The 59,529-nt window shown below is 38.2% G+C and overlaps 3 protein-coding genes across 5 annotated transcripts; 2 read left to right on the top strand and 1 right to left on the bottom strand.

Moving 5' to 3' along the window:
- Nucleotides 1–6,411: 6,411 nt before the first annotated feature.
- myb (v-myb avian myeloblastosis viral oncogene homolog) lies at nucleotides 6,412–13,523 on the bottom strand. Of its 2 annotated transcripts, XM_033991200.2 has the most exons (16): nucleotides 13,382–13,523; nucleotides 11,866–11,983; nucleotides 11,584–11,655; nucleotides 11,400–11,492; nucleotides 10,585–10,805; nucleotides 10,190–10,418; nucleotides 10,040–10,108; nucleotides 9,852–9,956; nucleotides 9,327–9,560; nucleotides 9,065–9,214; nucleotides 8,747–8,865; nucleotides 8,578–8,662; nucleotides 8,398–8,493; nucleotides 8,173–8,271; nucleotides 7,659–7,742; nucleotides 6,412–7,554 (listed from the first exon to the last, which is right to left on the bottom strand). In XM_033991200.2, exons 1-16 carry the CDS (start codon nucleotides 13,489–13,491, stop codon nucleotides 7,447–7,449), a joined length of 1,992 nt encoding a protein of 663 aa, XP_033847091.2. In that variant the 5' UTR covers nucleotides 13,492–13,523; the 3' UTR covers nucleotides 6,412–7,446. The 2 variants fall into 2 exon arrangements, with proteins under 2 accessions (XP_033847091.2, XP_055088316.1); XM_055232341.1 differs by lacking the exon at nucleotides 9,065–9,214.
- Nucleotides 13,524–17,735: 4,212 nt separating this feature from the next.
- hbs1l (HBS1-like translational GTPase) lies at nucleotides 17,736–34,040 on the top strand. 2 transcript variants are annotated; one of them, XM_033990730.2, is made up of 18 exons: nucleotides 17,736–17,956; nucleotides 18,345–18,410; nucleotides 18,485–18,616; nucleotides 19,651–19,893; nucleotides 26,750–26,855; nucleotides 26,928–27,163; nucleotides 28,314–28,479; nucleotides 28,883–29,000; nucleotides 29,336–29,482; nucleotides 29,929–30,003; nucleotides 30,106–30,223; nucleotides 30,422–30,490; nucleotides 30,556–30,660; nucleotides 31,279–31,369; nucleotides 31,438–31,546; nucleotides 31,943–32,043; nucleotides 32,117–32,261; nucleotides 33,439–34,040. In XM_033990730.2, exons 1-18 carry the CDS (start codon nucleotides 17,914–17,916, stop codon nucleotides 33,448–33,450), a joined length of 2,082 nt encoding a protein of 693 aa, XP_033846621.1. In that variant the 5' UTR covers nucleotides 17,736–17,913; the 3' UTR covers nucleotides 33,451–34,040. The 2 variants fall into 2 exon arrangements, with proteins under 2 accessions (XP_033846621.1, XP_033846622.1); XM_033990731.2 differs by lacking the exons at nucleotides 26,750–26,855; nucleotides 26,928–27,163; nucleotides 28,314–28,479; ... (9 more) ...; nucleotides 32,117–32,261; nucleotides 33,439–34,040 and adding an exon at nucleotides 20,341–22,308 and having other exon boundaries at nucleotides 17,776–17,956.
- Nucleotides 34,041–34,783: 743 nt separating this feature from the next.
- Nucleotides 34,784–41,458, top strand: aldh8a1 (aldehyde dehydrogenase 8 family, member A1). The gene is made up of 7 exons (XM_033991110.2): nucleotides 34,784–35,044; nucleotides 37,435–37,582; nucleotides 37,667–37,822; nucleotides 37,893–38,042; nucleotides 39,459–39,715; nucleotides 39,822–39,983; nucleotides 40,578–41,458. Exons 1-7 carry the CDS (start codon nucleotides 34,898–34,900, stop codon nucleotides 41,028–41,030), a joined length of 1,473 nt encoding a protein of 490 aa, XP_033847001.1. The 5' UTR covers nucleotides 34,784–34,897; the 3' UTR covers nucleotides 41,031–41,458.
- The last annotated feature ends 18,071 nt before the right edge of the window (nucleotides 41,459–59,529 follow it).

Here is a 59,529-nt window from a genome sequence, read left to right as displayed (position 1 = left end):
CCATGCTCACAGCTAAATGTTTACATAAATTAAAGATATGTAGCTTTTCTGATGTAGCTTTTCAACTTGTAGCAGTGAATGGGCTCCCCTCTCCACAGATCTGAGCTGCAACTTGAACTGGCGTTATCTGCATCACTTGACATATATGTTTAAAGCCATACTGTCGAGGTAAAGCATGAATATCTTCTCTTAACAAAGTAGTGGTGAATTATGTTTACTATAGCCACACGGAAACATGGCTGTCATTATGAACTTATACTTATCATTATAAAAAAGATAAAAAGTTGACAGAATTGAATTTTTCTTTTACTATGGATCATACCTGGATGACTGCGGGATTACACAGCTATACTTTTCATTATAAAAAAGTGTTAATGTATGTTTTGCTGTACCATTGCTTCTAGTTTCCATTGAGTTTTACATCTGTCTATCATTTCAATCCACAATTGCTTATTTATATCATTACATTTTGGCGCACACAGTATAGGACAGGAGTGCGCCCCACTTCTGTCCAGGGGAGCAGCTGCCCTTTTATGTTGCATTCACAGATCACAATGCCATTTCTACACATTTGGGTTGTTATTATTTTATTTGTCGACCTTTTCTCCCATATGTCACCGATAACAGATGCATCTCCATCCTGCAGGCTTACTCACTGGTCCTATTTGGCTGGACATTTGCTAGTTTCAGCTGCTTACGTTGGACGTGAATTCAGGATAGGACACTCGCGGCCCTATTCACAGTGCGTTTTGTGACAGGTGTTTTGCATACAAAGAGAAAGCGTGTATAGAAGTGATGTATGGGTGTGTGTCTGGTTGGGGACCCCAGACCACAAACAAGGCCAGGGTTTCTCACTGCATTGTTATCTCATTGGTGTAATTATGCTCTCTCTCTCTCTCATAGACACACGCACACACACACATTCTCTTGACCTTACATGCATATAATATAGTCTAGGAACAGAATAACTTAAAAATGAACTTACCGGTATATGCTAAATGAGAAGTAAAGTAAGTAAAGCAAATAAGTAATAAATCCAATATGATCTAATACATCTAAATTGAACTAAAAAAAAAACAACAGCTCTCATTGAAGTTACATCATTCTTATAATTAATTTACCTATCTCAGCAGGTGATGGCAGGTGACGTCACCAAGTCAAGTTAATGGTCAGATCAAGAGGTGAACCCACTCATACTTAGAATATGTGTTGTTTTCAAGGTATTTTTAACAATTCAAACACATGTAGTTGAATAAAGGCAAGCTAAATCAGTGTAATGCCATATTGTGGAACATAACAGGCAAAACATTAAAGTTGGGGTAACTGATTGTGAAAAATGAAGAATGTATTATCTATTAAATCTATGTAATTAGTCCCTAGCTCTCACAAACCTCTTCACCTTACTAGTATTTACATGCGAGAATTATTTGGCCACTAGAACAGCTTTAGAACAGCTGTTTCAGACAGAAAAGTGAAGCATGATGGACCACCCTTGCACAGTCAGTCTCATCCTATCCCATCTCAGTGACTCACATGACTCATAACTCAAGTTTGGGATAAATAAAATGTTTTCTAATTAAATGAAGACAGTGTGCAGTGGTGTGATTTTGTCATAAATATCTGCTTTTAGAAAACACTTGCTTTTCTGGGGGGAAAACAGAATTGATTAATTTATGAGAAAACCTTGAGTATACTTAAGCTTTAACATCGCCATGGAGACAGATATGGTGTGCCCTCATGCAGAAAGGTTACACTGTGCACCTTAATGTTTACTATTTTATAAGTATTTTCAGTAACCTATGTCTAGTTCAAGAGAAAAGGGCTGGGAGTGAGGGGTGTGTTTTGGAGGGCGTTCAGAGGGCAGGTTTATTGACGGTGGAGGGGACCCCAGTGACAAGTGTCCTGCATCAGTGCGCTGAGGCATGAGAGGGCCATGTGAATTGACTTGTCACGATCACTTAGGCAAAACAATGGACAGGGTCGGAGAACAAGAGCAGACAGAAGAAGAAGACTGGGGCAGTGCAATGTTATGTGTGTGTATTAAAATCTATGGTGAGGGTCTGTGTGCACTTGTAGGAGTGGTGGGGACAGCCGAGAGGGGCGGGTCTCATGTGGTGGGCACCATTGAAAAGCTCTTCCTTCTGCTCTATTTACGCAGGTGAATAGAGAAGAGGGACCAAGCCTGAGCGGGAAAACATGTCATCGACTAATGTGTGTGTGTGCCACTAATTATGACTGTACAAGGCTTCAAGACAAAAAGACCACATGACACTCTCCCCTAACCAAAATATGCACAGACTCCCAGACATTTTCATAGATTTTCTTTATCCATAGATGGACAGTAACCAATATGCTAATGCTTAATATGTGTAAATTTATAATACATACTGGTACTCATAAACAAGACTAAACAGGGCATGTTTTTTGGCCCATACCCACAAAATGCGAAGCAGGGAAGCAGGGTTATTATAGGATCAGTAGTACTCGCAACTGTACAGTAATTAGAGGTAAAGGGTATAGAGATGTATAACAAAGATGATAGGTCACTGCTGGTAAAAAACAAACAAACGCCAGTGCTTTTGAATGAAGTTTAGCATTTAGCATCTTAAAATCTGCATTGGTTTAAGATTTGGCATATTGAAAATTGTATGAGGTGTGATGACACAATCCCGAATTCTATAGGCAGTAATTGTAAATAGCCATATTAACCTCTTTGTAGTAAAAGTGGTTTACATTTAAGATTAGTAATACTTTTTCATTTTGAATATATGCTTTCATTTCACTTTCTTTGTTTTTTTTTGTTTGTTTGTTTTTTTTCTGTACAGGTTTTTTTACGCATCAAGCATGTTTCTTATGAAAGTAGTCCATGTGTCATTTTCGCATGATGTTGCTTGGAAAGAGACCTGTTCTCAGCAGTTCAGGAAGTTGGTGACAAACCTAACCACAAAAGGCTGTCACTGTGGATGGCCTTGTTTCTGCCTCTTTATGTTTGTGGTTAGAGCATCTTTACTTCACCACACCTGCTGCTAATACCTCCCACTAACTCATTTTATATTACCTTTAAATATATTAGGCAAAAAAGAGTGTAACTAAAAAATATCACTATTCTGGTCAAATAAGATTATCAATGTGTACTTCACATATGAAAGAAATAATGTGTATCTCCAGCAACGTTCATTTTTTGTCATATAGGGTCACTATAAAAATTATATTCTCAAAGATAAAAGACTTAATAGTAGAAATATAATAAAGAAAAATATATAGAGAGTAATTTGACCAACAAAAAAAAAAAAAAAATCTAAATTAAAATGAATTCAAATTTTTAAAAAGCCTAAAATGATATGGACTAGGCTAGGTCCTCAAGTTTTGTTCTTATGTAGTAAGGGCCATGAAGTAGTGGAATATGAATAATACTAATACAAATAGAATACAATATTAATATTATGTTAAACTTTTACATTGTAATTAGGCAACTAACTATTGATCACTTTTCATTGACTCAAACTTGTGTAAAAGTAAGGTAGACTAGAAAAAAAATCCGTTATTTAATCTACATCGGCTTTTCTGGCAGGTTTTTGACACTTTGATTGTACTGACCTACTTTTTCAAATGTTTGCAGTTATTGTTTTGGTCTATCCTCTGCAGCACACCCAACTCAAAAAAAATAACAACAACAAACAAACGGCCCAACGAATAGCAGCCAAATCTGGGCACCCACTGTAACTGTATTCTAATCACCATCACAGCAGCCCCAACAGTCCCCCGTGTCTGTCCCCTGGTTCTCTCTCACCCCTCACATGGCAGGGTCTATCTGCTAAATCTGTGTGCATACGCGTGTGCTTGGTGATTGTGAGAGCAAGTGTGTGCACGTGTACTTCTTTGTGTGGCCTACTGTCCGTGTGTCAGCTCCTCACGTGGATGTGCACCCAAATGGGACGTTTTGGGTCTTGCCCAAATTTTCAAAAGCAGGTCACCTAAAACAGACAAGATACAATGAAAATACATCTAATGATAGCAGATAACAAAAAAAAAACAAAACAAAAGTTAAATGCAATATAGACATTTACAGATAGCAGCCTATACATCTGTAGTAGCCTATTGTGCCCTTGTTAAATAAGCTCGTGGACAACTCACCTATTGACAATGACAATAGAGTTGGGACAATAAATGACTAGCATAGATTAGCCATACCTGATTCCTGGTCCTAACGCTTCCAGTGACTGGCTGAACTGTGCACTTCAACTCCCAAACACTCACAGAAGACCAATATATCTGTAGGATTTAAGCTGTATACTAATAACATAAATAGGCCTATCACGCCTTTTACGCTACCGCTGCATTCACTGATTTGTGTGCAGATCAAAGGTCTCACTCGAGTTGCATGGCGACCTTGAGAATGACTTTTGCACTTCCGGGCCACCGTAGTTACAACATGGTAAGTGCGAGTGCAATTAAGCAGCTTGTTTATCTTTCAAAATTTGTTGATTCTTCTTTTAGTTAATTGAATGAGTAGGCGATGTAAGCTACTAGTGCTGGTGTATCTGGCCAATGTACATGGGCGTTTAGCTTTCCTGTTCATCAGCTGATTTAGCATGACTGTTTTCCAGCTGTTTATATAGCAGACCAACCTCTGACCATCCTTGGGATCCGCTTCTCACGCAGAAAGGATGAGATGCAAATAAAGCTAAACATAATAGGCCTACATAAGTTACAATGATAGGTGTATTAACTCATTTTGTGGCTTTTTTGTAGGTTGTGCATTTTTCTTTCTCCTGCACCTCTTATATAACAACATTAAAGTACACAATGTAAGTTTTAATTATCTGGGCCTGTCTATCTGTTAATCTCATGCACAGTGGAAACTAATAAGATATGTACTAATACATATTTAAGCCTATTTCTTTTTGGCCTAGTAAAATTTGCATTGTAAATTTGTTTAGAGCTCACTAAAGCATCTATGGCTGAGCAAAGATGCACAAAGTCAGCAACCTTGTTTCCTCCTGTGTCCTCTGCAGTGGCATGGAGTATTATCAGAGCCGTCCAGCTCAGCCCAGCCCTTATACCTGACCGCTGGGGCAGGGAGCGGCTGCCTTGCTGAGTATCTCCGACCACAACACACCGACCGGAATGTGGAAACAGACCATATAATCTGTGTGAAGCCAGAACAGTACACTGTCCAAGCACATGTTCTGCAGCCCAGCACTTCTGCAACATCCGCCTATAAATCTGTTGTGACATGGCAAACCGAATTTATTAGCCAATCTGCTTACAACAGACAGGTTTGATCCAAAAAGAGAAATCAGGGTGGATTAAAAAAAATGGAGTAGTAAGAGTCAACTTCTGCTTTGACATTTGAAATTTGAAACTTATCTCTGTGCAATAAAACTGAAAGGTTATTTGTGGTTGCCTATAATATACACAGTTGTTACTGTTGTTGTAGCTAGACATTAGGCACAATTGCAGCTAGGCACCTGTCAACCCTGTCAAAGGAGGCAGGTGTGTGTCTCTCCTGAGGGTTGACTTGGGGTTTAGAATAATATGGTGAAATTTCCAAAGTGAAAGTCTGCTTCTTACTGTGGCCTGTCTCCACAAGACTCCTCCCTATCACAGCTTAGTGTTAATGCTATCTGTTAATACCACAGACTGGTTGGTTTTGCTCTTACAGCACTGTTGCACCATGTTTAGTATACCACATATCCTGTTAGCACCGTTTATTATCATAATATAAATGTATTAATCCCAAGTGAGTATTCTTGATATGGGGATCTAAATTTGAGGGTAGTGTGGTGGATCAGGTCAGTGGCTGCAGGTGGCTGCTGCTCAGGGGTAGTTTAAATATAAACAGGTCTCAGTTTGGAGATATGACAAGGCCATACCTCAGGAGACACGAGAGGAACTCATTATTTTGAGGTGAGACAATAATAATGTGTTATTTACGGAACCTGTTCCCTATAGAGTGGACTGTTGTAACTTCCTAACACAAGTTTTTTTTTTTCTCTATATTTTTCTCAGTCAATATTCATCCCATTTGTTTTTCACTTGATAAACTCCATGTGAATACTACATTGACACAAGAGGTGTGTGTAATATGTAAATGGAGAGCACAGGTGAAGTTGGAGCATTTGAATACTACACTTACCTGTAATTTGAATACCAAGGGCAGATTACACTCTTTACTGTTGGAATCATTCATTTACTAAGAGTCAATAATGGCTTTATTATAACCATAGTGCTGCTGTACTATTTACTCTTCACCTTTGACCTCTGCAGGTGGTTTATCTTTGAGGAACTACTCCTGAATAGCTATAATTACTTCACTAAACCTAAAGCACCATTATATATGAGCTCTGAACAATCAGAGCAGGGGAGGTTCTATGTAAATAAAATAGAAAATGAACACGTGGGTGTAATAAAACAACACACTTTTATTACTAGGCAGTAGAAAAGTATAAAAGTATGAAAACTTGGCATGTATAAATGCATTTATAAAATAGTTTCTGCATAAAAGCCAATATATATTTATAAAAAGACATTACATGTATAAAAGGATTGTCTGCTAAGTGTTTGACACAGCCTACTGCAGTCATAGAAATCAGCATGTTGATTGTATAAAACATACAAAACAGTTTAGTTAACATGGGCGTTTGGAGAACCATATAGAATATTGTGTTTCTCTCTTAAAACACTTCTCAAGTGCAGCTTGGCATTACTCTGACTGGGTAAAGCTCAGTACAACAGACTTGTCAATTTAGCAACATACTGTCCACATACATACAAAACATAAACAATTTCCATAGGGATACTGTAAAGGCCAGAAATGATCCAAATGTTGAAATGAAAATTATAAGCTTGTTGCAAATTTGGTAATACTAAATAGGTCTGGTTAAGTAACGGTTGTGCGAACATGCATAGCAGTTCTAACTCAGTAATAAGTGTTGACGTTAGGCAAAGGCCAAACACTTGAAATTATCAGTAGACCAATTACAGACAATATAAAAAGGCAATAGTTTCAAAACAGAGGTCAGTTTCAATCAGTAAAAATAAGCTTTTTGAAGTAATATAATGCTAACAGGGCTTAAATACTTTACTTAAAACACTGCTCCATTGGCCAATTGTAGAAAAGTGAAATAAAAAACAAGACATAATTAAAATAAAGGAATAAATTAAATTGTTCTTATATTAATATACGTAAGAATTAATAATACAGCCCAATGTAAATTATATAGTCACCAATTCCCATTTATAATACAATTATATTAATACAGACACAACAAAAAGACCAAAACAAACATTTATATAAAAAAACAAAACAAAAGCAAACTCTGTATAAAAATGTAAAAAAGAGTCTTTGGTTGTGAGTGTAAAACATCCATTGGCTCGGGGCCTCTCCCAGTGTTGTACCACACGAACAGAAGCAGCAGTGCAGGGCTCAGACGTCGGGGGTCTCTACATGACTAGGGTCTGTGTGGGGAAAGTGTTCAGGTACTTGTGCTCTGATGCTAGAGAAGGGTCCTCTGTTTTTAGACTGGCCATGTGCTCCCAAGAACTCAGCTGCTGTTGGAACAAGAAAATTGGATTACAAACAATTACTAAATACTACTAAATTACTAAACAAGTATATTGAGATTGTATTGAAAGTGTATTATTTTTACACAAACCTGTAGTGGGCTGTCTGTTTGCCTGTGAGATAGGTGATAGGTTTTACGTCCATCTTCACTTAGTAATGCACTTGTTAGCATGTCCTGCAGACAGGGAAAATGCAATAGTTAGACACAGAGAAATACATCACTGTATAAATAAACAAATACTGTACAATTATATATTTGGTGCTCATCACATCATTCTATTCATGAATTTCAGTTTCTTGCAATAGTTTACCACTCAGAAGGGAGAATATTTTGTTTTGATTTGTTACTTGCTATGGTAACAATAACAGTCATCACTCTGAAACCCATTGGTGTAGTTTGGTGAGATCATGATTCTGAGATTACTAATATAAATGATTTCTGTTTCAACATTTATGGATTGTCTTTTTAGGGATTAAATACGGTACAATCAATACAGAAAACTGCCTCCTGCCCTCCATAATTGCATGTTAGGATATAATATGGAGTACAGTATTGTATTTGAGAGATGACACTAATGGTAGGTGTGAAAAATAGAGATGCTTACAGGCACTTCCTGTGGGGGTCCAGTGGGGGAGAAGAGCTGTGTGTGGAGGTCTTGTCCTTCCCACTGCATACACGGGCTTCTCTCGCATGGAGACTCCACCTATAAACCAAAAAATACATGCAAAACCATTAGCCAAATTTCCAAAGTGTCACACAAAGCAGCCAATATGTTCTAACTTAATATGTAGTTTCAAATATGCTGGGCTTGCATGCTAAATGATAATACCTCTTGTTTGATTTTCTTCAGAGGAGGATGGTCAATCGCACACTCCACTGGCTCTTGCTTTATGGAGTCGACCATCCGCTGATCCAAAGGTGAGTTCTACAAAAAATATATATATAAGAGTTAACCCACAAAAATGATTAAGCCTGATTTTTAATATCCAGTTTTTAATTCTTTCCTTACCAGCATAGCACCAGATGACCTAAAAGGTGTGGGTGTGAGTGGAGATGACTCAAGGATTGAACGCCGAATGTTGGGAGTCCTAAACCTAAAACAAAATACACTGTTGATTAACACAAATTGATTAACACAAATGTGCATAACAAAACAGGACAGAGTAGAAAGCTCTTACATGTCATTGTCTTTCTGGGGCCTAATGGTGTGGTCAGTGAGAGGTTTGGTGTCCACCGGTGAAACCATATGTACACTGTCGCTGTCTGAGTGTTCTGGGCTCATAGAATGGGTGAGGAACTGTCAAACAAAAAGGAGAAAACCAATTAAATGGGGCTCAATGACAATGGTAACAACATATAAAATGTATGGCACATGCAAGATGGGATGTGTCTAATGTGAACAAAAAGGTGAAATAATCAAGTAAGATGAAGATGATGAATTATGGTGATTGGGTGGTTCTATGATATTCATATCACAAGCTAGCTAACTGAGCTACCTGTGATGGTGAAAAGGGTAGTTTTCTGGCTGGTGATGGTTTGGGGGTGAAGCAGATGAAGCCAGCCCATGGGGCCTGTGCATTCTTACTGGGCATGACCCTGTCTGCTCTGAGCCCACTGCTGTAGGCCTTACTCACTGAGGAGAGCCTCTGGGAACAGTGGTGGGAGAGTATAGGCGTCAACACCCACTGCTGACAACATCTATGCTAATGTATGCTAATCTTTTATCTAAGCACAGCTAATCACACAATAAGCACTTACAGAGTCGAGGACAGACTCCATGAACTCTGGCATTGTGTTCGAGAAGGCAGGACTGCTGTGATGGCTGCTGCTGCTTGTGGAGTGGGCTCTTGTGGCTGATGCGCTCTCTTCAGGAAGGCAGCTTTGGTCCAGGGGCAGGGCTGGGGCTGCGGTGTGATGGTGGTGTATGGACACTGCCTCTGAACTGTCAGTCACACAGCTCTGATTGGCCCAGCTTGAGAAGGACAAGGGCATCTGGACAGAAAAGCAAGATAAAGTGTCAGATAAAATAATACTCATAAATGACTGTTGGACTAAATTAGCACAGAAGGCAAAAGGAAATTCGAATACAGCATTAGAAGGGGGTGCTTGCACAAGGACCTCAGCCAAGAACAAAATTGGAAAGATAAGGTCCAATTTCATCACTTCTGCAGAAACAGACCCCCAGATGTTTCCTCCCTCTACCACCAAGCAGCACGCCTTTGTCAGGGTGAACAAATGTATGCATGAATCAAGCTGTCACAGTAGTAAGTAGCTTGTTCTTACTGGTTGTGATGGCTGCCCTCTCAGCTCATTCTCCGTCGACATCAGCAGCATTTCAATTTCTTTCACCCTCTTCTCCTTCTCAGGGTCCTCCTCATTATAGTGTCTCTGCACATTAAAATTTCAACAGGAATTAGCATAGTTCAAAAACTGTTGAAAATGTTTTATGATTTGGAAGATCTGTTGTATACCTGTATAGCAGCAGTTCCAGGCTTGGGGAAGTTCATGATGTTTAAATGTAGAGCCATGGGGATTGGTACCTAGTAATAAACAAACCAAGCTTGTTAATTTGAATTATAAGTTCTAAATTTCTTTTTTGAGAAGTTAATCAAAATACTTACTCTGTGTGCATCAGGGATGTAAGCGTAGTTGAGTGGAGGAACATGAGACAGTTGAGAATGATTGGGCGAGTGGTGGGAGAAGGTCATCATGTGACTGGGTGCTTTAATAAAGTTGTGGTTAAGCGACAGAGGAGAACTGTTGTGCTTTGCTGAGTTCTGGAGATAGCCCTCCTGTTCCACCTTTCGCCTCATGGTGGAGTTCCAGTGATTCTTTATGGCATTGTCTGTCCTGCATGGTACAAAATATGAACGTTAACACAAATTACTTAGTTTATTGTTAAGACAACATTTACTGTTGCTTTTTGTAATTTTAACCACAAAATTTCAAAGTTGACCAACATAGCTATCACTGATTCATCTAGCTTCCCTTTTCACTTGTAGACTCGTGACCTCACCTGCCAGGAAGCAGTTTGGCGATTTCAGCCCATCGGTTGCCCAGCTTCTCGTGGGCCTGGTAGATGATACGATCCTCCTCTTCGGTCCACGATGTCTTCTTCACCTCAGGATTCAGATGATTGTGCCACCGCTCGCGACACTGCTTTCCAATACGTCCCTTGAGGTGCTTGGCAATCACGGACCAACGCTTGGCTCCATATTTCTGGACTAGTTCGATCACCTGGAGGTAGGTAGGTTTATGGAGGAGAGCAAAAGAGAAAGCAGAGTAAAAGGGGACAGGAAATGAAAAGTAGTAGGGCATTGGGAAAGAGGAAGGCACAAGCAATAACAGGGAGGAGAAGTAGTGGAACAGAGAAGCAAACACAAAGAACAGGAGAAAGTGACAAATCATTAGTTATATTTTGTGTATGGAGATCTAGATCTAGATCAGATCTAGGCTACTATCTTCTTAACTCTCCCACCATTTTATGCTATCTTTATCTGTAAAAACTGAGAACACCTGCTGAGCTGCAATGAGGGAATTTCCAGTGGAATATTAGCCACTGTGCTAATCATTAAGGCTGCAAATGGATGGAAATGCAACTCTATCTATCTATGCTTCCTGAAGTCTTGTGCAGTTGACTTCTGTAATATAATTTAATAATAACAGATGATTTATATTTAATAAGTAAATTGGTTCTAGGTTACTTTGTCCTAGAAAATGTTGGTCAAAAAGGTAAACTTGCTATCCATTTCTTTTCTTGCAATAAACATTTGTATTCTGATTCTGATTATAATGACTATTATGATTATCATTATGAATGCCTTTGCTTACCCTCTGGTCCTCCTCTTTGGTCCATGGTCCTTTGATAAGTTCTGGGTTCAGAACTTTTTGCCATCGATGTTGGCACTGCACATCTGTTCGATTCTACAATCAAGGTAATCATCACATTTTAATTATTTATTAAGTGATTTTGTGTTTAATAATTTCTTATAAATCACACTTGCTGTACCCTTACAGTTAGTAAGCTTGCAATTAGTTTCCAATCGTCTGATCCATGTAGATCAACAAGTTTTTTCAGTTTCTCATCCTTGAAAAAAGAAAACATGTTTAGATTTGTTACACATTCCAGGCGTCATTCAATGATATCACAATGTCACACAGACTTATGTGTAATCTGAAGACACCTATGTGATTATACAATGTTGAGATAAAAGTCGGCCTAAATTTTAATCCCTGTTTATTTTGTAGGAGTGATCCAATATAAGCTATGAGTATTGAGGCAGGTTTGAGTGCACACCTCTTCTCTTGTCCAGCGCGTTTTTCCAAGGTGCCGTTTCCCCGTCTTGGCCATGGACCCATCATAATCGTGTTCGTACATCTCATTTTCCTCTTCATCCTCCTCGCTGCTGTAAACACTGGGAGGGGAAATTCAGACCATTAGAATAAGTGCAAACTGTGTGTAAAAGCACATAATATAAAAGCAAATTATACTGCTGTATTTCTGTTCTTAACTTACTCTCTAATCATCTTTTGCACAGTCCATAAAGAACACCTACTGTTCTTTAGCTCATCAGATGTCAACACACATAGAACCAGTCATTCTCGAAGGTTTGGGTGCAGGCATTTAGCCAAGACACCCACAAGGGCAGAAATAGGGAGAGACAGAGAAATAAAGAGCAGCCAGTGGGAGGAGAAGGGAGGGCAGGAGGGGGACGGATGAACAGGTTCCAGTGTTTTTGGTTTCCACAGATACTGGGATTGGCATATGCATGTGATCATAATTTTCTTCATGACCCTGACATGTTCAGACCTGCACTGGCATTGTACAGTAGCCTACGGCCATGAGCACACTCTGTGGAGGCAGAGTTAACCAATCAGGAGAGAGCACACAAGACAGGTAGCTCTTCTAGAGACAGGTGAATAAGGCTTGGACAAGTTAAATTTCTAACTAAATTTCACTTAACTTTACATCAAGTCATCATAATAATTATAGAACAGCTTGAGGGCTGAAATGAGAAATGACTTAAACCTTAAAACAAAACATCTTTAAACCCTGTTGAGGACAGCCTTTCATATAAAGTTTAACGTGTGAAATGAACAAATTTACAGCTGAAATTATGAACATTTAGTGCCAGCAACAGACCTGAGTTCGGCCCCTGGATTGAAACAGACTTGACCAGTAAAGCCATATTACAGCTATAACAGACTTTTAACAAAATCGATAGCATTGTCATTTAAATTAAGAAACGCAAGAAGCTGATTTATATTTTACTGTTGCTAGTAGGTGGTCAACTGAACATACATTTTGTGCAGAGGGTGCGCGTAAAATAACAGCAGAGAATAAAATAGACCACTATAGCGTGAATGCGTCTGGTTTATATCGGTTTTCTGATAAATTTACGCGGGTTGTAGCGCGCAGCGTGGCCCTCGCGTGTCTGAGAGGGGCAGATATTAAGAACAGTAGCAGCCTCTTCTGCGCGCTGACAGAGGCGCGGGGAGCGCACATGCCAGATGACCACCACCTGTCAGGGCGCGCTGCTCAAACTCCCCTAGTTTTCTAAGCAGTGAGTGTAGCACAAAACAAAGGCATAAAGAAACCCGCTAATGAAATGAGATGAACGTATGCCATGAAATAGAAACAAGAAATTCGGTTTTCAACAAAACAGGCTATTGCTATAAGAAATTCTACCAAATGCACCAACTAGGACATGACAAATAGCAAAGCACCAGACCTGTTAGGACACAACAGGTGTAAAAACAATGGTGAAAGAGAGTAACAAAGCATACGGATCTGTTGCCTTGACTTCACTCACCTGTTTCGTGGCCGCCGAGTCATGCTGCTGTGTGTGGAGCGGCTCCGGGGCGCGCGATACTTTCGCTGCGTGCGCTTGGTTTGTTCTCTAGGAGAGAGGCAGGTTGACATTAATTTAAACTGCAGCAGCCTCCACTACAGCTCCTCCCCCTCATGAATCCCGCTAAATTTGGCGCTACAAAACCATTTACGAAACGCGTGTGTGTGTGTGAGACAGAAAGACTCAATGCGCATGCTCTCTTCAGACTTAGAGGCGGCGTAGAGGCTATCCTGCAGAACTAGAGATGTTGTATTTAGTGAATTATGAGAGAAGTTACCCATTGAAATGTTTCAAGATTAGTTTGTTTCCAGTTTATTTTAGTATACATTTTAGGTAGGACTCTACCTCCTGATTTTTGGTCAGATTAGGGTTTTTCTACTATGTTTTCACGTCAATTAGAGATGCACCTTTGTACTTCGAAAAGTTCATTTTCGGCTAAGCAAAACATTTGTCAGTGGTAGAAACACATGTTGTCGAACAGAACCAATTATATCCAGCCAGCTCTGTAGTGATACTAAACTGCTCAAAGAGAGACTAAAGGCACTGGACTGTGGAGGCGCGTTTTGTCGGCGCGTCCGCGCTAAAAATCTTTTGTCAACAAAACTTCGGACTTCACTTTTCTCGTGAAAAGCAGAAGGAAACTAGTGTATCTGCACGTAGTAAACAATTGCTGAATGTGTTTTTTCACAGTGCAGAACAATGAGGTGTCACTTGTTAAATGAGGGATGACTAGTGTTACACAGATGTTAGAGGGTGATAATAGCCTCAAATGAATGAAGCCCATTCTTATCGACTGGAGATAAAGTGACCACGTGTAGTAACAGTGACCACAGGCCAACACTTTTACTTTTGATAAGGTTAAACTGTATCTTCTATATTCCAGAACATCAGCACAAGGTTCAGTTACAATTTCCATTTCTTATAAATTCTCCCTGGTCTTTAAAGACCAGTTTAACCAGAAGTATCGATGTTTATATTGCATTGCAAAATAGCCCAGTGTAAAGCCTGCTAAAAATGAGATGCTTTTGTAAAGTCTTGTTTTGTTTCAGGGGTCTTCAAGCAGGGCAGGCTTTAGTCATCCATTCAGCGCATAGCGAGAGGGGTGCTATTTTATTTGTATAAAAGTGTCTCCTCATTGTATTAGTTCCTCCAAATGTGACCATATTGTCCTGGTCACTTGTAATTATCATCATTGTAGATCAGCCTTTTGTCCTAAACCAGTCAACACAGTGGCCCAATAAAGGCCCTTACGCGCACACACACACACACACACACACACACCCCACACACACGCACACCCCCACCCCCACATGCACACACACACACACACCCCCACACACACACACACACAGAGTCACAGGCTGAAAATCCACTATTGAGCTGCGGACAGAAACATGAACACACCACACAAACCACTGCCTAATGAAAACAGGAGCGAGATGCTCTTGTTTACACTTTGAATGCCTCCACACTAAACTTCTGGACTAATGTATCTCGGTTGCCTAGTGCCATCGTCTGTGGTTTCTAATCCTACTGAGGTACAGGCTACACCTGTGCATAGACTCTATTGTTCCAGTAATTTCTTGCCCATAAGAGGAGTAAGATATCTAGTCCATAAGCAGGCTTTAATTATATGACAGAATAGAATACAATTGTGTATAGACGGTGTCACATGGTTTTCACCGGACAAGGCATTTATACAACAAATGCACAAAATGCCTGGACTAGAGGGGATTAAATCAATACTTATTTAATTCTATACTTGATCAAAACAATTGCAATGGATGCTTGTTCCTAAAGTTTTTGTATTTATATAAAAATTGACAAAGCCAGTGGTTTTAGTACAACTTGTCTTTCACATTTAGAATACACTTGTTTTCCCCTCGAGGGTCATATTAAAATCTGCATCTTGTTATCTGAAACCAAATTAAAGGAAGGGAGCCATGGTATGCAAATTAATCCATCGTAGCCCGAGCAGGAAGCCTGGGACCCATTGACTCTTGCTGAGCAAATTTGCATGGGCACGATTGGACAGGTTAAGGGCGAGCATTGTAATAGATGTCTCTTAGCAAAGCATTGTGTGTACTGGTTAGTTCATTTGAATGATTTTTAATGATTGCCCCAGGCTTGAGATATAATCCCACCAGACTTTTAAACCCAAAGTGGAAGGTCTAACAATTGTGTATTGTAACTATGATGTTTAGAAAAGACATGTTGGTAGAAAATCTTTTAGCAAAAGAATGACACTGTCAGACAAGTCCTCTTCTGTTCACGTGTAAGTCAGGGCCAGTGGTGGAGGTTTTGCATGTTACCCCTCGGGCGAGTTCCTCTGAAAGGCTCTCCCATGTCAAATTATGTAAAGCATTACCTCATGCTGCAGCCAAGACCAAGACTGAACTCCTCACTATCTCTGTTTTGTTCTGAACCATAATCTGCAATTGTCTTTGTCTGCTTGGAGAGTCTTGTCAACAATATCTTTTGTAATATTTTGTATTTCTTGAATGAAATATATTGTTCTACAAACACCCACCACTAATAAGCTCATCATGCTTTCAATCTGTCCACCCATCTGTTAAATCCACATAATACCACTATGTGATGTCCAAACAAATCTTTTTGTGCATCTTAATATTAATATTAGTAGGTCTTAGTAATATAATAACATATCTAGCTTGGTATCAACTTGTGAAAGTTTGTCGCAATCAGTAGGTATATGCCTACTGTTGTATTTAAAAAGAAAAAGCATACTGCATAGGTGTGAAAAGTCACACTATAAGTGTGATTTGTGTGTCACCAGACTTGCTTGATACACACATTTAGTTATGTTTCACTTGTCATTTTTGCCCATGTGATATCTATTATTCCACTCTCTCAATACAGCACACCTCATCTCTGTTCCATATCAGGTGTTGTTCACCTTTGGTTTTAAATTGTCCTAGAAACATTTCATCGTAGTAAAGAAAGAGTTCCCTGTTTCACACCTGTTGTGTGACCTTGTAAAGTTTGTCTTAAATGTACATGTGCTCTTGTTTATTTTGATATGTAGATATAAAGACAAATGCAGGAAATGGAAGGTTAGTGGGGAAACCTCCACCCACTTCAATGTATTCACACACTGCACAGAGGTAACCAAACAGTGTTTAGTACAACAAATAATAAAAACTGCTCCTATTGTCTCCACTAACCTGTCAATCAGGGTACGTATTTGTCATACTGGCCTTCAGCAACCTGAGCTATTCACACTGAAAAAGGCTTTGGAATTACCTAAGTGCATGTCTCCCTTTATTGAAGCTCTATTTTTAGCCAGGGAGACACTACAAACCTCATATTTAATTTCACTTGCAGATGCAGGTGTATGTTTCACCTACATCACTGTTGTATCAGATTTGAGCACAACCTTTTTTGTCTCTTCCATCAACAATGAGATCAGGACAGTGCTTTCAAAACCACAGGCTTACACCTGCAAACAAGATTTAAAGGGGGAAAAGTCATAATGTATTACTGCTAAACAAACAATTAAGCAACCTAACTCTCATAACAATAATAATAATACTTATTGCTGGTAGTGAATATTCATTCATTTATTTATCATTATTTATACAGGGGAACCCAATGAGACCACATGGGCTCTTTTTTTCCATGGGTGCCCTGTTTAAAATACAATACAAGCTGAAAAAAATAAACAAAACAAACAAATGTTTAAGTCCATATAAAATATTTAAAACAGGTGCAGGCGTATGTGTAAAAGTTTGTTACCAGATTATTAAATTGTCATTGTGTCACCGATGTATCCAGTTTTGCTTTTCCTTGGAGTGTATTCCATTTTTATGAAGCAAAACAGATAAAAGCCCTCTTTCCTATCTCAGTTTTGGTGCAGCTAGTTCTTAGCCATATGCAGTCATGTGTTTTGGCATCAATGATTTATATGGCTGTGATGTGTCTGTCTGTAACCACGGGACATATGCATAATAGTGGTGCAGCATAAGATTGGAAGTAGAGTGAGGCACTGTGAATTATAAAACTATTTTGACAAATATCAGAAAATCTAAGAGCTCATGCTAGGCCTTTTAGACTTATGTACAATTAACATTAATATATGCAGATAGTAGTAGTAATAGTAGTGATTTGGTGATAGAATGTAATCTGCATATTTTGTGGTAGCATCTATTTTAATACATTCCTCCATGGTCAAGCAAACAGTCAGCAGATGGCATTACATCCGGAAGTGACGACACAAAAGAAGTTTTAAAAATAGGCTATATTTTATTACTTAATTTCATGTATAAATATATGCTTTGACTGGACAATATATAAACTCCTATACAATACTTTGAAATAACCTCTTATTATTTTAGTGTAAAAGTCAAACGCTTACCTCTGCACTTTCCCATTGAGCAGTAGGAGCAATGGCAGCCGGGCATTGAGACACATGTCACCACAATCTGAGAGCCGAAAACACTGAAACCGGAGCCGGAGAAACACTTAGTAACAAAATGTCTCGTCACAGGAATGTCCGAGGTTACAACTATGATGAAGGTAAACATTTCAAATAGTTAATACGCTGTGGGAAGCTCGTAAACAGCTAAACAGTTATTAGCTTAGAAGCTAACTTGCTGTGGTCTATATTAGCAAAGGCAGCTGCTCGCTTAGCATATGTCGTGTCACTTGTTTTGATTATACATTTCCACGTCTAAATGACATATCATGCCCCGTAAAACTACGTTTAGATTTCTGATAGGGAAGTTTTGATCAGTGAATATCGTAGCTTGTCAACAAATCTGTTGATGTTTGACTAATGGTCTGCTAACCTTTTACACTGTTACAATGTATTATGTAGCCAACTTTAGATTACGTCAACATAAACCCCAATGAATGTACTTCTGTCAATGGAAATAACAACAACATTTTACTTATTTGTTGTTAGACTTCGAAGATGATGACATGTATGGACAATCTGTGGAGGATGATTACTGCATCTCTCCAGCAACAGGTTTGTGCGGATTTAAGTGTACTGATGACATGTTCATAATAACACAATAATTAAGCAGAAGTGTCTTGTTGCAGCAAATCAGTTCATTTATTCACGCCGGGAATTGCAAGCCCCAAAGGAGGAGACGCTAGAGGAGGAAGAATATGAGGATGATGATGTCCCTATGTCCCCAACTGTCAGTCATAACCTTGACCCCCTTGATCAAGGTAACTTAACACATCTTCTACTTAAAGGTGCACTTTGTAACTTTTCTTGTGAAGGGTTAGCTTCCTGTTTGTCTCCATGGAGATGTTGTTACAGCTCTGAACATTTCAAAGTATGGTATTTAACTCTATCTCCATGGAGACCGGTAGGCGACGCTACAAAGTTACGGGTCAGAGGAGACCCCACTCACAGTTTAATATATTTTAACACTATACCACCATTAATACCATACTGTGAAACATTCCAGGCAGCAATCAAATTTAACTTGTCAAATTTTAAGCATATAAGACCTCATTTAACAGTAGAGACAGCAAAGATTTATATGCACTCAATGATACTTCGTCATATTAACTACTGTCATACCACATGGTCTTAGACTACTGAGAGTGTTTTAAAGCCCCTAAAGTCTCTGTTTAAGAAAACTCTGAAAGCTTTAGATAAAAAGCCTTTAAACTATCATTATTGAAACATTTTGAGGAAGTACAATATCATAGATTTTGAAAGTTATCAGATGTTCCTGAATGCTTGTCTCATTTTTAAAGTTCTAAATGGGCTTGCTCCTCCACCTTTAAAGGATTTTATTAATAAAGAAAATAATACTGGGATAAACACCAGAGCATTAACAAGAGGAGACTGCATAGACTCATAGATGACTATCCATTTGTCTTGGGCTCTTTATACTCTAGACTGAGGCACTTCTATTGTAAATAGTGTAATATCATGTTATTGTGTTCTCATGTTGTGTGTTTATGTCTGACTGGTGTAATGTCTAAATGTCTGTGTTTTCATATTGAATGTTTCATGTTTGCACCTGCCTTAGGACAACGGATGAAATTTAGCTCCAGTGCTAACTCTGGCATATTTATGTGGAAACTTTTTTGTAGACGCATTGATAATATGGTACTGTCCTAATTCCAATTAAAAATAACCCCAAAAAACCAGACAATTCACATAGTGTACATTTACCTTTGCATTTGTAATTGGATTTACATTTTTGTAACCGCACAGTAACAGATTTTTGTGCTGCACTCTCTAGCCAAGTTGTATTCCTGCCTGGACCACATGCGGACTGTTCTGGGAGATGCATTGCCTGAATCAGTCCTGAGTGAAGCTGCTATGAAACACGGATTTGACCCGCAGAGGGCGCTGGATGCAGTTCTGTCTGGAGACTCCAAACTGGCACCAATTCCTAAAAGTACCAGTGAAGATGTGGTGAGAGTTGGTATGGACATGGCCCCTCTACCACAGAGAGTCAGGAGAGAACCTGCATCTGAAAAAGGTACACCCAAGGAGAAAACTGCCTCCTTTTTTTATAGTGCACATGTTTTGTTATTTCTGTAGTTATTCGTTTCATTATAGTACAATCAGTATAGGGATGGAAAATATTAATGTATTTAGCCGTATTCAAATTTTTTTTTCACTGATATTTGCTGATACCGATCTATATATATGTGTGTGAGGCCAAATATCTGTTAAATTATAGTTGAGTTTACAAATTAACTTTTACCCCAAAAGAAAGTAATTGCATATCATCATCACTGAATATTATATACAGAATATTGACCATCCCTATTAATCATGTGGATATAAAATATGTATCAAATCATTAACAAGGTGCCTTCTTGTTTCTTTTGTTTTTTTTGTCTGATCTGCTGTTTCACGTTCACCTGCGGGTCCTTCCCTCGATCTCTTCTTATTAACTGCAATGGGCTTTTGTTAAGGTAAGGAGCCTTTTTGTCAGCCTCTCACACTCATATGTCACCTGGTTCCAAACACACATTATTGCCTGTTGTACAACCCACAACAAGTGACATGTCTCCTAGATTAGTAGAAAAATGCCCTGAAAGTCAAAGTATTGGGATGGCTATAGGCAGTGGTCCTAGCTTGGCACAGCTGATGTCTGAACATGCAAAAACTCAAGAGTCAAGTCCAAGCGGTTCCTTTTTAAGTACATCACCATCGTTAATGTTCAATTCCAACTCTCTATCGCTAGGAACTTTAGCATCTTTAAATATGTCTTCCAGTCCAAATACTTCAATGCCTTCTATGCTGACAGTCTCACTGAACAATTTGTCACTAGCCAACCTCAAGCCCACTACAAGAAACTGTCCATTAACGCTACCTCCTGGTTTCTCTAGTCTTTCTTCTCTTTCACAAAACAGTAATCATGAAGTGAAATGCAAAGGTTTCACAGGAGATTCAAAGTCAGGTCTGTCACTGGCAGATTTAATGCAAGAGCACTCAAATCAGAGCCCCCAAAATCTGAATATTGTTTCTGCACCACATGGTAATCTGTCGTTTGGGAAGAGTTTCGTTTCTCCCACAGTCTCCCTTTCCGAGCTGGCATCACAACACCAAAACACAAACTCTACCAGGCAAAGCCCTGAACCAGCTACCTCAACATCCTCATGTGGCCTAGTCTCTCTGTCCGAGTTAGCATTTCAGCATCAAAAACAAAGCAATCCAGTATTAACTCTTGGCACAAAGTTTGCATCAAGCTTACTAAAACAGCCACCAAGTCTTTCCAAGCTGTGTGTTGTACCACATGCAGTGGCAGAACACAAAGGCAAAACCTCAGTCACCTCAAATGGGTCACAATACTCTCTCAGCTTGCTGCTTTCACCTGCAAAACCAGAGGAGGGTGGCATCTTTGCACAAAGAGGGACTGCACATAATGATGACGATGACAAACCACAAAAAGCAACTAAGGTCCATCAGCCCATAGATCTAGGGGCACTTATTTCTCAATCACATGAACTGGGGCAACGCCATTTTGAAATCAACCTCTCTTCACCCTCCTCGTGTCCTTCAGGCCTGGGACTTGATTCATCAGTTTTTGCTAAGCCTTCACTATTTGCGCAGACGCTTTCTTTCCAAGGCCACAAGAAAAAGATTTTGTCTCGTAAAATTAAACAACAATATGCAAGAACATTGAAGATGGTGTCTATTGAAGGAATTACTCCATTTCTATTTGATACACCTTCACCAGATGATATTGTTCGGTCCAATCAGAGCAAGGCTTTCACCAGGTAGGAAGGGATGGATGAGTGTATAAATATGGAAATTGTAACACACTGGGATGTAAACATTTTATTTTGTGCTCTTCTTATCAAACATAATGGAAATCCTATGGACCAAAACATCTATCTTAAACATTTTATGAGTATGTAATTCTAACATAACACAATGACACACATGCCTTACTTTTGATGTGACATCCAATTCCAAGTAAAGATTAAGGCCGTATTTAGAGAAAATAGAGAAAAGCAGTTTTAAATACTTTAATATTTTAAATCAGTTTTATAGCTTTTTATCTTTTGTAAAACTGAAGCACATGTATGGCCTCTTTTCTTGCTAGCAAAACCTTTGAACTTGACAAAAGGAGGTTGATTTTTGCAGGTGTGCTGCAGACATTGGAATATGGATCAGTTTAACCATTGTGCTGGTTTACTGCTGACAATTTGGTTTTGGGGACACCTGGAGATTTTCCCATGAGCGAAAGGAATAAACGTATGTATTTCAAACACAGACTCGAAGAGGCCTTTTTTACCAGATGTATTAGATGTAAATGAAGACTATAAATGAACATATTTTTGCTTTATAATTAGTTTTGTTTTAGCCATTTTGCCTTTTTACAGTGTTTTCCCTTTTTGAAATAAAAACGAATGCTCTTTTAGAATGAAATATTTCCATGTACAATGTTTTTGTTTGTTTTTTACCCATGATATTAACAATTGGTCTATTGACTTTTCACAGTATTACCTAAGCTTTTCTATTGAAGACTCTCCCTTGTGTAGTCATGGGCAGGTGTAGAGAGGGGACAGCAAAGTGAACAGGACCCCCAGTGTTAAAAAACATGAGGCAATCTACTGAATATAGTCAAATAGAGTTGGACTGGTTACTTAGAGTTTGTGGCTTCAGTATATTCCCATTGCCTTGTGAGGAAGGATCTACAGTAACAACCTTGACCCTGTTAGAGAATGACCAATATGGGCTTTTTCATGGCCGATGCCGATTATTTAGAATTAAGAATCCAACGCAACCGATAAGTTCTGACGATATTTTTGGGTGCCTATGTAGGGTCAATTTAGATAATTTTCCTCAAATTGTGTATTTTAAATTGACTACAAACTCACCCACAGCCCTTTTTTTACCATAAACCTTTAAGAGAGTGTTGTATCAAATTTAATGCAGCAATCTCTTTCCATTAAAGTGTTAAGATAAAGCTTTGTGAGTATGTTCTAGGCAGCAAGTCAACCAAAACAAAATATCGGCCCATTTTGGAGATTTAAGCCGATTTGCTAAATATATCGATTGGGCAATATAGCCATCTCTAGATCCTGTGTTAATAAATTACTGTGGCTTGTCCAGTTTTAGCTGAGTCCTTTACTGTCTGACACCAGTGTGTGGGTTTGTGCAGGAAGCTGCACTCTTGGAGCAAATGTCACACAACAGTCAATCGCTTAGATGGAGCACAGCCGGTCTTCAACACCTACGTAGGAAAATCTGATCACGTCTCTGTGCTTTCACAGCTCTGTCAAAGGCCCTGGCAGATCAAATCATTGTGCGACTTAAAGCAGCATGTCTGCACAGAGCACTTGTTGCACAAATGCTGTTTTTGTGATGTGGTATCACAACTGGAAAATGTCATTTTAACATTCTCTGCTGGGCAGAAGAAATTATGTTTTATCTGGCATTTCAGCAATACTTTAATGTAGTTTAAATTTTATTTAGACTTTGGTGCAAGTTTTTATGTTAAACCTTCAATTTTTAAATATTACACTATTTTTTTAAAATGTTTTTATGTTTTATTTTTTTATGTTCCTTCTTTCTATGCAATAATTCAGTAATGTCATTGAATACTGCAGAGAGAGACCATCTGATCCTACATTTTTCTGCGGATCAAAACATCTAAATTGCAATTTTGAATTACACAGATAACTCTGTATGATTGATTGCCTTTACAGTTACTAAAGATCCCTAGAGCGGCTTAAATTGATAGTTAGATAAACAGTGCAAATGAGACCATGAGTCCTTTATCCTTTATTATCTGTGTGCTCAACTTTTTAAGTTGCACAACCACTTTTTTCTAGACTGGCTGTTATCCCATCACCCACTTGTATTCCACCATCATTGTCACATCACTTACCTGCACACTTGCGTTTATAAGGGGGAGGGCCCATATTTGCATATCCTGGGCGTGCTCCGTTTATTCAGTGCTCAGTTGGACCCTGAGGCAAAGGTGTGCAAATGACTCACCGTGGCTTAGTCAATGCAAGGGTCCCTGTACCAGAGAAATCCTGGATGGAAGGACTCAACTGTTTACTCACCAGTCTAAGCCTTGTCAAGAGAAACTGCAAACAATTCAAATCATTTTTTTGTTCTCAGGAAGGCTGTGTGAACAAAGGGTGGTTAGACAACACAACTTGCCTGATTGTTTAGAAAAGTGGTTGTTTAAAAAGCATAGGGAAGAGATGGTTTGGCATTGAGGGTGTAAGAAGGAAAATTATGTTCCGGGTTTGGGGATTACTGTGATCATCATCCATGTAATTTCAAACAAATCATAATTGGATTTGCAATTTACATTTTTAAGTGAGGATATGGTTCTCAGTGCACATTTTAAACATGTTCAAATATATTATTAAGACCAATCCTTGGGTCAAAGTTTACATGACTGTAGCTTCTTCCAAGTTCTTGCAATTGATTGCAGACATCTATCATGCAGTATAATTTATTGCAGTTACACCAGGCAATTGCACATATTATTATTAGAGGTTCTTCCTCATTAACAACGTAGTAAAGATAAGAGTATAGGTTGAAGTGCTATTGGTGGTGCCACAACTGGAAAAGGACCTTTTACATTATTTGACAAGCAGAAGAAATTATGTTCTTATTAGCACCAATACTTTGATGTGGTTTAAAATGTTTAGATGTATTTGTATGTTGTAGATGGGGTTTAATTTCAAATAATTATTTATAATGTTTATGTCATCAAACTTCATTCCTGTTTTATTTTTGCATTGTGTGAAGAATTATTTCTACTTTCTATGTAATAATTGCATTAATGGCAGTGCTATTGCAAAGACCATATGTTGCAATATTGTTAAGCTCTTGCACAATCCTATGAAACCTGCATTATTCCAGGTTACTCTGTCATTTGCTAAGACTCAAGCCACAATGAGGAAAAAAAATCAATAAAACACCCAGTTAACCATTTGGGAATAGCTGAACTAGCTGCACCATCAAATGCTCTATTACTTTTGTGAGAGATGTCTAATGCCTTGGTTGGGGTCTGTATAATGTATCTGTATATGACTAAGGTACTATATAGCAGCCCAGCTGCAGGAAGAACCCTTCAGTGGTACTTGTTCCTGTGAATCCACTTTGAAGCCTCTAATATGTTTGTGATGTTTGGCTTTATAAATATGAAACTTTTCAGCCAGCAGCTCCTGCTTTCATTTGTGTCACTGTTTCAGAATGACAGGGACTTTTCTTAAGACGCAGTCATTCAGAAAGTAGGGAGGAAAAGAACATCCATTAATAGTTTGCCAGTTTTATTTGTGCGTTGTGCTGGCTGTGTGAGTTTACTGTGGCACACAAAGTAATGTATAGAGTTATGCTTTTCAAACCATTAATTATCAAATGATTGTAAAAGTTTAGACCCAGGGATGCCATTTTGGAGGTATATTCATAATGATGATTTCATTTATTCATAAGATTGCATATAAGAGTATTATTGTGACTTTGATCACATGGAAGATGTGGTGCTGCACCATAGTCTAGTTGTCTACACTGTAGCACATATAGCTGAGTCTGTGCTGGACTCAGATGTGATTAATTTGCTGAATGTCTTCCCCTCCACTCTTCACCTCCATTTCGTACTAAATATTTTTGGCCCATATGTTTTATTGTGCAGAACAGAAAAAGTATAGCACAACCAATCCACCAAACCTAAACCAAATGTATGCCTACACTGGTTTTAATCCACACCTAACCCCCAACTACCACCAGTAGACTGAGTACCACTGTTTGAGAAACACTGACTTTATATATTGATGCAAGTTGTCATAATTTCTTAGTAAGTTTTGCACAGCACAGGAGGCGACAATTGCTTTGCTAACTAGACACTGGTTGGCACATGATATTATATATATATATATATATATATATATATATATATATATATGTCTTTTTTGGCACAATCACACAATTATTGAATTTAAATTATTATTGTAAGTTTGTCACCCCTTCTTTAGTGGTGCTGACTAAAGACTCTTTACCTGAAAACATCTTGTCACTGCTTTTCTTACGTACTCCAGGCAAACCGTCACTACTGAAATTAACCCTGTGAGTGCCAGGATGTGAGTGCTGTTCAGATGCAGTAGGCTTGGCTCTGCACCTCCATCTAAATGAATCAGAAGCAGGGCTGATATGAGTGGTGTTGCTGGCCATGTGAGACAGGGATGACATGGCAGTGACCTCAAGTTGCACTACTACACGGTGAATGTCGCTTATCAGATCAAACCATTTAATCATGACCTGGGGGAAAAAAAAAAAGTACACCTAATGCCTTTATATGGGAGCTGTCATACTAATAAGTGATCTATGCTGTAAAACCCAGGAAGCCCCGAAACAAAGGACAACCCAATGTTTCCCAAAGTAGTGGAGACTGCAGAGGCCCCTCAGTCAAAAACAAGCTAAGCAATACATTGGTTTAAAATTAAGATGTGTTTTGTTTCTTGCATTATCATAAATGAATATATAGAAGTAACTTTATTCATCTTTTAATCGTCCATTTGGTATTAGGTTACATATTTTCTCAAAATGTTGTATCCAATAAAATTATTCAAATATGGATTGTCTGGATTATGGATTGTGTGGAAAACGCTGAACTACCATTCACTTTAGTATTTGTTCTCTTGCACAAATTGGTAAGACTATACAATTATTTTGAAATTTGACCTGTGAGATGTGAGTAACCAGGGCTAAAGTAATCAGATCATTCAACAGCCATTGTATTAAAATTCTCTGGCACATTTGCGAAGCGTTTTGTAACACGTGCAAGTTACTATCATTTTTTTTAAATGGAAAAACACTTGATATTTTATTTTTGACTGTACTTTTCTGTGTTCTAGCTAAAAGGGACGTTTCTCAGAACAAAATGGAGTCAGAGGTGGTTCCTAAAGTTGCCCGCATGACCGTATCTGGAAAGAAGCAGACCATGGGCTTTGATGTGCCCAGGTAACTGACACAACTGATACATTTGTTTCAACATCTTCTGGCATGTAGTAACTTTACTGTGCATTACTTTAGCACAGACGAGAATGGCATCGGCGCAGTGGGTAGAGGAGGCAGTCCCGAAAACGCTGCAGTAACATCTGCCCCGGAGCCCAAACCACCAGAGACTCCCTCCAAAGGGAACGGAGAGGAGTCCACCACAACCCCCACCCCCAGCAAATCCTCAAGCAAAAACAGACAAGCCATCAACATCAAGGCCGAGCTGGAGAAAAGACAAGGCGGCAAACCTCTACTAAACTTAGTGGTGATAGGTATGAAAAACAGGAGGACATTGAAAGTGCATTCATCTAAACATATGTCATAAATGAAATACTTATATCCTTAATATATGAGAATCAACAATGCAATACTATATGGCATTAATTACCTTAAAGTTTAGAACATATTCAAAACAATTCATATTTTGGTAGTGCTTTAGTTTAGCGAGAGCTCTTATTAATGGTTAACTAAGTAATAGACATAAGCCTACATTTTACAGAAGTAAAGCCTGCTTTGGTTCTGGAGGTAAATTTTTCATGAATTATTCCTATAGACTTTTTGAAACATTCAAATATATCCATTAGCTGTAACCAGCTATGTGGTAACTAATCTCCATAATGTTTGTTTTAAGCTCAAAATGTACATTAAAAGATGATTAGTCCTGAGCCAGCTGTCAAACTTTTAATATCAGATTTTTCCGGAAAGTCTATGGGAAAAATGAATGAGAAATTACTTCTGGAACCGAGGGGTGGGCGGTCAGTGTTGAGCACTGTAATCTAAGTGATCAGTATGCTGTTATGAATGCTTACCACTTACCTTATGATTAATGAGTAACTAAAGGGTTACTAATATTTTAATCACACAAACCCCTGCGGAAGATACAGTAGATATATTTTTAACTACTAGATAGGTTCTGTTGAAAATTAATTATCTCTGCAAAATGTTTCCACCTATTCCCATAAGCTGCTCATTTTATCAGGTCATTTTGAGCCGTAGCTGGTTTTGCTTAATCATAGTTTCTCATTGTCATTAAGCTATACCAAAAAGTGAGTCTGTAGTTTCAAAATTGACGGGGATTTTTGTTTCCCACAGACTGTGAAAGCTTTCATTCTAACACAGTTCTAACCATACTCCCAGTCAACTCTGTCCTTCTCCTCACTTCATCTTTTTATCTTTGTATTGGGTTTACAGAATATGTTGTAAAAGTATCACTATCAAATTCTTGGGTAACACAATAATCAGTATCACAACAAACTAGATATATAGCAGTAATGCCAAGGTTCTCCATCTGACTGAAATGTACTGTTTCACTATTAAATAAATGCATGTATGTTTTTGTTTTATTATAACTGAAAGTATCTTGCAGACCTGCTGTATTTAGATTTATACAAAGTAATGATTTGATCCTCTCTGTATCTCTAGGTCACGTGGATGCAGGTAAAAGCACATTGATGGGACATTTGCTCTATCTCCTGGGTAATGTGAACAAGCGCACAATGCACAAGTACGAGCAAGAGTCTAAGAAAGCGGGAAAGGCCTCATTTGCTTACGCCTGGGTTCTGGATGAAACTGGCGAGGAACGGGACAGGTACAGTCTAAGTCTAAAGCTATATGTTCACACTAGTTACATGCTACATGATTTTGCATAAAAAACTATGTAAAAGTAGTATACCCACTCCTGAAATAGTTTACTTCCCATCATAAAATATAAATCTACATCAGCAAGTTAAATTTTATTGAATTATTTGAATGTAGCATATTTGCATAGGTGTTTTTTTTATTGGCCGAATGACATTACTTTCTTAACTACTACTGCTTACAATAACAATACATAATCAAATCTCTACTTTTTCATGGTGTTCTGTTCTGGTGTTTGTGTCTAGTTCGAGTAATATATTTATTTTAAAATCTAATCAAGTTATTTCAAGATTTCACATTTTATCCATCCATATTTTATTTTCATGTGTTTATGTGATTTTGTGCTTATTCAGAGGAGTGACAATGGACGTGGGCATGACCAAGTTTGAGACAAATTCCAAGGTGGTAACGCTGATGGATGCCCCCGGACACAAGGACTTCATCCCCAATATGATCACAGGAGCTGCCCAGGTATCACGCTCACCAATAATAAGATATGCATTTATTTAATATTCTGAATACCTAATATGAAGGAGAGCTCCAATACCGTCCTTTCTACATCTTCCTGGGTCCTGCCCCACCCATTAGCGTGATTTGAAATAATGGTGGTTTTGGGTGTTGGTGTCACAAGATGTCATTGCATGCATGGGTGTGTATGTCTGCTTTTAGGGCACAAATGTAATTTCTCTTTTTACCAAATGACTGTTTAGACTCATGTGTTGACTAAATGGTTTCAATATCTGAGGGGGGTTGCATCTCCTCCACTTTTAAATAAAATTAGTAAATGTTTTGTGTTCTTTTTCTAGGCTGATGTGGCAGTGATGGTGGTGGATGCAAGCAGAGGGGAGTTTGAGGCGGGGTTTGAGGCGGGGGGACAGACCAGAGAACATGCACTGCTGGTCCGTTCACTTGGAGTCACTCAGCTAGCTGTGGCTGTTAACAAAATGGACCAGGTCAATACAAAACAGCCTTCTCATAATACAATACAATACAGTTGTTTCTTTAGGCTCATTCTTAACATGGTCAAAATGGTAAATGATTCAAATATTTTCAAGTATTTTAAATTTTAACATCAATCTACTGGCTAAACTTAGGCCACACCTAAATATAACCATTTCTGCTTACCCAAATCATAACTTGTAATTTATCTTGGCTTGGGACAAGCACAAGGAGCATTAATTTATTTTTAGTCTTTTTGAGATTTACCCATTTTATACTCTTTCATTATTTAATTTAAAACTTGAAAGCCTTCACTGTTCTGCAGGAATTACTTAATACTACTACATCTGTGATTTAAATAAAATGTAGACCAATTTTAGTTTTGCTTACTTCTGATTATTATTAGTGTGTGTGTTTAATTCCGTTAATATTGAAACCCTCTTGTGTGCACTTAAAACAGGTAAATTGGCAAGAGGAGCGCTTCCAGGACATCACATCCAAGCTGGGCCACTTTCTGAAGCAGGCAGGATTCAAGGTGCATTTGACTTTAAAATGATACTTCTGTTGAATCAAATGTGGTGACACAGTGCTAATCTGAAATGAAATAAATGTAACAATAAACATAATTTTTTTTCAGGAATCTGATGTTTTCTATATTCCGACCAGTGGCCTGTCCGGAGAGAACCTGACCACGAGGAGCACCGTGTCAGAACTCACATCCTGGTTTTCAGGGCCCAGTCTGCTGGAGCAGATTGGTAACTACTCACTTCCCTATAGATTTACTATATATTCAATGGAATAGTTGACTCGTCAAACTGTATTTTGTTGTTGCGCAATAATGTAATGACCACAAAGGCAGAAATCCATACGAAAAATGATTCATGTTAAGTGGCAAAAAGTGCACTGTCATGTTGGATTTTTTATTGTACTGTTTTGTTTTGTTTTCTTCACAGATGCCTTCAAAGCCCCTCAGAGGTCCATTGACAAGCCTTTTAGACTGTGTGTGTCTGATGTGTTCAAAGGTACATTTACATGACACGGTGGGGACATTTCTGGTGTTTCTGTTACATGAGGCATATCTTTGCAGACCAGGGCTCAGGCTTCTGTATAACTGGGAAGATAGAGGCTGGTTATGTTCAGACTGGAGACAGGATCCTGGCCATGCCCCCCAATGAAACCTGCACAGTCAAAGGTACACACAACATTCAATTTGCTCTTTAGTAAATGTAGTGTTGCTTAAAATGCTGTTGCTAGGAATGTGTAATAATACTCTCCTAACATAATTACTCTTGCAATCTTACTCATAAGATGAGATAAGCTCTAAAAAAAACTTGAGTACTCATCAGTGTGCGAGAATAACACTGTGGAGGTTCAGTTAGAGAATTCATATTTGCATAATTTAAGCACATAATTTACAGTTCTTTGTAATGAACTGTAACCTTTAAAAGCTGTCCACAAAAGTTTCCACTTTTTGCCACTATGAGCTGACTTTTTACTTCACAAAACCTTATTACATTGTGTTTACACTTTTACATACATCACAAACCTGGGACTGAACCTCAACTAGACCAGGACAGAACCAGAACAGAACCAAACAAATCTGTAAACTGGACACAATCTTGAGACTTTTAGACAGAAATAAACTGGTTCAGTGGATTCAACATATATTATGTTATAGTAGTGTTATAGTAGTACTATAGCACAATTTTTTGAAATTGCAAGCATGAAACTAATTCTAATGTAACCTAAAATCTAGTGTTGTGACTGCCCTCTTGTGGAGGCTGATATATTTGCCTCTTGGCTCCTTCAGGGATAACTCTCCACGATGAGCCTCTGGATTGGGCTGCAGCAGGAGATCATGTCAGCCTGACGCTCACAGGGATGGACATCATCAAGATCAAGTATGACACAGAATATGCATTCATTTATAAATGCCTTAATTAATGCTGTCATTTCTGTCCTGTCCCAGTGTTGGCTGTGTGTTTTGTGATCCCAAGGAGTCCATCCGAGCCTGCACCAGATTTCGAGCACGCATTCTCCTCTTCAACATAGAATTTCCCATAACTCAAGGCTTCCCGGTATGTGAGCCTTCTGCCTGCAGCTGCGGTGTCAGTGATTGAAGAAAAGCATTTAAATTTGAAATAGTTCCTAAAATGTAAACCACTATGTCCAAATTGTCGCTTTATTAGCGTCCAAAAATCTTAATAAAGAAATTAAAAATAAAAAAAAATAGCTGAAAGAAAAGATAAGCTAAAATTAAATGATTAGATTAATAGTAAATGAAGCATTTCGTAAGGGACAATCTTTACTTAACATACTATAACAAGCTCTCTATTAGTACTGTAAGTCTCTAAGGATACTGTAACTAACTATATTTTAGACATTGATTCTTAACTCTTTTCATTATGGGGTAAGTCCCAATCATATTAGGGAAAGTTATCAACTTTATTCAAAGACTTTGTTTGTTTGTTCAGGTTTTGCTGCATTATCAAACTGTCAGTGAACCAGCCACCATCAAGAAGCTGATCAGTGTTTTACATAAGAGCAGTGGTGAGGTCCTCAAAAAGAAACCAAAGTAAGAAGCTTCTGCCTGTTCTTAAATGCAATGATGAGAGTAACGATGCTTAACTGCATGTATTTGTTCAAAGATGTCTGAGCAAAGGCATGAATGCCATAGTAGAGCTGCAGACACACAGACCTGTGGCACTGGAGCTGTACAAGGATTACAAGGAGCTCGGCCGCTTCATGCTGCGCTACACCGGCTCCACCATCGCTGCTGGGGTTGTTACAGAGGTATCATGATGTTTTACCACTGTGTTTATGCAAGACATATTAGGGATGCATTTTTTGAGAAGACAATAGACAATATGCACCACAAATATGGTGTTGTGGCCAATAACTGATGTTAAGCTTTTAAAATCTATTGTGCAGACCAAATTTATGTTACGTTATTGTGAACCTAACAAATTAACTTATTGCTTTTGTGTGTTTATCTGAAATTTAAATCATATTTTCATTCATTTAGTCATTTAATCTGCTCAAAAAGAAAAATCCAATGCATTGAGGACAAACTGCGAATAAGACACAGGCACACAGAGACTGGAGTAGTATAGCATCCCTAATACATATACTATTATATAATACACCGCTTTATTAATCCAAGCACAACATATTAGTGTTATCAGGATAGTTAAGCTTCAAACCTGATTTTGATATTCAAATAAAGGCTCAATGTTGTTTTTGACATCACTACAAAATTACTCCTTCTGATACAATAAAGTGTAATTTTCTTCACAAAATAAGCACTTATGTATGTACATGTGTGTGTGTGTATGTGTATGTATATATATATATATATATATATATATATATATATATATATATATATATATATATAATTATGTGGTCTTGTACTAATTCATAAGATCAAGACCAAAATGATTCAGTTCAGTAAAGATAAAAATAAGATTTGTTTTATTTATTTATTTGATAGGGACAGCGCATATTAATGAACATCTGTAAACAGTGTAAATATGCCAAATTATAGCAAAAAATGCTAGTTTCCATCTGTTGTCCCTAGGCAGGTACACAGACAACAAATACAACATAGATATTACAAAAATACAATAAAAGCAGCTAAAAGTGCTCACAGACCTGGTTTTCCTTCAGCCACAGTTTAAGGTGCAGTTTTCAGTATCAGTATTTTTTCAAATGAGTATCTAGTTTTGATACTAGTTTGTTTGTATCGGGCTATTGATTTGTTTTCTTGTATTTACTAGAAAAATAAGCGTACGTATGCTGAAAGTGATCAACTTCATTTTGTGTCATCTTCATACATAATATAAGCATAATAACATTGTAGAGCCTCAGAGAAAGTTATACCATTATACTACTAATTCACCTGAAAAATCCTAAAGGAAGCTTGTATTTAGTGTTTGCTTAACATTAATGTTATATTTTCTTTCCACAGATCAAAGAATGAAGATTACCAGTATCAGTGCACCTTTGGACTTGCCAATGACATGCAATTAATTACAAAAATGTCTCAATGGACGGGGAGCATGACATCACATCTTTCCGCTTCACTTGACTCCTCCAGTCAACACTAACCTTAAAAGTAATATTATTTGAAAAAAAAAAAAGTCACAAAAACAACTCTGCGCTCTCTTCAACGGATTGCCGTGTGATGTATATTCTTGGCCTTTAAACACATTTAAACTCCCAGGTATCTGTGTATTGAAGTATTGAAATTGAAAAATTGGTAACAAAAAGTTTTAAGGCAATGCTCTCATCATATATCTATCAGTCAATCAACTTGTTCATGGAGGACTGCTGCATGTAAATGACATATAATTTACTTGCCTCCAGTACTGATGGTATAGGAGGAGGCACTTACAGCTATGTAAATATGTACTTTAACCAGTGGGCTAATTATGAACAAATGCTTTTTACTCCCTGAGCGATAAGTGACAGGTATCAAGACTCACTACTTGAAGCACTTGTACAAAACACTTGTACAGCACCATTTTCTTTGAAGTGCTAATTTTATAAACTAAAGACTATTTCAGAATCGGCAGACTTTCAGTTTCCATGTGGTGAATAACAAGGCTACAACATGATTATTACACCAATCATTTGTGTATCTTTTTTTTTTGGTCTATGTCAGAAAGGATGGCCATAGTTTGGGGGAATTGTCACCTGTAGCTAAATATCAAACAATATACATGTATTTTAGAAGTATTCTCAAGCTAAATGCTAGTTGGTGTGATACACTGTTGCTTTTTGGCAGGAGGAGTACACCACCTTTTTGTATCCATGAAGCATTTATTCAATTGCAGACGTTTTAGTGCTTAAAACACCTTTAAAATATTAGCTGAGAAGGCTTATCTGTACACAATTTTGACCAGTATCTTGGCCTGGTGATGACGCCTGCTTGTCTCCATGGAGATACGTTTCATCCATGCAGACAAGCAGGAGATGGATCCTCTATCAGAAAAGTTCCATATTGCGCCTTTTAAGAGAACTGCTTTGGGTACAGCCGTTTCTTTCCAAGTCGGCCCAAGTGCAATATTGCTGCCACGAGGGGTCAGTGTTCCCTAAAATTTGACTGTAGGTCTTCTGGAAATTAGTTGACGAAAACTGACCATGGGCACTGGATATGCACACATTCTTAGTGGAAACGATTTTAGTTGCATAGTTAATTTTTGTTTATAGTCATGAATTTGTTGAATATTTTGCCAATTTTGATAATCCGACCTGCGTCAAATGTGTGCGCTCTGGACAATGATTAGCCGGAAGCGCATGGCTCACTCTTTGAACTTTATTAAATGTTGCGTTAAACTTGGAAAGCCCTTGTTCCTCTCCGGAAGTTATCTCTCCTGCTGTAACAGTGTGTTTTGCCTCTTCATATCCTCTTTCTCACTAACAACATGGCTGTGACATCGCAGAAATCCTCTTATCTGGTTCTGGAGAATTTTATCGGAGGTGATTTTGTCTCATGCGCAAAACACCTGGACTCGTATGACCCGTCCACCGGAGAGGTCTACTGCAAAGTGCCGGACAGTGGACCAGAGGAGGTGCGCCCCAGAACAACACTACAAATACTATACACATTTTACAAGGTTTAGGACTGTATCTGTATCTTCCCTTAGTCTATCTCTAGTTAAATAGGCTATTAAGTCAAAATGTGCCAAAACTGAATTAAATTGGACTCATTTGGGCTTAATTTAAATAGTTTAGCTGTGGTGGGTAGGCTCTGTTGATAAAAAGTAGGCCAACATATAAGCAGTAGACTAAGCAGTGCCAAAATAAGTAGCGTGTTGATCTGGGTCATGGGAGAGCAGTATAGAAAATAGGACTCTTAAGTTTGTTTTTGATTAATTGCAACTAATCAGTTATAGACACTTTTTATGTTTTAGGACTCTGACAAAGCAGGAATTATTACATGAAAATAACATGACAAATGTGTAGACTACATTTTGTGTTTTTGATGAATAAACACTTGAGCTTTATCTGGGTAACATGTTGTAACAGTCTCGTTCATGGCATTCTGTGTTTTAAACAGCTAATCCAAAAAAGCAAAAAAAAAAAAAAGGTTAGTTGCAGCCCTAATAGAAAGTTACGGTAAGCAGTGTCAATTGTGTCTAATTGTAGATTTTATTTAATTTATTTAATTTTTTTAATTTTATTTATTTATTTATTTATTTTTACAAATTGTAATCTTAATTATCTTTGCCTTTTTTGTTTTTGTTTTTTTTATTGGGCAATTAAATGGGTGGAGTTACCTAACTAACAGATCTGTATTTTAATGGTAATTTTTCTACAAGATGATTAGAGTGTGTAGTCTTCAGGGCAGGTGCCTTGGCCCTTTGCTTTGCTCTATCTGTACAAACGAGCTCCCACTAGTTTTAAATAGAGCCTCTATAACAGACACGGGCAAACTATGGCCCGGGGGCCACACACGGCCCTTTGAGTTTATTAATCCGGCCCGCCGAACCTGACCAAATTATATTAAAATAGGTACGGATAAACATTCACACTGAAGTCCGATCAAAGGCTGTATGGTTAATATGCCCAGAAACTGTTGTGGTTTTCAAAGAGTACAGCATCAGCTGTCACTTTGCTACGACTCAGAGGTTGGCAGCTAATTTACAGATTTAATTGATGCATTTGAAAAACAAATTGTACAATGAGCCTTATTACAATATTAATGCTTTGCTACATGTTACAGGCCAAATCTCTAATGTAATATACTGTATGCATATATAAATAAATATATATCCTGGCCCGGCCCCTCTGTCAAATTTTAGAACCCATTGTGGCCTGTGTGTCAAAAAGTTTGCCCACCCCTGCTCTATAACAATGTACGCTGATGACTCTGCATTATACGGTTCAACAGAAAGCCTGTAATTTAAAGAGGAGATTGCAAAATTAACTGGATCATGTATCAAACTGAGTAGATGATAATTAACTTGATTTAAATACTGTACTACTAAAACCAAAAGTTTAAGTCTGGGTTCTAATGTTGCATTAAGAAATGTAGAACCTTTGCTGCTCCCTTTTTCCTGTCAAGCAAGTACATGAATTTGATCTTTTAGGAATAACTTTAAATGAACAACTGAATTGGTCGGGTCATATTAACCAAACAGTGATCAAAATGGGGAGGGCTATCCTTCATTAGACGATGGGCCTACTTTATGACCGCTACCTCAATGAAACAAGTCATACAGTCTTTAGTATTAACTCAACTTGACTATGACTCTGTGGTATGAACATGTGTCTCCAAACAAAGATATTCATAAACTTCAAGTATTAGTGAACAAAGCTGCATGTCCAGCCTCGCACTGTTCAACATTAACAGTATGCATCAGACTTTATCATGGCTACTGGTGGATAAAAAGCTTTTGAAGAATTTGCTTGTCTTTTTTATAAAATTTGTAATAACAAGAAGCTTAAAATGTTGTATTATAAAATAATTTATGTCAGTGATGGCTATGATCACTCCACTAGGCAACAAACAAAGAATGACATAATTGTTCCTGTGCCTATAACTTGTGCAATGCAGTTGTACAGGGCTGCTACTCATTGGAATAGGGAACCCTCTGCTGTTAAAGCTAACAATAGCAGATGGTTTAAAATTTGTCTGAAAAAAATAGCTAAGACTTTATTTGGTTAGCAAGGTGTAATTTCATGTCTTTTAAAGTGCTCTTTTTTGGTTTATATTTTATTAACTAGTCCAGTTTTGGACTCTTGTTCTAAAAGTGTATGTATATTTTATTATATTTTTTAGTTATGGACCACAGGAAGACTAGTAGCTACCACGTCAACAACTAATGGGGATCCAAATAAATTATTTGCTAGATAGTTATAGGAATACAATTATATGTATGTATATGTATGTATATATATAATGTGTATATATTATATGTGTGTGTGCATGTATATCTATGTTGTGTTGTGTTTGCAGGTGGAAGCAGCTGTAAGAGCAGCTAAGAAGGCCTTTCCTGAGTGGTCTTCTCGCAGCCCAGAGCAGCGCGCTCAGATACTCAACAAACTGGCTGACCTCATTGAGGAGAGACTGTTTGAGTTTGCTCAGGCAGAATCCAGAGATCAAGGTCCAGTTCTGTTTAAACTATGTTTTATCAATGAAATGTATATACAAAATAAAGGACATTAATAAACTATATCTACTGTTACAGGTAAAACTGTGACCTTTGCAAGAAATGTGGATATTCCCAGATCTGTGTACAACTTTCGCTTCTTTGCCTCCTCTGTTCTCCATCACACTACGGACTGCAGTCAAATGGATCACCTTGGCTGCCTCAACTACACCATTCGCTGCCCTGTTGGTGTGGGTAAGAATAATCCACTGTCTACAATGGTGTAAATGTCCCTGTGTGGATTTTTAATGATGTGTATTTGCAGCGGGTTTGATCAGCCCCTGGAACCTGCCCCTGTACCTGCTCACCTGGAAGATTGCTCCTGCCATCGCCACAGGAAACACTGTGGTGGCCAAACCCAGTGAGATGACATCTGTGACGGCCTGGATGATGTGCAAGCTCATGCAAAAGGCTGGTAAGAAAACAAACTTTTCATATATGTGTGCATCTTAATAGTGTAATGATCTGATATTTTGTGCATATATTTTATTTTGTTTAGTTCAAGGTTGACACCTTTTGGTATTCTTTTAACTGTTTATGTGCTGTTGTTAATGTAACTGCTTTTGTATGTGACACTTAGGTGATATGCCGACAAGTTTATGTGATAGCTCAAATTGTCACTGGAGTGAGGAGACAGGTTCTGCTAGGTTGAGGCTGCTGTTGTTTTGTTCTTGTTTTTGGTGTGGGTTGCGGCCTATAGCCTTGTATTTAGGAAATAAACAACAAGCAGTAATTTGGGGTGTTTCCTTACACCAGAACACTACGTTGGTGTCAGAAGTGTTTCAGTTAAGCTGTGCAACTGAATGTAAAACTGGTGTAGGACATTGATATGCTAAGTCAGTACGGCTGCCCCATAGTCAACTGGAGATCACAGAGGGCAAGGTAGAGACATGGCCAAACAACTTGTAGCCAAAGCTGGTCTGAGCTCCTCACATGGTGCAGTGCAGTAACGGACCAAGGACATGCACTGTGGCCCAGCAAGGCTGTTTGGGAACCTTTTTATACCCAGTTTGAGAGTTGAGACTGTTGTTGTTTTATTCTTGTTTTTGACGTGAGTTACGACCTACCCTACCCTAGTAGCCCTTGTTTTCAGGAAATAATTTGGTGTGTTTCCTTGCACCAGAATCCTACAATAGTATACTTTGGTGCCACACATTTGTAATATCCTTTGTGACTAGTTCTGATATTGAAGATATTTAAATTGAAGCATTTTATATTGTGCTAGGCCTATTTATTGATTGATTGATTGACAGAAATGAACAGAATGTTAATTTGTTATGTTGTTCAGGTGACAGCAGAGGGCAGTGCATACCAACAGGTCATAGTTCTAGCTACATTAATTCTCAAACACAAGTATTAAGTTGTGGATCTAAATAATATATATATATATATATATATATATATATATATATATATATATATAAACAAAAAAAACAAAAGTCCTATTTTATACACAGTCAGTGGTTTGACCCATCACTATAGGCTGTTGTAACACCTATATCTAAAAAGACTTCAAGATGGAAAGTAATACATCGTAAAACTGGGCCTTTCTTTTAAACCTTTTTTATTTTATTTTTTATAGGAAATGATGCACTATGTAACTTTTATGGTGGTGGGTCTTCATGGAAATGTTTATGCTATCTCCATCGGAACAAACAGGCAATGCCATCAGGCCAATTTACTCTTCAAATATGTGGAAAAATAAAATACTAATTAAAAAAAAAAAAATGATATAAATGTAAAATAGTTGAATTCAATACTGTAGTACATTCCAGACCAAAAAATAACATCTCTGTGGTACCTGTGTACCTGTTATTATTTATGTGTGTAGGTGTTCCTCCTGGAGTGGTTAACATAGTTTTCGGCACGGGCCCAAGAGCGGGCGATGCTCTGGTCGGTCATCCAGATGTTCCACTGGTTTCCTTCACCGGCTCCACACTGACAGCCCAGAGAATCACAGAGCGCAGCGCCCCTCACTGTAAGAAGCTCTCTCTGGAGCTGGGAGGAAAAAATCCTGCCATTATCTTTGCTGACGCAGACCTGGACCAGTGCATCGAGACAACTGTCCGCTCCAGTTTCTCCAATCAGGTGTGTTAATCCAAACTCCTGTTGCAGTAGTACTTATGACCGCATGAGGGCGCTCTGAACACATGCCACATACAGGAGCATAATTATATTTTCACTCTGCTTTCAGGGAGAAATCTGCCTGTGCACAAGTAGGATTTATGTTGAAAGAAGTATATACAAAACTTTTCTGGAAAAGTTTGTGGCTGCTGCAAGAAAGTGGAAGACCGGAGTACCATCTGACCCCAGCAACAACAACGGAGCACTGATCAGCAGAGAACACCTGGAGAAGGTTTGAAATTCTTTACAGTTGTTATAAGCACTTGGCAAAAACTTTACAAAATATCTCTTCTGGCTGGACAAGAATATTAATGATCAGCTAGTGAGCCTGCTCTAGATAATGTGTGTTCATTCAATATAATATATGAATACAATATGGACACAAAGGGGGCTTCATGGTTTAATTAATTACAGCAAACTGCCTCTAAAAATCCTAAAGGTGCATACATCAATCAAGTATACAATTATTTACACCTTGTTGTGTTGTAAGTAGGGGCCTTGGCCTTTATGCTAAACACAATAAAAACAAAAATTAATTTATTATGTTTCAAAGCAAATATTGAATGTGTTATTTATTTGTTTATTTGAGTGTATAATCTGGACTATAGTCAAATCAGTGAACAGTGGGTTAGATGTACCTGTATTTACTCATAGATCTATTTTTCCCATGCTTTTATTGTAATTGTTTATTTGATATTTCAGACCAATTGAGAGCACCTTTCATTTACAATGACGACTTGGTCCTATAGTATTCATTACTATATGTCTGGGCATGGTCAGACTCATGATGTAATAAAAACAAAATTTATGTCACATTTTGTTGCAGGTTCGCAATTTCGTGGCTCTGGCCAAATCCGAGGGGGGCACTGTGCACTGCGGAGAGGGCGTGGACATGCTGGACCTGCCCGCAGCTAATGTTAATGGCTACTTCATGCCTGCCACTGTTATCTCGGGCCTGTCCGACTCCTCCACAGTGATGCAGGAGGAGATCTTTGGTCCAGTCACCTGCGTCAGCCCTTTTGACACCGAGGACGAAGCTGTCGCCAAGGGTAACGGGGTGCGCTACGGGCTGGCAGCAACAGTATGGTCTCAGGATGTGGGTAAGGTGCACCGCATGGCTAGGAGGCTGCAGGCTGGACTGGTGTGGTCCAATTGCTGGCTGGTACGGGATCTTAATCTGCCATTTGGGGGCATGAAGAACTCTGGGGTGGGACGCGAAGGGGGAAAGGATTCTTACCACTTTTTCACCGAAGTCAAGACCATTACCATCAAGCACTAAAAGTCAACTTTATACAGCTGTTGCATCACTGAGTTAATCACGTATTGACTGAGCTTGTTTTACAACAAGACACAAACCTGTTGAGAAATTTGCCACAGGCTAAGAATAGGATCCCAGTTCTAAACATAGATCTGGAATTTTTTCTGGTACTTTCTAGTGCATCTCATTGTGTCTAGTAAAATGAAATTATATAAATCCTACAAAATCATGTTGTTTCAAAGTAGCTATACAGTTAGATTATATCATTAAAACAGTTGCTTGACTCATCACAAGACACTGTCACTGGATTATGAAGATAATAGAGCAGCCCTGTCAACCAAATATGTGAAGAAGTTTGACAAAATAATTGATATATGACATTCTCTTTACTTCGTTCTGTGTGTCAACATTCATTGAAGGTCCATAAACTATTAAAATTTTGAATATTTTGGGAGTTTCCATTGCTTTCTTCCATAGGAATATCCACAACAATCATATAATTAAAAGTCATAATCTCTGCAATATTTAATGGAAATGTTTTTTGGTTCTTTTTTTTTTTTTTTACATTATGTTATAAGCATCGTTCACTATTTGATTTTAATCCAAAAAATTAAGATTACAATAACCTGACAATACAATAACTACATTCATTGTTATAACATTTGACAGCTCACATTTATTCACCATCTATTATGTCATATCTATTTAATAAAGGATTCTCAACGATCTTGTAGTTAGCTGTAGGTAGTGATACAATTGACTACACTGTTATCAGAAGCAGGCAGTTGTGATGGTGATGTGATCAGGAGTAAACACATGTCCTATCTCAGGATAACAGCATCATTAAGTCATTACCTACAGATTACATTCAAATAAGGGTTGTCAAAATAATTAATACCCAGATAGTAATCAGTACTTACAACTGATATCAGAGCTGCATACTCATTTAAACAGGTATTGACACTGGGAAAAATGACGTGAATATGGCAAAATTTGACTTTTCATTGGTACAGGAGTGTTTTTGTAGATCATGTTATCAAAATCGGTAATGAATACCAAAACCTTTTCTTTAATAATGAAATTGAGTTTGAAATCTTAGCATTGTAACATCACAAATTTAAATAGTTCATCTATCCATCCGGTCGCAACCCGGCCCCGGATAAGCGGAAGAAAATGGATGGATCTATCCATCCATCCATTTTCTTCCGCTTATCTGGGGCAGTCCAAGCAGGGACTTCCAGACTCCCCTCACCCTAGACACTATTGCACTATTTCAGATCTATTTTATAATGTTTCCTCATCACAAACACACATGAAGCTGTGTTTTGCTTCATTCACAAATGTTTAACACACAAATTCTGCATATTTAGGCTGTGTTCTTTCTCAAACTGAAAATACTCTGTTCCTTCTTGTGATATCTCTAAGTGGTAACACAGGAAATGCTCCCCTGTGTTTTCAAGCACCATACACTTTCACTATCATTTTGATCATTTCAGCCCTGGATGTGCCTAACATGGCTAAAAGCTTGACTGTTCTTTACTTCACATAATTCGTTATAAAAAATATGACATTTGTGAATCCATCATTTGTCCTTGTCTCCTCTCATCATTTTACCCAGCAGCCCCCTGCCCAAACATGTGAATGTGACTCCCATTGGGTGGTTGCTATGGCAGGGCGTGAGCATGTTTACGGCTGTGCCACCTCATTATCAAAGCAGGGGCATTCTCGGCTGGGACGTCCTATCTGAGTGGTTGTGATCACGTTCCCTGGTGAGGGGGTATGTGACATTTACCACTGAGCTCTTGTGAATGCGTCTCCCACCCACTGTGTTTTGGCTAGGGCAGCGGTTATTGTGCGAAGTCACTCTGCCTTCCTAGAACATGGCGTGTGGGTGAAACGGATCCCGCCCAGTGCTAAGGGATGAAGAGGTCTCCCAAAGTATGATGGGAAAAGGAACAAAGTAAGTCAGCAGTTTTAGTGGTGGGCCCTCCCAATTTATCTTTCAACGGCTCAGAAATGGTTCATTCAAAGGAAAAGACCCATTCACAGAGCTACGTGACTCTGAGGAGAAGGCCAAAAACACTCAAATGGCAGGAATCCAGTCAAGTAGTGCAGTATGGCCTAGGGGTTAGGTCCTGACAGGCATATGAGGCTCTCATCTATGGGAGATCAACTCTGACAATCACTCAGTGAATTGGCAAAAAATAAATAAATAAATATAAATATATATATAATAAATAAATAATTATGCAAATCTATATTATGCGTTCTGCATGGTGGAAGGTACTGCCCTCAAAATTGCTGTTACCATTAGGCTACTTTTGCTACTGATTCCAGTACAACTGAACACTCATGTCTTCACATGTTGCAAGTTTTGTTCAAACTTGTCCACTTGTCCTTAGTTTACCTCAAATATTAAACCAGCAATAGATTGTAAATATGCTTTCAATGTCAGGTTTGGTCAAATTTTCCTTACTTTACTCATTATCTCTGGCACATGGAAAGGGAATTTTCCACAGTGCTTGGCCACTTTTTTTCTTTTTTGCTCGATAAGCCCCTGGAGAGCGGAGCCCTGAGAAAGTGCTGAGTTCAAACAGGTTAAGCAAACTGAAATATAGTCTTTATTCACGGATCAGTGTGAATGGGCTGAGAGGTTAGCATCCATTGGAACTGGAAATGAAACTATTTCACTTATTCTTGTCATTAGCTTGTTTTAGTGAGCGTGATATATTTTACATGTAATAATGTAGGAACTGAGAACTGAACATGAAGTGTTTTTGTTTTGTTTTCATTATAATGTTATATGGTGCACCATTTTCAGTGGGTGGTGGCCCTTTGCCAATATGACTGTTAATGCATTGTTTTCAGCCTGATGACCAATGCATGAATCAACAGTATTATCTGAGGAAAATAAATACTGTTATCACATTTCACAACAAAACTAAACTACAACATGCTCATGTTGCATTACTTTTCACATAGAAAAAATCATCAGTTTATGTCACAACTTGTCTTTAAAGGTGTGTCCAGTTGAGAAGTTATTATCTTGGCACTAATTTCACCTATAGCAATGACTTGAGCCTCCTAGAAAGATACAACATAATGCTTAAGGAATACAAACAAGTCACATTTATACTATTAATGTTCTGATGTTCCCAATGCATCACTGCTGAAGTACATAATAATGTCACTGTGTACTTTTATGCATCTGAGTCATCAAAACAAAGAAATAGCCAAATTACTAAAGATATTCAATTTAACCACAGCTTTATGCTGTTACAACTCTAAATTAGAACAAACTTGTGCAATCGCTAAACACTGCAGCATCTGTTATTTGTACAGAACTGTTAATTATGCATTGTGTGAGTGTTTCCCTCATTATAAATTTGGGCATGGACATAAATCATGACGTTTTAGTCCATCTGTTCTGTAATATTACAACAGAGAATCTCATTTCACATTTGGCTCTTTTACTGCATATATTTGTCTGTTTTCTTGTGTAATATAAAATTCACTGTTATATGGGCAGCATATATTCATTCTGTTGACACATGGCATAATAAACGGTGAAGAATGACAGCGTGGGCAAACAGTAAGGACACATTTATTTAGTGGGAGAATCTGCAGTTTGATGTCACAGTGACCTGGGTTACATCGTTTCAACCAAACACAATATTTATGGGTCATGCTTGGATAAATACACTCTCTCTTAGCTTAGTTCTGTGCTCATTATCATCTATGTTTCCAATGGGAAATCTCCTTCTGCATTTTAAAATCACATATAAAACTAAAAGATGCACTATGTAACTTTGCTGGTGGGGAGTACGACATCTGCTTGTCTCAGTGAAGATATTATTGCTTTGTCTGGAATGTTCCTAAGTATTGCATTAAACCATTAGGCCAAGCTACAGATCAGATCAAGGTATTTCTGAGCTGTAACTGAATAAATGCAAGATAGATAAGTTCAATGTTATACTGTGGAACATTTAGCCGACCCTACACCTTAAAAGTTACATATTGCAACTTTAAGACAAAAGTGTAATATGACAATAAGATGTTATCAGTTTTAGTAGCCCCTAATTGTTAAAGATCCTTAAGTTTGGTCAAGGTTTGTTAATAAAGAAGCTATTTTGAAATGTTTGCATAGCCTTAAGTTACTGATGCAGAAACAAAAGCTCTGGTTAGCCACTGACAGACAAACAGAGTAAAACCAGGTTAATGGGGCTTTAATACTGACATTTGAAGACAACAGGTGTATAGTGCTCAGTTATAATTACTCTAAGTAACTTTTTAATAAAACTGTTTTTAAAATACCACCCTACACACCTTTTTCCCTCCTACTTGAGTATGTGTCTTACAGTGTTAACAGTACTTAATAGTACTTCAGCTTTAGTTACTGTTCCCACTGTGAGTAAGTCTACAAGTTACAAAAGCTTAATGTTGACAATATTAAATTCATGTTTCTTGCATTGCTTGTTTATATATGATTCAGCTTTAAATATGATTCAGCTTTTCTTTTATGTATATCAATCCTTTGAAAGTACCTACATTTGTGTGTGTATATATATATATATATATATATATATATATATATATATATATATATATATAATATATATATAATATATATATATAAAGATAGATTAGATTTAATACCACCAAACAAACTAATTGACAAATTGTTTTTCTCTTGATTGCTCCTTCCACCCACAGGACACAAAGCTCAAAGTAATGTGTGTTGAAAGGCCATTCATATTGAAGACCTACTTTCCAGAGTTACCTAACAGCGCTTTGTAAACAAAATAGTGCACATAGCAGGATCATGTACATTCTGACTGCAAGGCTAATTAGTCACATGAAGGCGAGGCTGTGTCGGCTTGTCAAAGTAAGAAACTGGTATTCAAGATTTAGATGATACTGCTACATGTTACATCTTTGTTCTTGGTTGTAAAATGAATGTATTATTTTGTATTTTGAATCAAATGAGCACTTTGACTTCATATGTTTGTATTGGCTTGCAGTCTGTTTGGTTGGAGTTAAAATGTGGCAGGGACTTACTATTACATAAAGGTATATAAGTCAAGAAGAGGCAGTAACATGTTAAAGAGTTATAGGACAGAGAGGGAGTTTCAGCTGACAAAAGCACTCTTATAACACAAAGACCACTTCAAAAACTAATGTTAAATGTGCACTATGTTGGGGGAGGGTCCGTCACCTGCTTGTTTCCATGAAGATGTTATTGTTTTACTTGGCATGTTCCACAGTATGGCATTACATTTATCTAACTCCATAGAGACAAGCAGATGATATCACCAGTGTTGGGCATCTTACTTCAAAAATGTAATTAGTTATAGTTACAACTTGTAACTATAACTAATTACATCATATCACACAAGGCCATGTTATGGGTCAGAACTGTGATGAGGCGAGTGCAAGTAAGAATGCATGTTTTTCAAGGTATTTTTGAGCAATAAAAACATTTAATTAAATAAATGTAAGATAGAAACCTTTAATGCCATACTGTCAAACATTCCAGGCAAAGCAATACAGCAGGTGGAGTACCCTCCACCAGAAAACTGTATGCTTGTGGAGATGTCTGGGCTTACTGAAATGTAAATATCTCCGATCAGTGTTGACTTTCATACAGTGCCATAATCTGTAGTACCAGATAAGATATTGTACACAAACTTATGTTGTTGACAACCGCGTAGCATGATTGCCCATAGGGGTCCATTTTAATGATTTTAAAATAAATATCATAACCTTTCTAGAGAAGGTAAAGTATTCTGTGTGTGTGGGTATACATGTATGTATAATGTGTGGCCTTACAATGTGACCCAATTATATATGACATTTTGAACACCCAGTATGTTGTCAAATGTCATAGTATCCACTATTCATTTTTTCCCACCAGCCATAATTCCCCATGTTCAGATCAACTCCTACATGTAATTTTCACTTGCTATGAAACTTCAGCCAGTCTCTCTTGCATACTGATGAATGAATACATGAATAATGCATGCCCTCCAATAGATTCTTCAAAATGTATCTTGCAGCATTACTGTCTCACTGTGGAAGACTGACTAAAAAGTTTTATTTTCTACTCAGAGGGAATAGCTGAGAACTGTCTCTCGCTCAATAAAGAAACAACAAAGCCAAAATGACATGGTGGGGGGGTGCACTGGTCCTGTCCCCTGCAGCATTACCCCTCTCAAAGGCCCGTATCTTTCAATGTGAAGTGCACTTCTGTGTGGTATATTGCTACAGAAAATATCCCAATAATATTGAAATTACTTTATGCCACTGAGACATTAACCCTAAAGCAGGATAGTCCCAAAAAATGCATTCCAGGTCTCTTAAATATTCACTGAGATAAGTTTCAAATAGCATACTATAAGCGATTTTCACAACACTCAGAGACCAGAGTAGAGTTGGCTGTCACAGTAAAGCTAACAACAACTAACATGCTAACGTGCACTTCCTAAATATAGGACAATAAAACACTTCCTAATTAGATGCAGATGATACATAACTGACTGATTTTAGCTTCAAGAGCTGCTTCTATATCTACTGGGGCAGGACCAATTTTGTTCAAGTACATGGCAAAATATTGGGTACAGGGACTTTAAGTGGTTAGTTAGTGTCAAACGATAAGATAAGTAAGTAATTATCCTGGCCCAGAGAGGAGAGGGGAGAGATGCTGAGTGTATGCTGACTGGTCAGTTTGGGGCAGCAGGAGCAGATGGTTTGTTTTGGCCTTGATGTCTGAGGCCATTGTCCAGCAGGTGATCACTCCCACATCCCCAAAACATGCTCCTTTACAATAACATAGAGCAGTGCTTCTCAAACAGCAATTTTGCCCACTTTTTGGTCCTCCTTTGGGCATTTTTTTGGATAGAAGTACAATTTTTGACCTGCCTTAGACCTTGTTAGTCTAAAAAAAAAAAAAAAAAAGACCTTGTTAGTCCTGTTATAGACCTGGTTTAGATCTGCTGGTTTAAAGTATGGGCCTGACAATTTGGATTTTTAACAGCTTTAACAGATGAAAATTGCTAAGTGCAAAGCATTTTTATGCCCATTTCAATCCTCTTTGTTTTGACACCTTTGTATGTCTCTGACCAACTGTCTGTTAACCTCACTGCTTTCTTTTGGGTGTTTTTCAGGCTTGTTCTGTTTCCTGTCCTGTCATTGGTCAGCTGCAGACACAACCCCTGTGGAACCACCACCACCCGTGATCAAACTTACGCCTAAGTACACATAAAATGGGCGACCGTCCCAGCACATGACTAGAAATGTGACCCCATGTTTTCCTGTCCAAAACCAATAAAGTTCTCTTCTCATAGTCTATATTGACACGTATCCAATATTAGTAATGGGCGATACCAATTTTATGACTTTTTTTCAATCTAACACCAAATAATACCAGTATTGCAATATCAATCTGATACTGATACCAATGCGTTTTGTGATAAAATGCCTTTGAACTCCTTTGCAATAAATAATTTAACCATTATTTTCTTCAATCCACTCCAGTTTGAACTAAAAGTTTGTACTAAAAAAGCCAATAAACTAAAAATTCTACAATTTTATCAAAAAACTGCATTTCTGGAGAAGTTAAAAAATATTTTTTACATGAGAGTTGATAACCTTTCAATACCTCAGTCAGTATTATACAGTAATGCACATCTTAAATAAGCCAGTTATGCAAGCTCTTGTAAATTATGCATGAAACATGACCCATTCTGCTTTCATTTCATACACACAACCTTTGATCAAGTCACGCACTGAATATTTCATAACTATTATTGAGTGTTTCATTTATATCAAGGCTATCTCAGGTAATAATACTGAAGTGCACTGACCTCCACACGCACACACACACACATACACGCACACATGCACACACACACGCACACACATGCACACATGTGCTTACGCATGCAGACACACACACAGACACACATAGACACACTTTGGTTCAGTTCTTTAACAATATGTTTTGTTTCTTAGAGTTTCCTGACTTGTTGCAGTGACAAAGACACACTTTCCGGGGATTTTTCAGCCACACTCGGCCTTGAGGTGGGACTCTGCCCACAAATGTCCCCAACAGTTCAATAAAAATATCTATGAATTGCCTTTGATTAGAAATTCAGACATTAGAAAGACAAATAGTGGCACAGGCTTAGGCACATTATGTGCTCTCAAAAGCTAAAAGGTAACAAAAGATAAAAGATAACAAAATTTCAGGGGTTAAAATAGACAAAATTCTAGACAACAGAAATGGTTATATGTTTGTTTATGTCACGTGTTAAACTTATTTTTTCTGATAAAACTGTGGCCAGTTTAACCCTTGTTTATCCACCTCCAGCTAAATTCACTACTTTTCTTAGTTCATTTAAGTTTGTGTGAATCAAAAAGTGATGAACAGATTACCTAATTCACTAGTTGTTATTGCTTTATTAGATGCATTTTTTCAGACTTCTATCTAACACTCAGCTGTTTAAATATCTTGTCTGTAATAAACCACTCTGAAGTCCTTATATCATACTTGACACTTGATGAGAAGTCACTCTAAAAATAATTGATAACATGTGGCACCTCTGCTGATTCCCTTCTGCTGCAGCACTAATTGGATGACTTGGCATGGAGGTTTTGAAGTGAGCGAACATACTGGCAGAGTGCGTTGCATAATTGTGTATTTGTGGAGGAAGCACTTGTCCTCTGCTGCCAATCGTGCTATACCCAAACCAAGTGTGGCATTAAATAAAAGGAGAGAAAGACAGAGCACAACATGGCCTGATGTCACCCACAGTGTAGCCTGCTGGTGTTGTGCACAGGCCCAGTGGGATGAAGTGATCAGGATGCAACAGCAGGAGCCGGGGAGATGAGGAGGGGAAGGACGAGACGCTTTTTCATAAGAGAAACTAATGTATGAATAATAAATGCCAACGCAAACTGTGAGATGCCATCTTGGTGTGTCTTTGCAGCATGTGTCCCGACATCCAATTTGTCCCTGAGACATACCCAAACTTTTAGTATAGTTTTAAGAATCACTTTTGTAATTATAAAACATTCTGCACATTTTGACAAATCACATCATATTTCGGTAGACTTGGGCAGTGTTGTTTTGATGTGCAAAAGCTGCAAATGAAAAATGCCACAAACTTATAAACTTCCAAACAAGGGTAGAATGTGCGATATAGGTAAATGGTCACATTAATATATAACGCTTTTCCACCAGCTTTACACCAAGGAACCACTCACACACCAGTCTATTGGCACTGGGGGCAAAGGGGGTTAAGCGTCTTGCCCAAGGACACGATGACAGCATTCATCTGTGGGAGCTGGAATCACACCGTCAACCTCAGTGGTCAGTCGATTTGAACGCTCTACCAATGATGTTTATGTCAAGAGCGAGATTCAAACCGCCAACCTTCGGATCTGTGGACAAGCATTGTATCAACTGAGCTACTGACACATTCTTTGGGTAATTTCACATTTGTCTGGTACAAACCATAACTATACATAAACTACACATTACATCTGATGGAAATACAAAGTTAGAACTATACTTCTTAAAATTCTCCCTGGAGATGGATACGTTTTATGCCAGACAAATAGAATGTAAATACAAGGCCATATTGTCCCGATATTTTGTAACTGAATATTTGTCATCCCACCCCCTATATAATCCAATCAATACCCTCACCTCATTGGCCAGTCTTGCTCAATAACAAAATCATGTGCGAACTGTGTCCTCTTCTCAACTGTTATAATAACCTTCAGACCTATGTGTTTATGCGCCTCCTGTGGGTGTGCTCTTGTCCTTGATGTTACATTGTGTTTTGAATCTCCCCCATAAATGATCTACCCGTCCCTGTGTTTTGATGTCACAGCCACATGCCCCAGTGGTCTCGTGGCGTCATCTTGTTGAATGAATGTACGTTGTTGGCGCGACTACATTGATTTTTGGTATTTGGTTGTGAGATGGGGGCGTGATGAAGAGGCAGGAGGCAGCGTGGAGCCTGAGTATAAACAGTGGAACATATTGTAGGATGTGATTGGTCGACGCCCTTTGTAATGTGGATGAATGGAGACTAGGGTTACTACGGTGCATTCAGGCTGGAAGGTGTGTGTATCTGGTACATTTGGGTTTGAATAGAAGTTGAATGATGTGTAAAACAAATGATTTTAGGACTCATAATGATAAAGACTAACTGCACAGGACTAGATATTGACATTCGTATTCATGCTCATACTCAAATAACTGTATTATATAAAATCATGACATGCTACATGATACAGTTATTTGACTTAGATACTTCAAAAATACAGCTGAGTGTTCCCCGAAGCTTTTATGTAAGAGTTTATTAACTTATTACACTCATTGGCACTTTATTTACATTACATTTGGCACTTTATGAATCTAAAGACCTAGAGTGATATGGTGGATGTATGATGATACAAGTCTCTACCATGTTTTCCATCCCTGACCTGTTAGTGGAGCTAAAATAAAGAACTTCACAGAGATATCTTCGCTACATTAAAATGCCTAATCTCTGCCTCCAGTCATATTTTCCTAAATAGGTCAGCAGCCGAGTGAAGTAACTTTTTAGTTTAGTGAAAGATGTCATGTGCATAGAATAGAGGGCAGTGAAGTACATTTGAACGTTACTCAGATTTATATAGGAAAAGAGTGCAATATATTGTAGGAGAGATTAAACCAGCACCAGTAATTTTGAATGTCATTTTAACAGCCTAATTTTACGGTTGTTAACTGTATATAAGAAACTTGTATCAGCAAACTTGCTCATCTTTGACCATTCTCTACTGGATTTTCGACAAATGGACAGTGCCTACTTACTGCAGTTATGAAAAAGTAAAGGGGTCATTTTTGTCCTAACCTTTGATTTCAGTGCACTGCTCTTCTTCAGCATGAGTAATCCCAGAATCCTTTGCAGAAGAGATAACAACAAGAGCAGATTAACAGGGCACGCAGATAAAAAGACAAGATAGAGGTCAGCACCTTGTCAGAGCCCGACTCTGGCCTGCTGCTTGGCCTGTCTATTTAAAGCTTCGTAAGTCTGGGAGAAAGTGTGCACCAGGTTATGGACTGTATAAACACTAATGGATCCATGCATCGCCTCCTTCCTGTACTTCTTTTTTCATACCTTTCATGTCATTTTAAACCAGCTCTTCTTCATGGCGTTGCGTGTGCTGGAGAGCAGCGGGGCTTGACCTGCGAGACACCAGAGCAGACTGCTGTCTCCATGGCGAGGGCTGCTTCCTGTCATCGGAAAACTGTACTTCCTGTATGGAGAGTGTGGGTACAGTAGAGTGGCTCATTATGGATGCATTACAGTGCTGGCTAGAACATGTCCTGGAAGGATAAAATATGTGAACATTTGCATAAATAAATGCAAAGACAAGGTCATCCAAATATTTAGGAAGTGTACAGTGTTGTAGGGTTATTTATTTATTTTATTTGTAAAAAGTATAAGACAAACAAAAGTGCCATAAAGTTAGACAAAAAAGAATGAAAGAAGCAGAGAGGAGTATTATTTTTTATTTACTACAATGTTTTAAGGCTAAAATCATATTTAGTTTAAACTCAGACATTTTATACATTTTACATAAACATTTTATACATTTTTGTTATATTTATATATTGATTGTAGTGACTTTTTTTTTTTTACTATAATCATTACTTGTATACAAGTCCACAGGTAACATAAGGCTTTTTGCTGTTGCTGATTTGATGATCAGCAGTCATTATTTCACTGCTTACAAGAACTGAAATTAAAGTTTGCCTCAAAATATTAAAAATGCTTACAGCTGAGCAATGATCTGTGTAGCATCTTTTTATGTTTTATTTAAGGACACCATTACTTAATTATGCCATTATATAATTAGACAATAATCTTAAAACATGTATGACAAATGACCATCCATCATATTGATTGATAGTGAGTATCTGAGAAACTGCTTCAAATGGCCAGAAATCCTGCAGCACAAATGTGACTCATCGATGTAGATTAGACTAGCTCTAGCACGAGACCTGCATGATAACACTGCAGAGAGGAGAGAACTCTTAAAATAGCCTGGTCCCGTCAAAGCATTTGTGTGCAGTGTCTTCCTGAGTCCATCCCAGTCTGTTCCACCCTTGGTCCCACTAACTTATCCACAGACAGCCAGGCTCCAGGCGGGAAGCTGTTCTTCAACATGCTATTCACTGCAGCCCTCCGTTACAAATTGTTATCATGAAACAATAGATGTGCTCTATCCAAATAAACGATGCCGCAGCCTTCCTCAATCCAGAGACAATGTTTGTGCTGATGAGATAGCAGGATAAAAGTTTATACCAAGGAATATGGGCAAGTTTTAACGTTTTAGGTGAGTTAGTTAAAATCCCAAAGCAATTCTCATGATCTTTCTATTTTCAGGCAACTTGTTTAAAGCCGTCAGTTTTCAATATATCCTTCAAAGGTAGTTTTAAAGTGGACACCATGATGTTATGAGTGAACAAAATATGCTTCTTAACATGAATTTGAATCCTGGTTTATGGTCTGGAAATTGAACTTGAGTCATTTTAGTTGTGTGGCAAATTTGTTATAGTGGCAAGTCAGAGTGGTAAACATATTAATATATTGTGTTTCTGATTTGATTAAAGGGGCTCTATGCAACTTTTCCATTCGCTTTGCGTGTAACACTGTACAGTGTTATATTACGGATTTATCTCTATGGAGACAAGCAGTTCACACCACCAGACCCAGTTAAAAGTCAAGTCTGTGTGTTTTTTTAGTAATAAAACTTCTGTAATGAAAAAATGTGAGATGGATATGTTTAATGTCATATTAACCAACATTCCAGGCAAAGCAATACATTTTCCATGGAGACAAGTACGGTACAACATAATGCACCTTTAAGATGACTGATTAACCCAATTACTTTTTTAGTTTTTTTTTTTCTTTTATAATCAATGGCTCAGTTATATCCATCTGTCTAATTTATTTAAGACGTTAGACAGAATCCTGATAATTACTACCTGTATGTTTCCAGTCTCATATTAGGAGAAATTCAGTTTAAGGATAAGATTAATCTTAGGTTAAACTTCAGCAGATATCATTTCATCTCTGCACAGGCCCATTTGTCCAGTGTGATAAATGGGGGCGTGTATGAGTAGTCCAGAGCCAGGAGAGTTGACTCAAAAGCCCTGTGGTATGCCCCAATCTGTGGATCTGACAGCTCTTGACATTTGAGTCAGCGCAACAGCAGAGGTCCTGAGTGGCCAGACGGTCAGCATCTTTACTCAGAGCAGATGTGTCAAACAGTTTCAATAGGCTGAGGGACAGGGGCCAAACAGCACAGAGACCCACGTGGTTAAGGCATCGAGGGAGTTTTGTTATGTTATGTTCTGTTTAATATGAGATGACTGAATTTTTTGTGTGTGTCTGTTTTGTCCTAAACACAGTTGACTGAAAAGAAAATAGAATCATGGTCCAGGTAGAAAAATCTTGGTCAGTGTTGGAAAGGTCTGGCAGATACGCACTACTAACTACTTTTACACAACTTTCCAGATACAATTTCTTCAATATAGTGCACTCTAATCACTCTAATCCCCTGCCCATGAGTCAGCCAACCCCGGAGCAGCAAACTCACCGGCACCTCAGCCTCGCCTCTTATCCTCTTCAGAGTTCTAACAGGCCAAAACCTTTAGGCTATTGCTGAAAGCTGCGATCAAGATGCCAAAGTTCGTTAAAGCTAGGAGTTAGCATTAGCAGTAGAAAAAGCCATCTTTGATGTATAATTAAAATGATTCCCTTTTTCCTGTTTGTATTGTTTGTTCTCTGCGTCTATGAAGGGCCACTCTCAGTCTGACCCATGGCAGTGATGTAACTGCACAGTGATGTAACTGTGAGCTCAGTGCGCTCTTAGCCTTTAACACAAGAGTCGCATTCTGTCTGATGCTCACCCTTCTTAGCCAGGCAGTTGCATTCATGAAATACATGAAATAACTTTTTAAGGTTGAAGGTTGGAATGGTGTTACATATCAATAATGTTAATAATGATAGACTTATATAACACTGTTAATTATAAGCCTTGTTCTTAATTCACTTTTATCCTTTCTCAACCAACTGCATCTTTTCCCATACTAGTCTTTCAAAGGCAAGCTCAAGTGATTAATGGGTGTAGCCTGTATCTTCTATGGAATTCCTCAGCCCAGAGAAACTAATTATCGTGTCAGCTGGAAGCCACACTGGACAAGGAGGAAAATGAAAACATATAAAATCATTAAGGATCAGGAGCAGTTAATTAATACACCCCTTATGAATAATGACACACAAAAATATAGACAAAAGAGCAATGGGGGATCCTATGATAATGAATGCTACTGGGGTCAGTGTCCACATTCACATCAAGTTAGAAACGCTAAAATGTGCTTTAAATGGTACACAAAAGAAAGGGAGACATGAAAATAGAAGTGGCACAGTTTACTTATAATACTTCTAATTATTATGAGATATTGACAGCTTGGTTAAAATAAAATACATGACTTAACATTCACACAGTCACTAATGTTATCTTACAATACCCATTATAATTCTTGTTGTCTGTTCTTCTGGGGGGCTATGCCAAATGTTCTGTGTAAAATTCATAATGCTCTGCTAACTTCTGGCATATTAACAGGAGATGACAACATCTAAATCCAAATTCAAGAGTAAAATCTATTATGAGACAAATTCACTATTTCAAATTCAACACATGCTTTAGTCCTCCTCATCTCTGCTCAGTGTGATCACGCATGTGTGTCCTCCAGTCACTAAGTAGTTTCCCTACATCGCCAGCACAAGGGCCTGTCCCACAATCTGATTGGCTGAGGAGATATTTGGATCGGCCAATGAGAATGCAGACTGGTTTTTATGGCTAGTTGTTGTTGTGATGGCATTTTTGTGAATAGTAGCAATAAAAAGCAGCAGGAGACACATAACTAAGGCTGTATTAAAGGTGTGTAACATTTATGTCATCTGCCATCGTCTCCATGAAGAACTTATTGCTTTTCCTGGAATGTTCCATAGTATGTAATTAAAATGATCTATCGCCATGGTGACAAGCAGGCGACACAAACAAGCCAAGTGTAAGCGGCCCATTCACAGCAGGATTGCCTTTTTTCAAGGTAATTTGAAGCCTCGAATAACATGTCAAGAAAAACAAAAAAAGTTGCACCTTTCAGGCTTTTGCGGAAAACACTTACTATAAGTGTACTATACTACTATAAAACTACTAAAATTACTATTAACATACATTGTTTTGTTTCAATACTGTAGTTGCTTTAAAAAAATATATATATAATAATAATAATATATCTTCATCAACTATAGAGCTTTTGTAATGCGCAGTACAATATGTAGCCTGTAAAATAATTTTACACATTAAAATAAGATGGAGAAATTTTATGGAGGCTAGACTAAGGGCAGGCTTAACAGATGTGTACTTTAGAAATGTAGTTGTCCCTGGGAAAATGTTGCTGTTTTCAGACCTTTTTATGACTGAAACAGTCCTCAGTCCCAGAGCCCTATTCAAAATCAGGGCAGCAGAACTCAGCCTCTAAGTCCTACAAGAGTACATACAGACCATATCCCAAGGGTTTGGACCAAGTATGGCATTAGTTCCTCATTTGGTTTTCCCATTTAATGTAATTATTGTGATTTACACATGGAACAACAACATCTAAAATGCTTTTCAGTCTACCCTGTAGCTTACTTTAGCCCCAAGAACATTTCTACCAAACTGCTCATTCACAGGATATATAGCAAAATCTATCAACTGGACAAATCGTTGTAAGAGTGAAGAAGTTTCGCTGCTCACCCAAGTCGCTTCTTCAGTTCTGGTCAGATTACTGCCTTATATCTATGTGAAGGGAGGGGCTGACCAAACTGGAACTGTAAGCATCTATTGGATAAATACCATTACTTTTGGAAACTCTTTTTTCTGTCCTAAATTAAAACATAAATTGCTGATGTGAGGTGTAATTAACAGATTTTTACCAGTACAAAATGTGCAGTTGTTTTTTGAGATGACAGGTAGATACCTCTTCAGATATGACTGTCAATTACATTATTTAAAAAAAATCAAGTAAATAATGATGGACACATTTTCACTTTTGATGCTATATTGTAATTTATTTTGTGAAAGAGTTTAGTTGGATCTCATAGAGACCCTCCCTCCGCTTGCTGGTCCTTCATAGGAACAATGTTCTTCCGTAGATTCTGAAGTCCTTGGAGGTCACATACATGTATGTCTTTGCAAAACGTCTCATATCCACAGACTCATCTTAGAGGAGCTTGCTCACAGCCAAATTCAAAAAGACTTTGGAAAGTCTTTGTGAGTTTGGTCCGACAATATCTTATAAGCTTCTGATGTGGGTGGCTCCTGCCCTCACTGAAGCAGCCCAGTGCCCCTGTCCCATGTGAACCAGGGTGTTGAGAACTTTAAACAGGTTACAGTTGTCCACCATGGATACTAGGGCTTCATTGGCTTGCTGCTGGATGAAGACACTTGAATCGGACATTTTCTGTAGCAGGACAGCTCCACTTTCAGTAACCTCTTGAGGCAGGTGAACATGACAGACAGAGTCACCATGTCAGCTTTAGACACCGCTGAGTACAGTTTTTTCAATTCTGCACTCATGGCGATGGCCATTTTGGGGAGATGTTCCTTCAGGGATGTGGGATGGTTCCTTGCCAGGTCTTCTACCCTGGTCAGACCGTTCAACTTCTTCTCCCAGTTGTTAGAGGAGACCAGTTGTAGAATCTGCTCAGGACTCTTTTTAGAAGGAGGGCACATGGGCTGAACAGGCGTTTTCACCTGAAACAAATACAATACGGTAAATAAAAGTGAAATAAAACTATAATATTGATGAACCAAAGTATAGCCAAAGTATTAGCAGAATCTAGTAGAGATGGGAAAATATAAATCTAAGCAAGGTATCATTCAGGAGAAAGAAAGAAGAATTTCTGCTTTTATTCAAGTTACAAAACAACCACTGCATCCTCTCTTGCTTTGTGCTAACAAACACTATTAAAAATGAATCATATTTACCTCTCCATAGCTCTCAGCCACATCTCTTTTGTCTATTACCTGCAAAACACAAATACAAGTTACAAAGAGTTGTCAGATAACCTCTTTTAAAAATATACTGTGTGTTTTACTTATCACAGCACAAGGCACAGATTCTGGTTCGTCTGCGATTCTGGTCCTGCAGAGTCTGTAAATCTAAAAAGGAGGCAGAAGACAGGTAGGCGTCTGTGTAAATCATGTCCACATCTATGGCCTTGTGTGCCTGTACTGAATTAGGCTTTTTCACTGAGCATGTCCACCACACTACACTGCAGGAGGCCACCCGGTCCAGTTTGAACCTCACCTGCTGGGCCACTGATGTCCACCAGTCTTTTGGCCGGCAGCTGAGTCTGAGGCAGCACTACGGCTTTTTGGGCAGGAGGTTGTCCTTCCGTACCACCTTAGACTTTTCTGTAAGCATCTCTACCACACTGTTGGCCTGTTTCTCAGTGTGATTTCCAAGGTACTGATTATTCATGAGAGCTCCACAGACTCGGGAAGGCACCCAGTTCAGCTTAGACCTCATCTGCCGGGCAGCTGGGGGTGAGACTCCACTGGGGTCCCTCCAGCTGGTGGAATCACTCCTTTGGGGCAGTAGGTTCATGTTCTTCTGCCTTGTGGAGTTATTGATCATCTCTGCAGGTGAGCCTGAGCCTGCTCTTCCTCCATGACTGAACAGACGTCCTTCTGTGTCAGTAACTCAAGGAGACACTCTTGATGAGACTTTTCTAAAAGAAAAGTCCTGCTCAAATAAGTATAAAATGCTCTGTGTATGTCAGAGCAGACGTTAAATACATTTTTTTTTTTTTTTTATGAACAAATACACATTGATAAGTCCATTTGCCAAATGTCTACCTTAACCTATCCTCCCAAAATGACTACAATCCTGCTCTATATTCTGCATCAAGTGCTGTGAGAGAAGCCGTGCCTTGCTCCCCAGTTCTCCCTCTGGCAACATAATAAAGATAATGGGATGTACAAGCTCTTCCAAGGTATACATTTGTAAGACGAAATTGAGAGCTTGGTAAGATTTTATGATTTTATTTTATTTTTTTTGTGTGTTCACAATTTAACAATGAAAAGGTAACGATGCTATGGAGGTTTAAGCAGCACAAAAACATACCACATAATAGAGTCATTTATACTGTCAGTGACTGCTACAATATTCTCTTTTTAATGAAAGTTTCTTGTGTTTCCAGAAGGAGCTTGTGCTCGTGTTGAGTCATGGTTAGCCCGCAGCCCACACCTGAGACCCACTGTCACACAAACACTGCACACTGTGGTGACATCGCACTGCAAAAAGATGTGCATAACAGCATTTCATAAAACAGACCAAGAGGGGAAGCACATTTAGTTATGTTTATGTAAATGAACTTACCCTGACTCACAACATCCATCTGGA

This window comes from Periophthalmus magnuspinnatus, chromosome 24, assembly GCF_009829125.3.
Source record: "Periophthalmus magnuspinnatus isolate fPerMag1 chromosome 24, fPerMag1.2.pri, whole genome shotgun sequence".
In the NCBI taxonomy this organism is placed as follows: domain Eukaryota; kingdom Metazoa; phylum Chordata; class Actinopteri; order Gobiiformes; family Gobiidae; genus Periophthalmus; species Periophthalmus magnuspinnatus.
This window is presented reverse-complemented; position numbering and strand designations above follow the sequence as displayed.

Coding starts and splice junctions, on each gene's coding strand:
- myb (XM_033991200.2), bottom strand. CDS start 13,491: ATGTCAACCTGCCTCTCTCCTAGAGAACAAACCAAGCGCACGCAGCGA. Junction 10,109..10,189: donor ACATCCCTGATGCACACAGA/GTAAGTATTTTG, acceptor GTTTATTACTAG/GTACCAATCCCCATGGCTCT. Junction 8,866..9,064: donor TACCCTTTTCACCATCACAG/GTAGCTCAGTTA, acceptor TTTGTTTGACAG/TTCCTCACCCATTCTATGAG.
- hbs1l (XM_033990730.2), top strand. CDS start 17,914: ATGTCTCGTCACAGGAATGTCCGAGGTTACAACTATGATGAAG. Junction 28,480..28,882: donor ACTGGCGAGGAACGGGACAG/GTACAGTCTAAG, acceptor GTGCTTATTCAG/AGGAGTGACAATGGACGTGG. Junction 32,044..32,116: donor GTCCTCAAAAAGAAACCAAA/GTAAGAAGCTTC, acceptor ATTTGTTCAAAG/ATGTCTGAGCAAAGGCATGA.
- aldh8a1 (XM_033991110.2), top strand. CDS start 34,898: ATGGCTGTGACATCGCAGAAATCCTCTTATCTGGTTCTGGAGAATTTT. Junction 37,823..37,892: donor TCGCTGCCCTGTTGGTGTGG/GTAAGAATAATC, acceptor GTGTATTTGCAG/CGGGTTTGATCAGCCCCTGG. Junction 38,043..39,458: donor CAAGCTCATGCAAAAGGCTG/GTAAGAAAACAA, acceptor TTATGTGTGTAG/GTGTTCCTCCTGGAGTGGTT.